Genomic DNA, 72,089 nt, shown 5'->3' on the forward strand with positions numbered 1-72,089 from the left:
GCACACATCAGAAAAGGTGGGGAGCCCAGCAGTTAGGGCCGGACGCCAGAGGGCCCTCATCACTGAGGAGAGGAGGCTCCCAGCAAGCTCCAACTGCTACCAGAAGGCCGACGTCGCCAATGCGGGGTGTGCCAGCCAGGCAGGAGTGACCTCAGAGCAGAGGGCCAATCACACAAAAGTGTGAGGAACCCAAAGAGGATCAGACTCTCACCAGAGGGCCCACATCACCAAGGGAATGGAAACCAGGCAGGAGTGTCCTCACACCAGTGTGGCCACATCACCGAAATGTGACGGACCCAGCACACGTGGCCTCAAACTACAGGACACACATCACCAAGGGGCTGGGAGTGAGGCAGGCAGGAGGAGCCTCCAAACAGAGGGCCCATAGCATAAAAAAGGTGAGGAATCCCGCAGTTGGAACCTCCCAGCAGGTGGCCAGGAGCAGCGAGGCTATGGGATCCAGGCCTGACTGAACTCAAAACAGAGGGGCCTCATCATGAAACTGTGAGCAACCCAGCCGTTGGAACCTTAGAGCAGAAGGCCCACATTCCCATGTGGTTGGGAACCTGGCAGAAGTGTACTCGCACCACAGGGCGCACATCAGAGAATTTTGGGAGCCCAGAAGTTAGGGCCTGACGCCAGAGGGCCCTCATTACCAAGGGGAGGAGACCCCAAGCAGGCACCAACTCCCAACTGAGGGCCCCTGTCGCCAAGGTGACGTGCAACAGCCAGGCAGGAGTGACCTCACAGCTGAGGGCCTACCTCACAGAATGGTGAGGAACCCAGCCAGGGTAAGACTCTCACCAGAGAGCCCACATCACCAAGGGCATCAGAACCAGGCAGGACTGTCTTCACACCAGGGTGGCCACATCATAGAAAGGTGAGGAACCCAGCACATGTGGCCTAAACCAGAGGATCCAGATCTCCAAGGGGCTCGGAGTGAGTCAGGCAGGAGTAGACTCACAACACAGGGCCAATAGAATAAAAAAGCTGAGGAATCGTGCAGTGGGAACCTCCCAGCAGGCGGCCCAGAGCACCGAGTCTATGCGATCCAGGCCGCAGTTAACTCACAGCAGAGGGCCCACATCATGAAACTGTGAGCAACCCAGCCGTTGGGACCTCAGAGCAGAAGGCCCACATCCCCATGGGGTTGGGAACATGGCACGAGTGTCCTCGCACCACTTAGCACGTATCAGAAAATGTGGGTACCCAGCAGTTAGGGCCTGACGCCAGAGGGCCCTCATCACCGAGGGGAGGAGGCTCCGAGCAGGCTCCAACTGCCACAAGAGGGCCGACATTGCCAAGGCGGGGTGTGCCAGCCAGGCAGGAGTGACCTCACAGCAGAGGGCCCACCTCACAGAAGTGGGAGGAACCCAGCCAGGATCAGACTCTCACCAGAGGGCCCACATCACCAAGGGGATAGGAACCAGGCAGGAGTGTCCTCACACCAGTGGGGCCACATCATCGAAAGGTGAGGGACCCAGCACACGTGGCCTCAAACCAGAGGACACACATCACCAAGGGGCTGGGAGTGAGGCAGGCAGGAGGAGTCTCAAAACAGAGGGCCCATAGAAGGAAAAAGGTGAGGAATCCCGCAGTTGGAACCTCCCCGCAGGAGGCCAGGAGCAGCGAGGCTATGGGGTCCATGCCGGAGTGAACTCACACCAGAGGGCCCTCATCATGAAACTGAGCAACGTACCATTGGGACCTCAGAGCAGAAGACCCACATTCCCATGGGGTTGGGATCCTGGCAGGAGTGTACTCGCACCACAGGGCGCACATCAGAAAATTTTGGGAGCCCAGGAGTTAGGGTCTGACGCCAGAGGGCCCTCATTACCGAGGGGAGGAGACTCCCAGCAGGCACCAACTCCCAACTGAGGGCCCACGTCGCCAAGTTGACGTGTGCCAGCCAGGCAGGAGTGACCTCACAGCAGAGGGCCTACCTCACAGAAGGGTGAGGAACCCAGCCAGGATAAGACTCTCACCAGAGGGCCCACATCACCAAGGGGAACGGAACAAGGCAGGAGTGTCCTCACACCAGTGTGGCCACATTATAGAAAGGTGAGGAACCCAGCACATGTGGCCTAAACCAGAGGACCCACATTTCCAAGGTGCTCCGAGTGAGGCAGGCAGGAGTAGCCTAACAACACAGGGCCCACAGAATAAAAAATGTGAGGAATCCAGCAGTTTGAACCTCCCAGCAGGTGGCCCAGAGCATGGAGTCTATGGGATCCAGGCCACAGTGAACTCACAGCAGAGGGCCCACATCATGAAACTGTGAGCAGCCCAGCCAGTGGGACCTCAGAGCAGAAGGCCCACATCCCCATGGGGATGGGAACCTTGCAGGAGTGTCCTCGCACAACTTAGCACGTATCAGAAAATGTGGGAACCCAGCAGTTATGGCCTGACGCCAGAGGGCCCTCATCACTGAGGAGAGGAGGCTACCAGCAGGCTCCAAATGCCACCAGAGGGCCGACGTCACCAAGGCAATGGGAGCAAGCCAGGCAGGAGTTACCTCACAGCAGAGGGCCCACCTCACAGAAGTGTGAGGAGCCCAAACAGGATCAGACTCTAACCAGAGCGCCCACATCACCAATGGGATGGAAACCAGGCAGGAGTGTCCTCACACCAGTGGGGCCACATCAGCGAAAGGTGAGGAACACAGCACATGTGGCCTCAAACAAGGGGACACACATCACGAAAGGGCTGGGAGTGAGGCATGCAGGAGGAAACTCACAACAGAGCGTCCATAGAATAAAAAAGGTGAGGAACCCCGCAGTTGGAAGCTCCAAGCAGGTGGCCCAGAGCACCGAGGCTATGGGATCCATGCCGGAGTGAACTCACAGCAGAGGGCCCACATTCTGACACTGTGAGCAACCCAGCCTTTGGGACCTCAGAGCAGAAAGCCCACATCCCCATGGGGATGGGACCCTGGCTGGAGTGTACTCGCACGACAGGGCGCACATCAGAAAATTTTGGGAGCCCATGAGTTAGGGCCTGACGCCAGAGGGCCCTCATTACCGAGGGGAGGAGACTCCCAGCAGGCACCAACTCCCAACTGAGGGCCCACATCGCCAAGGTGACGTGTGCCAGCCAGGCAGGAGTGACCTCACAGCAGAGGGCCCACCTCCCAGAAGTGTGAGGAATCCAGACAGGATCAGACTCTCACCAGAGGGCCCCCATCACCAAGGGGATGGGAACCAGGCAGGAGTGTCCTCACACCAGTGGGGCCACATCAATAAAGGTGAGGAAACCGGTACATGTGGCTTTAAACCAGAGGACCTACATCACAAATGGGCTGGAAGTGAGTCAGGAAGTAGGAGCATGAAAACACAGGACCCAAAGAATAAAAGAGGTAAGGAATCCAGCAGTAGGAACCTCCCAGCAGTCGGCTCAGAGCACAGAGTCTATGGGATCTAGGCCTGGGTGAACTAACACCAGAGAGCCAACATCATGAAACGGTGAACAACACAGGTGTTGGGACCTTAGAGCAGAAGGCCCACATGCCCATGGGGATGGGAACCTCGCAGGAGTGTCCTCGCACCACTTAGCACGTATCAGAAAATGTGGGTACCCAGCAGTTAGGGCCTGAGGCAAGAGGGCCCCCATCACCGAGGGGAGGTTCCCAGCAGGCTCCAACTGCCACAAGAGGGCCGATGTTGCCCAGGTGGGGTGTGCCAGCCAGGCAGGAGTGACCTCACAGCAGAGGGCCCCCCTCACAGAAGGGTGAGGAACCCAGCCAGGATCAGACTCTCACCAGAGGGCCCACATCATCAAGGGGATAGGAACCAGGCAGGAGTGTCCTCACATCAGTGGGGCCACATCATCGAAAGGCGAGGGACCCAGCATACGTGGCCTCAAACCAGAGGACACACATCACCAAGGGGCTGGGAGTGAGGCAGGCAGGAGGAGTCTCAAAACAGAGGGCCCATAGAAGAAAAAAGGTGAGGAATCCCGCAGTTGTAACCTCCCAGCAGGTGGCCAAGAGCAGCGAGGCTATGGTATCCAGGCCGGAGAGAACTCGCAGCAGAGGGCCCTCATCATGAAACTGAGTAACCCACGGTTGGGACCTCAGAGCAGAAGGCCCACATTCCCATGGGGTTGGGAACCTGGCAGGAGTGTACTCGAACCACAGGGCGCATATCAGAAAATATTGGGGGCCAGGAGTTAGGGCCTGACGCCAGAGGGCCCTCATTACCGAGGGGAGGAGACACCCAGCAGGCACCAAATCCCACCAGAGGGCCGACGTCGCCAAGGTGGGGTGTGCCAGCCAGGCAGGAGTGACCTCAGAGAAGAGGGCTCACCTCACAGAAGTGTGAGGAACCCAACCAGGATCAGACTCTCACCAGAGGGCCCACATCATCAAGGGGATAGGAACCAGGCAGGAGTGTCCTCACATCAGTGGGGCCACATCAGCCAAAGGTGAGGAACCCAGCACATGTGGCCTCAAACCAGAGGACACACATCACCAAGGGGCTAGGAGTGAGGCAGGTGTCTGGAGGGGCACATTTAACTCTAATTTCCCACCAGGAAGTGGAATGAACCAAAGTCTCAGAGTGCCGTGCCGGACCCTGATTATGGCCTGAAGCAAACCTACGGTTCTGTGGCCAGTTTTCAAGGAAACGAGTTAAGAAAGGAAATCATGGGCACTGTAATTCACAAACCTGCAGAGTTATAAATGACAGCTATTGGCAAAAATATATGGAAGTAAGTCTGCAAAGAGGACTTGAAAACGAGGCAGAATTGCAGGAATCATATTTCAGGAGGTAGATTGGAATTGCATTTAAAGCATGTGAAAAGCGGCAGATCTTTGACAGTGATGCACTTGGACAAAAGTGCGTAAACATTTTTTCCTGAATATATTCAGGAAAAAACACGTATGCCCTTTTTGGCCAACCAAGCACTCGAGAAATGGAAATCCGCACTACAATGAAGTCTCATTTCCCATTCGTCAAAAGGGCCATCTGAAAAAAGTGTAAAAACCAGAAACACAGGACAGGCCATGGATAACAGGGAGCCTTGTTATGCTGATGGGCGGGATGTAAATGCCAACAGCCACTCTGGAGAAGTGTATGGTGTTTCCTGAAACACCTAAGAAACAAAGCAACGGAGACTACGGCACTTCCACTTATGGTCTTATAGATCACGGAAATTAAAATCAAAAACCGACAGCCACCCCAAAGTGTCAGACGGCTCTGTTTACAAGAACCTCGTCTACGGAACAAGTTAAATATCCCAGAAAGCGAAAAATGGATAAAGAAGTGTGGTACGTACGTACAAATAAATATCACTCACCAATGAAATCTATTTCATCAGGCCCGTCGCGGCATAATGAGTGGATTCAGGTACGATGATTCTAAGTGAAATAAGTCACACAGAAAATGAAACATCATAAGTTATCACTAATACACGGAATGTAAACTTGGCTACACATGAACTGAATTACAAAACAGAACAGGGTCTCAAATTTAGAAAACCAACTTATGCTTGCTTAAGGGGAAAAGTGAGTTGGGGTGCTGCATAAAAGCAGAGATAGAAATTAGCACAGATACCTTTCCATAAGCCAAATATGCAATAGTCAAGACCTACCCCTTGCTCAACGAAATGGACTAAACACCTCATATTCAACGCCTAGGAATACACCTGACTAGTAAGAATCTTCAAACCCATGGATTTATATGTCTCCATAAGGAAATCAAGCGTGTGTACAGCAGCCTAAACGCAGCAGTGAAAATCCGATAAATCCCATTATCAAAATAAATTTCAAAACCAAAACACATTCACAGTGAAATAGAGAGCAATTCTTAAATAATTCATTCAGGGCTTGTGATGCAACCTGGATTTACCACATCTACACCCAGAGCTGGGTGAGATATACGGCTGGACACTTCGGGATGATAGCATTTGTGAGGTTCGGTGAGCAAACGCAGACCCTTTGTAGTCATACAGCATGGTACCCATTCCATGGTTCCCAGCTCTCCAGGTTTAAGGGATTCTTCCTTCAACTAAGACATGCATAGGAAACCCAGAGTATTGTCCACCGTGTGATTGGGAAACGTTTTCAAATATATCTCAGTTTTCGAACCCTGGTACTCGGGTTCACCATTCCAGACACTTTACTAACATTCTCCCCACTTGGAGAGTCCGTGCCTTTAACCTCCTGTTTGGCACAGTTTGCAATTTCTACGCAAGATTAACAGGAATAGGGAGAAACAATGAGAGACTAGCTGTAGGTGTCTGCACGGGCAAATGGAACGCTCATTTCCCACAAGGAAGAGGAATTCACCAAAGGCTCAGTGTGCCCTGACGGAAACAGATTAGGGCCTGCAGCAATCCTGCGGTTTTGCGGCCAGCTCACAAGAAAGCGAGTTGAGGAAACGAGCTCAGGGGCACTGTACTTCACAAACCTGCAGAGTTATGAATGACAGCTATCGTCCAAAAATGTATTGAAGTAAGTCTTCGAAGAGGACTTGAAAGCGGGGCAGAATTTCAGGAAAACGATTTCAGGGGGTAGACTGGAATTGCACTTAAAGCATAGGAATAGAGGCAGAATGTCGATAATGATGCACTGGCCAAAAAGTGCGTATGCGTTTTTTCCTGAATATATTCAGGAAAAAACGCATACGCCATTTTTGGCCAAGCAAGCAAGCAGGTAAATGAAATCTGCACTACAATGAAGTCTCACTGCCCCCCGGTCAAAAGGGGCATCTGAAAAAGTGTAAAATCCAGAAAGGCAGGACAGGTCATGGAGAACAGGGAGACTTGTTATGCTGATGGGGGGGATGTAAATTGCAAACAGCCACTCTGGAGAAGTGTATGGGGTTTCCTGAAACACGTAGGAAACAAAGCAACAGAGCCTATGTCACTTCCACTTATGGTCCTATAGCTTAGGGAAATTAAAATCAAAAACACACAGCCACCCCAAAGTTTGGGACAGCTCTGTTTACAAGAACGTCGTCTATGGTACAAGTTAAATATCCCAGAATGTGAAAAATGGTTAAAGAAGTTGTGGTACGCACGTACAATGGAATATCACTCACCAATGAAATCTATGTCATCAGGCCCGTCGCGGCATATTGAGTGGATCCAGGTACGATGATTCTAAGTGAAATAAGTCACACAGAAAAAGAAACATCATAAGATATCACTAATACACGGAATGTAAAGTTGGCTACCCATGAACTGAATTACAAAACAGAACAGGGTCTCAAATTTAGAACACCAACTTATGCTTGCTTATGGGGAAAGGTGAGGTGGGGTGCTGCATAAAACCAGAGATTGAAATTAGCACAGATACCGTTCCATAAGCCAAATATATAATAGACAAGACCTACTCCTTGCTCAACGAAATGGACTCAACACCCCATATTCAACGCCTGGCAAGATACCTGACAAGTAAGAATCTTAAAACCCATGGATTTATATGTCTCCATAAGGAAATCAAGCGTGTGTACAGCGGCCTAAACGCAGCAGTGAAAATCCGATAAATCCCATTATCAAAATAAATTTCAAAAACAAAACACAATGACAGTGAAATAGAGAGCAATTCTTAAATAATTCATTCAGGGCTTGTGATGCAACCTGGATTTACCACATCTACACCCAGAGCTGGGTGAGACATAAGGCTGGGCACTTCGGGCTGATAGCATTGGTGAGGTTCGGTGAGCAAACGCAGACCCTTTGAAGTCATACTGCATGGTACCCATTCCATGGTCCCAACTCTCCAGGTTTAAGGGATTCTTCCTTTAGCTAAAACATGAATGGGAAACCCAGACTATCGTCCGCCGTGTGATTGGCAAACGTTTTCAAATGCATCTCAGTTTTCGTCCCCTGGTACTCGGGTTCACCATTCCAGACGCTTTACTAACACTCTCCCCACTTGGAGAGTCAGTGCCTTTAACCTCCTGTTTGGCACAGTTTGCAATTTCTGCACAAGATGAACAGGCATAGGGAGAACCAATGAGATACTACCTGTTGGTGTCTGCACGGGCAAATTGAACGATCATTTCCCACCAGGAAGTGGAATTAACCAAAGGCTCAGCGTGCCTGGCCGGAAACATATTACGGCCTGAAGCAATCCTGCGGTTTTGCGGCCAGCTCACAAGAAAAGGAGTTGAAGAAACGAGCTCAGGGGCACTGTAATTCACAAACCTGCAGAGTTATGAATGACAGCTATCGTCCAAAAATATACTGAAGTAAGTCTTCAAAGAGGACTTGAAAGCGGGGCAGAATTTCAGGAAAACGATTTCAGGGGGTAGACAGGAATTGCACTTAAAGCATAGGAAAAGAGGCAGAATGTCGACAATGATGCACTTGGCCAAAAAGGGCGTATGCGTTTTTTCCTGAATATATTCAGGAAAAAACGCATACGCCCTTTTTGGCCAACCAAGCAAGCGTGTATATGAAATCTGCACTACAATGAAGTCTCACTGCCCCCCGGTCAAAAGGGCCATCTGAAAAAAGTGTTAAATCCAGAAAGACAGGACAGGTCATGGAGAACAGGTAGCCTTGTTATGCTGATGGGCGGGATGTATATTGCCGAAAGCCACTCTGGAGAAATGTATGGTGTATCCTGAAACACGTAGGAAACAAAGCAACACAGCCTATGGCACTTCCACTTATGGTCCTATAGCTTAGGGAAAATAAAATCAAAAACACACAGCCACCCCAAAGTTTGGGATGGCTCTGTTTACAAGAACCTTGTCTACGGTACAAGTTAAATATCCGAGAAAGGAAAAAATGGATAAAGAAGTTCTGGTACGCACGTACAATGGAATATCACTCAGCAAAGAAATCTACGTCTTCAGGCCCATAGCGGCATAATGAGTGGATTCATGTACGATGATTCTACGAGAAATACGTCACACAGAAAAAGAAACATCATAATATATAAGTAATACACGGAATGTAAACTTGGCTACACATAAACTGAATTACAAAACAGAACAGGGTCTCAAATTTAGAAAAGCAACTTATGCTTGCTAATGGGGAAAGGTGAGTTGGGGTGCTGCATAAAACCAGAGATTGAAATTAGCACAGATACCGTTCCATAAGCCAAATATATAATAGACAAGACCTACTCCTTGCTCAACGAAATGGACTCAACACCCCATATTCAACGCCTTGCAAGATACCTGACAAGTAAGAATCTTAAAACCCATGGATTTATATGTCTCCATAATGAAATCAAGCGTGTGTACATCGGCCTAAATGCAGCAGTGAAAATCCGATAAATCCCATTATCAAAATAAATTTCAAATACAAAACACAATGACAGTGAAATAGAGAGCAATTCTTAAATAATTCATTCAGGGCTTGTGATGCAACCTGGATTTACCACATCTACACCCAGAGCTGGGTGAGACATAAGGCTGGACACTTCGGGCTGATAGCATTCGTGAGGTTCGGTGAGCAAACGCAGACCCTTTGAAGTCATACTGCATGGTACCCATTCCATGGGTCCCAACTCTCCAGGTTTAAGGGATTCTTCCTTCAGCTAAAACATGCATGGGAAACCCACAGTACAGTGCACTGTGTGACCAGGAAACGTTTTCAAATGCATCTCAGTTTTCGTCCCCTGGTACTCGGGTTCACCATTCCAGACGCTTTACTAACACTCTCCCCACTTGGAGAGTCAGTGCCATTAACCTCCTGTTTGGCACAGTTTGCAATTTCTGCGCAAGATATACAGGAATAGGGAGAACCAATGAGAGACTAGCTGTAGGTGCCTGCACGGGCAAAAGGAACGCTCATTTCCGACCAGGAAGAGGAATTAAACAAAGGCTCAGCAAGCCCTGCCGGAAAGAGATTACGGCCTGAAGCAATCCTGCGGTTTTGCGGCCAGCTCACAAGAAAACGAGTTGAAGACATGAGCTCAGGGGCACTGTAATTCACAAACCTGCAGAGTTATGAATGACAGCTATCGTCCAAAAATGTATTGAAGTAAGTCTTCGAAGAGGACTTGAATGCGGGGCAGAATTTCAGGAAAACGATTTCAGGGGGTAGACTGGAATTGTACTAAAATCATAGGAAAAGAGGCAGAATGTCGACAACGATGCACTTGGCCAAAAAGGGCGTATGCGTTTTTTCCTGAATATATTCAGGAAAAAACGCATACGCCCTTTTTGGCCAACCAAGCAAGCCTGTAAAGGAAATCTGCACTACAATGAAGCCTCACAGCCCCCCCAGTCAAAAGGGCCATCTGAAAAAAGTGTAAAATCCAGAAAGGCAGGACAGGTCATGGAGAACAGGGAGCCTTGTCATGCTGATGGGCGGGATGTAAATTGCCAACAACCACTCTGGAGAAGTGTATGGTGTTTCCAGAAACACGTAGGAAACAAAGCAACACAGCCTATGGCACTTCCGCTTATGGTCCTATAGCTTAGGGAAATTAAAATCAAAAACACACAGCCACCCCAGAGTTTGGGACGGCTCTGTTTCCAAGAACCTCCTCTACGGTACAAGTAAAATATCCCAGAAAGTAAAAAATGGATAAAGAAGTTGTGGTACGCACGTACAATGGAATATCACTCAGCAATGAAATCTACTTCATCAGGCCCGTAGCAGCATAATGAGTGGATTTAGGTATGATGATTCTACGAGAAATAAGTCACACAGAAAAAGAAACATCATAAGATATGACTAATACACGGAATGTAAACTTGGCTACCCATGAACTGAATTACAAAACAGAACAGGGTCTCAAATTTAGAAAACCAACTTATGCTTGCTTAAGGGGAAAGGTGAGTTGGGGTGCTGCATAAAACCAGAGATTGAAATTAGCACAGATACCGTTCCATAAGCCAAATATATAATAGACAAGACCTACTCCTTGCTCAAAGAAACGGACTCAAAGCCTGGGAATATACCTGACAAGTAAGAATCTTAAAACCCATGGATTTATATGTCTCCATAAGGAAATCAAGCGTGTGTACAGCAGCCTAAACGCAGCAGTGAAAATCCGATAAATCCCATTATCAAAATAAATTTCAAAACCAAAACACATTCACAGTGAAATAGAGAGCAATTCTTAAATAATTCATTCAGGGCTTGTGATGCAACCTGGATTTACCACATCTACACCCAGAGCTGGGTGAGATATACGGCTGGACACTTCGGGATGATAGCATTTGTGAGGTTCGGTGAGCAAACGCAGACCCTTTGTAGTCATACAGCATGGTACCCATTCCATGGTTCCCAGCTCTCCAGGTTTAAGGGATTCTTCCTTCAACTAAGACATGCATGGGAAACCCAGAGTATTGTCCACCGTGTGATTGGGAAACGTTTTCAAATATATCTCAGTTTTCGAACCCTGGTACTCGGGTTCACCATTCCAGACACTTTACTAACATTCTCCCCACTTGGAGAGTCCGTGCCTTTAACCTCCTGTTTGGCAGTTTGCAATTTCTACGCAAGATTAACAGGAATAGGGAGAAACAATGAGAGACTAGCTGTAGGTGTCTGCACGGGCAAATGGAACACTCATTTCCCACCAGGAAGAGGAATTCACCAAAGGCTCAGTGTGCCCTGACGGAAACAGATTAGGGCCTGCAGCAATCCTGCGGTTTTGCGGCCAGCTCACAAGAAAGCGAGTTGAGGAAACGAGCTCAGGGGCACTGTACTTCACAAACCTGCAGAGTTATGAATGACAGCTATCGTCCAAAAATGTATTGAAGTAAGTCTTCGAAGAGGACTTGAAAGCGGGGCAGAATTTCAGGAAAACGATTTCAGGGGGTAGACTGGAATTGCACTTAAAGCATAGGAATAGAGGCAGAATGTCGATAATGATGCACTGGCCAAAAAGTGCGTATGCGTTTTTTCCTGAATATATTCAGGAAAAAACGCATACGCCATTTTTGGCCAAGCAAGCAAGCAGGTAAATGAAATCTGCACTACAATGAAGTCTCACTGCCCCCCGGTCAAAAGGGGCATCTGAAAAAGTGTAAAATCCAGAAAGGCAGGACAGGTCATGGAGAACAGGGAGACTTGTTATGCTGATGGGGGGGATGTAAATTGCAAACAGCCACTCTGGAGAAGTGTATGGGGTTTCCTGAAACACGTAGGAAACAAAGCAACAGAGCCTATGTCACTTCCACTTATGGTCCTACAGCTTAGGGAAATTAAAATCAAAAACACACAGCCACCCCAAAGTTTGGGACAGCTCTGTTTACAAGAACGTCGTCTACGGTACAAGTTAAATATCCCAGAATGTGAAAAATGGTTAAAGAAGTTGTGGTACGCACGTACAATGGAATATCACTCACCAATGAAATCTATGTCATCAGGCCCGTCGCGGCATATTGAGTGGATCCAGGTACGATGATTCTAAGTGAAATAAGTCACACAGAAAATGAAACATCATAAGATATCACTAATACACGGAATGTAAACTTGGCTACACATGAACTGAATTACAAAACAGAACAGGGTCTCAAATTTAGAACACCAACTTATGCTTGCTTATGGGGAAAGGTGAGGTGGGGTGCTGCATAAAACCAGAGATTGAAATTAGCACAGATACCGTTCCATAAGCCAAATATATAATAGACAAGACCTACTCCTTGCTCAACGAAATGGACTCAACACCCCATATTCAACGCCTGGCAAGATACCTGACAAGTAAGAATCTTAAAACCCATGGATTTATATGTCTCCATAAGGAAATCAAGCGTGTGTACAGCGGCCTAAACGCAGCAGTGAAAATCCGATAAATCCCATTATCAAAATAAATTTCAAAAACAAAACACAATGACAGTGAAATAGAGAGCAATTCTTAAATAATTCATTCAGAGCTTGTGATGCAACCTGGATTTACCACATCTACACCCAGAGCTGGGTGAGACATAAGGCTGGGCACTTCGGGCTGATAGCATTGGTGAGGTTCGGTGAGCAAACGCAGACCCTTTGAAGTCATACTGCATGGTACCCATTCCATGGTCCCAACTCTCCAGGTTTAAGGGATTCTTCCTTTAGCTAAAACATGAATGGGAAACCCAGACTATCGTCCGCCGTGTGATTGGCAAACGTTTTCAAATGCATCTCAGTTTTCGTCCCCTGGTACTCGGGTTCACCATTCCAGACGCTTTACTAACACTCTCCCCACTTGGAGAGTCAGTGCCTTTAACCTCCTGTTTGGCACAGTTTGCAATTTCTGCACAAGATGAACAGGCATAGGGAGAACCAATGAGATACTACCTGTTGGTGTCTGCACGGGCAAATTGAACGATCATTTCCCACCAGGAAGTGGAATTAACCAAAGGCTCAGCGTGCCTGGCCGGAAACATATTACGGCCTGAAGCAATCCTGCGGTTTTGCGGCCAGCTCACAAGAAAAGGAGTTGAAGAAACGAGCTCAGGGGCACTGTAATTCACAAACCTGCAGAGTTATGAATGACAGCTATCGTCCAAAAATATACTGAAGTAAGTCTTCAAAGAGGACTTGAAAGCGGGGCAGAATTTCAGGAAAACGATTTCAGGGGGTAGACTGGAATTGCACTTAAAGCATAGGAAAAGAGGCAGAATGTCGACAATGATGCACTTGGCCAAAAAGGGCGTATGCGTTTTTTCCTGAATATATTCAGGAAAAAACGCATACGCCCTTTTTGGCCAACCAAGCAAGCGTGTATATGAAATCTGCACTACAATGAAGTCTCACTGCCCCCCGGTCAAAAGGGCCATCTGAAAAAAGTGTTAAATCCAGAAAGACAGGACAGGTCATGGAGAACAGGTAGCCTTGTTATGCTGATGGGCGGGATGTATATTGCCGACAGCCACTCTGGAGAAATGTATGGTGTATCCTGAAACACGTAGGAAACAAAGCAACACAGCCTATGGCACTTCCACTTATGGTCCTATAGCTTAGGGAAAATAAAATCAAAAACACACAGCCACCCCAAAGTTTGGGATGGCTCTGTTTACAAGAACCTTGTCTACGGTACAAGTTAAGTATCCGAGAAAGGAAAAAATGGATAAAGAAGTTCTGGTACGCACGTACAATGGAATATCACTCAGCAAAGAAATCTACGTCTTCAGGCCCATAGCGGCATAATGAGTGGATTCATGTACGATGATTCTACGAGAAATACGTCACACAGAAAAAGAAACATCATAATATATAAGTAATACACGGAATGTAAACTTGGCTACACATAAACTGAATTACAAAACAGAACAGGGTCTCAAATTTAGAAAAGCAACTTATGCTTGCTAATGGGGAAAGGTGAGTTGGGGTGCTGCATAAAACCAGAGATTGAAATTAGCACAGATACCGTTCCATAAGCCAAATATATAATAGACAAGACCTACTCCTTGCTCAACGAAATGGACTCAACACCCCATATTCAACGCCTTGCAAGATACCTGACAAGTAAGAATCTTAAAACCCATGGATTTATATGTCTCCATAATGAAATCAAGCGTGTGTACAACGGCCTAAATGCAGCAGTGAAAATCCGATAAATCCCATTATCAAAATAAATTTCAAATACAAAACACAATGACAGTGAAATAGAGAGCAATTCTTAAATAATTCATTCAGGGCTTGTGATGCAACCTGGATTTACCACATCTACACCCAGAGCTGGGTGAGACATAAGGCTGGACACTTCGGGCTGATAGCATTCGTGAGGTTCGGTGAGCAAACGCAGACCCTTTGAAGTCATACTGCATGGTACCCATTCCATGGGTCCCAACTCTCCAGGTTTAAGGGATTCTTCCTTCAGCTAAAACATGCATGGGAAACCCACAGTACAGTGCACTGTGTGACCGGGAAACGTTTTCAAATGCATCTCAGTTTTCGTCCCCTGGTACTCGGGTTCACCATTCCAGACGCTTTACTAACACTCTCCCCACTTGGAGAGTCAGTGCCATTAACCTCCTGTTTGGCACAGTTTGCAATTTCTGCGCAAGATATACAGGAATAGGGAGAACCAATGAGAGACTAGCTGTAGGTGCCTGCACGGGCAAAAGGAACGCTCATTTCCGACCAGGAAGAGGAATTAAACAAAGGCTCAGCAAGCCCTGCCGGAAAGAGATTACGGCCTGAAGCAATCCTGCGGTTTTGCGGCCAGCTCACAAGAAAACGAGTTGAAGACATGAGCTCAGGGGCACTGTAATTCACAAACCTGCAGAGTTATGAATGACAGCTATCGTCCAAAAATGTATTGAAGTAAGTCTTCGAAGAGGACTTGAATGCGGGGCAGAATTTCAGGAAAACGATTTCAGGGGGTAGACTGGAATTGTACTAAAATCATAGGAAAAGAGGCAGAATGTCGACAACGATGCACTTGGCCAAAAAGGGCGTATGCGTTTTTTCCTGAATATATTCAGGAAAAAACGCATACGCCCTTTTTGGCCAACCAAGCAAGCCTGTAAAGGAAATCTGCACTACAATGAAGCCTCACAGCCCCCCCAGTCAAAAGGGCCATCTGAAAAAAGTGTAAAATCCAGAAAGGCAGGACAGGTCATGGAGAACAGGGAGCCTTGTCATGCTGATGGGCGGGATGTAAATTGCCAACAACCACTCTGGAGAAGTGTATGGTGTTTCCAGAAACACGTAGGAAACAAAGCAACACAGCCTATGGCACTTCCGCTTATGGTCCTATAGCTTAGGGAAATTAAAATCAAAAACACACAGCCACCCCAGAGTTTGGGACGGCTCTGTTTCCAAGAACCTCCTCTACGGTACAAGTAAAATATCCCAGAAAGTAAAAAATGGATAAAGAAGTTGTGGTACGCACGTACAATGGAATATCACTCAGCAATGAAATCTACTTCATCAGACCCGTAGCAGCATAATGAGTGGATTTAGTTATGATGATTCTACGAGAAATAAGTCACACAGAAAAAGAAACATCATAAGATATGACTAATACACGGAATGTAAACTTGGCTACCCATGAACTGAATTACAAAACAGAACAGGGTCTCAAATTTAGAAAACCAACTTATGCTTGCTTATGGGGAAAGGTGAGTTGGGGTGCTGCATAAAACCAGAGATTGAAATTAGCACAGATACCGTTCCATAAGCCAAATATATAATAGACAAGACCTACTCCTTGCTCAAAGAAACGGACTCAAAGCCTGGGAATATACCTGACAAGTAAGAATCTTAAAACCCATGGATTTATATGTCTCCATAAGGAAATCAAGCGTGTGTACAGCAGCCTAAACGCAGCAGTGAAAATCCGATAAATCCCATTATCAAAATAAATTTCAAAACCAAAACACATTGACAGTGAAATAGAGAGCAATTCTTAAATAATTCATTCAGGGCTTGTGATGCAACCTGGATTTACCACATCTACACCCAGAGCTGGGTGAGACATAAGGCTGGACACTTCGGGCTGATAGCATTCGTGAGGTTCGGTGAGCAAACGCAGACCCTTTGAAGTCATACTGCATGGTACCCATTCCATGGGTCCCAACTCTCCAGGTTTAAGGGATTCTTCCTTCAGCTAAAACATGCATGGGAAACCCACAGTACAGTGCACTGTGTGACCGGGAAACGTTTTCAAATGCATCTCAGTTTTCGTCCCCTGGTACTCGGGTTCACCATTCCAGACGCTTTACTAACACTCTCCCCACTTGGAGAGTCAGTGCCATTAACCTCCTGTTTGGCACAGTTTGCAATTTCTGCGCAAGATATACAGGAATAGGGAGAACCAATGAGAGACTAGCTGTAGGTGCCTGCACGGGCAAAAGGAACGCTCATTTCCGACCAGGAAGAGGAATTAAACAAAGGCTCAGCAAGCCCTGCCGGAAAGAGATTACGGCCTGAAGCAATCCTGCGGTTTTGCGGCCAGCTCACAAGAAAACGAGTTGAAGACATGAGCTCAGGGGCACTGTAATTCACAAACCTGCAGAGTTATGAATGACAGCTATCGTCCAAAAATGTATTGAAGTAAGTCTTCGAAGAGGACTTGAATGCGGGGCAGAATTTCAGGAAAACGATTTCAGGGGGTAGACTGGAATTGTACTAAAATCATAGGAAAAGAGGCAGAATGTCGACAACGATGCACTTGGCCAAAAAGGGCGTATGCGTTTTTTCCTGAATATATTCAGGAAAAAACGCATACGCCCTTTTTGGCCAACCAAGCAAGCCTGTAAAGGAAATCTGCACTACAATGAAGCCTCACAGCCCCCCCAGTCAAAAGGGCCATCTGAAAAAAGTGTAAAATCCAGAAAGGCAGGACAGGTCATGGAGAACAGGGAGCCTTGTCATGCTGATGGGCGGGATGTAAATTGCCAACAACCACTCTGGAGAAGTGTATGGTGTTTCCAGAAACACGTAGGAAACAAAGCAACACAGCCTATGGCACTTCCGCTTATGGTCCTATAGCTTAGGGAAATTAAAATCAAAAACACACAGCCACCCCAGAGTTTGGGACGGCTCTGTTTCCAAGAACCTCCTCTACGGTACAAGTAAAATATCCCAGAAAGTAAAAAATGGATAAAGAAGTTGTGGTACGCACGTACAATGGAATATCACTCAGCAATGAAATCTACTTCATCAGACCCGTAGCAGCATAATGAGTGGATTTAGTTATGATGATTCTACGAGAAATAAGTCACACAGAAAAAGAAACATCATAAGATATGACTAATACACGGAATGTAAACTTGGCTACCCATGAACTGAATTACAAAACAGAACAGGGTCTCAAATTTAGAAAACCAACTTATGCTTGCTTATGGGGAAAGGTGAGTTGGGGTGCTGCATAAAACCAGAGATTGAAATTAGCACAGATACCGTTCCATAAGCCAAATATATAATAGACAAGACCTACTCCTTGCTCAAAGAAACGGACTCAAAGCCTGGGAATATACCTGACAAGTAAGAATCTTAAAACCCATGGATTTATATGTCTCCATAAGGAAATCAAGCGTGTGTACAGCAGCCTAAACGCAGCAGTGAAAATCCGATAAATCCCATTATCAAAATAAATTTCAAAACCAAAACACATTGACAGTGAAATAGAGAGCAATTCTTAAATAATTCATTCAGGGCTTGTGATGCAACCTGGATTTACCACATCTACACCCAGAGCTGGGTGAGATATACGGCTGGACACTTCGGGATGATAGCATTTGTGAGGTTCGGTGAGCAAACGCAGACCCTTTGTAGTCATACAGCATGGTACCCATTCCATGGTTCCCAGCTCTCCAGGTTTAAGGGATTCTTCCTTCAACTAAGACATGCATGGGAAACCCAGAGTATTGTCCACCGTGTGATTGGGAAACGTTTTCAAATATATCTCAGTTTTCGAACCCTGGTACTCGGGTTCACCATTCCAGACACTTTACTAACATTCTCCCCACTTGGAGAGTCCGTGCCTTTAACCTCCTGTTTGGCACAGTTTGCAATTCTACGCAAGATTAACAGGAATAGGGAGAAACAATGAGAGACTAGCTGTAGGTGTCTGCACGGGCAAATGGAACGCTCATTTCCCACCAGGAAGAGGAATTCACCAAAGGCTCAGTGTGCCCTGACGGAAACAGATTAGGGCCTGCAGCAATCCTGCTGTTTTGCGGCCAGCTCACAAGAAAGCGAGTTGAGGAAACGAGCTCAGGGGCACTGTACTTCACAAACCTGCAGAGTTATGAATGACAGCTATCGTCCAAAAATGTATTGAAGTAAGTCTTCGAAGAGGACTTGAAAGCGGGGCAGAATTTCAGGAAAACGATTTCAGGGGGTAGACTGGAATTGCAATTAAAGCATAGGAATAGAGGCAGAATGTCGACAATGATGCACTGGCCAAAAAGTGCGTATGCGTTTTTTCCTGAATATATTCAGGAAAAAACGCATACGCCATTTTTGGCCAAGCAAGCAAGCAGGTAAATGAAATCTGCACTACAATGAAGTCTCACTGCCCCCCGGTCAAAAGGGGCATCTGAAAAAGTGTAAAATCCAGAAAGGCAGGACAGGTCATGGAGAACAGGGAGACTTGTTATGCTGATGGGGGGGATGTAAATTGCAAACAGCCACTCTGGAGAAGTGTATGGGGTTTCCAGAAACACGTAGGAAACAAAGCAACAGAGCCTATATCACTTCCACTTATGGTCCTATAGCTTAGGGAAATTAAAATCAAAAACACACAGCCACCCCAAAGTTTGGGACAGCTCTGTTTACAAGAACGTCGTCTACGGTACAAGTTAAATATCCCAGAATGTGAAAAATGGTTAAAGAAGTTGTGGTACGCACGTACAATGGAATATCACTCAGCAATGAAATCTACGTCATCAGGACCGTAGCGGCATAATGAGTGGATTCAGGTACGATGATTCTATGAGAAATAAGTCAGACAGAAAAAGAAACATCATAAGTTATCACTAATACACGGAATGTAAACTTGGCTACCCATGAACTGAATTACAAAACAGAACAGGGTCTCAAATTTAGCAAACCAACTTATGCTTGCTTATGGGGAAAGGTCAGTTGGGATGCTGCATAAAACCAGAAATTGAAATTAGCACAGATACCGTTCCATAAGCCAAATATATAATAGACAAAACCTACTCCTTGCTCAACGAAATGGACTCAACACCCTATATTCAACGCCTGGGAAGATACCTGACAAGTAAGAATCTTAAAACCCATGGATTTATATGTCTCTATAATGAAATCAAGCGTGTGTACAGTGGCCTAAAAGCAGCAGTGAAAATCCGATAAATCCCATTATCAAAATTAATTTCAAAAACAAAACACAGAGGGGGGACCTTGAAGATGCCGGAAGAGTAAGACGCAGAGATCGCCTTCCTCCCCATGGATACACCAGAAATACATCTACACGTGGAACAACTCCTACAGAACACCTACTGAAGGCTGGCAGAAGACCTCAGACGTCCCAAAAATGCATGAAACTCCCCACGTACCTGGGTAGGGCAAAAGAAAAAACAGAGACAAAAGAATAAGGACGGCACCTGCGCCAGTAGGAGGGAGCTGTGAAGGAGGAAAAGTTTCCACACACTTGGAAGCCGCTCCGCGGGCGGAGACTGCGGGAGGCGGAGGGGGGGGCTTCGGGACCGAGGAGTAGTGCACAGCGACGGGTGCGGAGGGCAAAGCGGGGAGATTCCCGCACAGAGGATCGGTGCCGACCGGCACTCACCAGCCCGAGAGGCTTGTCTACTCACCCGCCCGGGCGGGCGGGGCTGCGAGCTGAAGCTCGGGTTTCGGTTTTGGACGGAGCGCAGGGAGAGGACTGGGGTTGGCGGCTTGAACATAGCCTGAAGGGGTTAGTGCACCATGACTAGCCGGGAGGGAGTTCGGGGAAAAGCCTGCACCTGCCGAAGAGGCAAGAGACTTTTTCTTCCCTCTTTGTTTCCTGGTGTGCGAGGAGAGGGGTTTAAGAGCGCTGCTTAAAGGAACTCCAGAGATGGGCGTGAGCCGCGGCTAAAAGCGCGAACCCCAGAGACGGGCGCGAGCCGCGGCTAAAAGCGCGAACCCCAGAGACGGGCGGGAGACGCTAGGGCTGCTGCTGCCGCCACCAAGGGGCCTGTGCAGCCCGCCTCTGCCAGGTTCCCGGGAACCTCCACACCCCTCTTCCGCGGAGCCTGTGCAGCCCGCCACTGCCAGGTTCCCGGGAACCAGGGACAACTTCCCCGGGAGAACGCACGGCGGGCCTCAGGCTGGTGCAACGTCACGCCGGCCTCTGCCGCAACGTCACGCCGCCTCTGACGCCGCAGGCCCGCCCCGCACGCAGTGCCCCTCCTTCCCCCCCCTCACCCCCGGCCTGAGTGAGCCTGAGCCCCCGAATTAGCGGCCCCTTTAACCCTTTCCTGTCTGAGCAAAAAACAGACGCCCTCCAGCGACCTACACGCAGAGGCAGGGCCAAATCCAAAGCTGAGCTCCTGTGAGCTGTGAGAACAAAGAAGAGAAAGGGAAATCTCCCCCAGCAGCCTCAGAAGCAGCGGATTAAAGCTCCACAATCAACTTGATATACCCTGCATCTGTGGAATACCTGAATAGACAAGAAATGATCCCAAATTGAAGAGGTGGAATTTAGGAGCGAGATCTATGATTTTTTTCCCTTTTCCTCTTTTTGTGAATGTGTACGTGTATGCTTATGTGTGAGATCTTGTCTGTATACTCTTGCTTCCACCATTTGTCCTAGGGCTCTATCCGTCCATGGTTTTTAAAAAAAAAATTTTTTTTCTCAATAATTTTAATTGTAATAACTTTATTATACTTTACCGTCGTTCCTTCTTTCTTTCTTTCTTTCTTTCCGTCCTTCCCTCCTTTAGACAACGAATCACCCCAAATTGAGGAGGTGGTCTCTGAGAGCAAGATTTATGATTTTTCCCCCTTTACCTCTTTTTGTGAAGGTGTATGTGTATGCTTCTGTATAAGATTTTCTCTGTATAGCTTTGCTTCCAACATTTGTCCTAAGGTTCTATCCGTCCCTCTTTTTTTTTTTTTTTCTAAATATTTTTTAATTCAATAAATATATTATACTTTATTTTATTTTTACTGTATCTTCTTTCTTTCTGTCTTTTTTCCTTCTTTCCCTCCTTCCTTCCTTCCTTCCTTCCTTCCTCCCTCCCTCCCTCCTTTCTTTCCTTCTTTGCTTCTTTCTTCCTTCCTTCCTTTCCTCCTTTCCTTCTTTCTTTCCTCATACATCTACTAATTCTCTCTACTTTTTCTCCCTTTTATTCTGAGCCGTGTGGATGAAAGGCTCTTGGTGCTCCAGCCAGGAGTCAGGGCTCTGCCTCTGAGGTAGGAGAGCCAACTTCAGGACACTGGTCAAAAGAGACCTCCCAGCTCCACATAATATTAAACGGTGGAAATCTCCCAGTGACCTCCATCTTAACACCAGCACCCAGCTTCACTCAACGACCAGCAAGCCACAGTGCTAGACAACCTATGCCAAACAACTAGCAAAACAGGAACACAACCCCACCCATTAGCAGAGAGGCTGCCTAAAATCATAATAAGGCCACAGACACCCCAAAACACACCACCAGACGTGAACCTGCCCACTAGAGAGACAAGATCCAGCCTCATCCACCACAACACAGGCACTAGTCCCCTCCACCAGGAAGCCTACACAACCCACTGAAACAACCTTAGCCACTGGAGACAGACATCAAAAACAACGGGAACTACGAACGTGCAGCCTGCAAAAAGGAGACCCCAAACACAGTAAGATAAGCAAAATGAGAAGACAGAAAAACACACAGCAGATGAAGGAGCAAGATAAAAATGCACCAGACCTAACAAATGAAGAGGAAATAGGCAGTCTACCTGAAAAAGAATTCAGAATAATGATAGTAAGGATGATCCGAAATCTTGGAAGTAGAATGGACAAAATGCAAGAAGCAGTTAACAAGGACCTAGAAGAAATAAAGGTGAAACAAGCAATGATGAACAACGCAATAAATGAAATTAAAAGTACTCTAGATGGGATCAATAACAGAATAACTGAGGCAGAAGAACGGATAAGTGACCTGGAAGATAAAATAGTGGAAATAACTACTGCAGAGCAGAATAAAGAAAAAAGAATGAAAAGAACTGAGGACAGTCTCAGAGACCTCTGGGACAACATTAAACGCACCAACATTCGAATTATAGGGGTTCCAGAAGAAGAAGAGAAAAAGAAAGGGACTGAGAAAATATTTGAAGAGATTATAGTTGAAAACTTCCCTAATATGGGAAAGGAAATAGTTAATCAAGTCCAGGAAGCACAGAGAGTCCCATACAGGATAAATACAAGGAGAAATACGCCAAGACACATATTAATCAAACTGTCAAAAATTAAATACAAAGAAAGCATATTAAAAGCAGCAAGGGAAAAACAGCAAATAACACACAAGGGAATCCCCATAAGGTTAACAGCTGATCTCTCAGCAGAAACCCTACAAGCCAGAAGGGAGTGGCAGGACATACTGAAAGTGATGAAGGAGAAAAACCTGCAACCAAGGCTACTTTACCCAGCAAGGATCTCATTCAGATTTGATGGAGAAATTAAAACCTTTACAGACAAGCAAAAGCTGAGAGAGTTTAGCACCACCAAACCAGCTTTACAGCAAATGCTAAAGGAACTTCTCTAGACAAGGAACACAAGAGAAGGAAAAGACCTATAATAACGAACCCAAAACAATATAGAAAATGGGAATAGGAACATACATATCGATAATTACCTTAAATGTAAATGGACTAAATGCTCCCACCAAAAGACACAGATTGGCTGAATGGATACAAAAACAAGACCCTTATATATGCTGTCTACAAGAGACCCACTTCAGACCTAGAGACACATACAGACTGAAAATAAGGGGATGGAAAAAGATATTCCATGCAAATGGAAACCAAAAGAAAGCTGGAGTAGCAATTCTCATATCAGACAAAATAGACTTTAAAATAAGGACTATTACAAGAGACAAAGAAGGACACTACATAATGATCAAGGGATCGATTCAAGAAGAAGATATAACAATTGTAAATATTTATGCACCCAACATAGGAGCACCTCAATACATAAGGCAAATACTAACAGCCATAAAAGGGGAGATTGACAGTAACACATTCATAGTAGGGGACTTTAACACCCCACTTTCACCCATGGACATATCATCCAAAATGAAAATAAATAAGGAAACACAAGCTTTAAATGATACATTAAACAAGATGGACTTAATTGATATTTATAGGACACTCCATCCAAAAACAACAGAATACACATTTTTCTCAAGCGCTCATGGAACATTCTCCAGGATAGATCATATCTTGGGTCACAAATCAAGCCTTGGTAAATTTAAGAAAATTGAAATTGTATCAAGTATCTTTTCTGACCACAACGCCATGAGACTAGATATCAATTACAGGAAAAGATCTGTAAAAAATACAAACACATGGAAGCTAAACAATACACTACTTAATAATGAAGTGATCACTGAAGAAATCAAAGAGGAAATAAAAAAATACCTAGAAACAAATGACAATGGAGACACAACGACCCAAAACCTATGGGATGCAGCAAAAGCAGTTCTAAGGGGGAAGTTTATAGCAATACAAGCCCACCTTAAGAAGCAGGAAACATCTCGAATAAACAACCTAACCTTGCACCTCAAGCAATTAGAGAAAGAAGAACAAAAAAACCCCAAAGCTAGCAGAAGGAAAGAAATCATAAAAATCAGATCAGAAATAAATGAAAAAGAAATGAAGGAAACGATAGCAAAGATCAATAAAACTAAAAGCTGGTTCTTTGAGAAGATAAACAAAATAGATAAACCACTAGCCAGACTCATCAAGAAAAAAAGGGAGAAGACTCAAATCAATAGAATTAGAAATGAAAAAGGAGAAGTAACAACTGACACTGCAGAAATAAAAAAAATCATAAGAGATTACTACAAGCAACTCTATGCCAATAAAATGGACAATCTGGAAGAAATGGACAAATTCTTAGAAATGCACAACCTGCCAAGACTGAATCAGGAAGAAATAGAAAATATGAACAGACCAATCACAAGCACTGAAATTGAAACTGTCATTAAAAATCTTCCAACAAACAAAAGCCCAGGACCAGATGGCTTCACAGGTGAATTCTATCAAACGTTTAGAGAAGAGCTAACACCTATCCTTCTCAAACTCTTCCAAAATATAGCAGAGGGAGGAACACTCCCAAATTCCTTCTACGAGGCCACCATCACCTTGATACCAAAACCAGACAAGGATGTCACAAAGAAAGAAAACTACAGGCCAATATCACTGATGAACATAGATGCAAAAATCCTCAACAAAATACTAGCAAACAGAATCCAACAGCACATTAAAAGGATCATACACCATGATCAAGTGGGGTTTATTCCAGGAATGCAAGGATTCTTCAATATACGCAAATCTATCAATGTGATAAACCATATTAACAAATTGAAAGAGAAAAACCATATGATCATCTCAATAGATGCAGAGAAAGCTTTTGACAAAATTCAACACCCATTTATGCTAAAAACCCTGCAGAAAGTAGGCATAGAGGGAACTTTCCTCAACATAATAAAGGCCATATATGACAAGCCCACAGCAAACATCATCCTCAATGGTGAAAAACTGAAAGCATTTCCACTAAGATCAGGAACAAGACAAGGTTGCCCACTCTCACCACTCTTATTCAACATAGTTTTGGAAGTTTTAGCCACAGCAATCAGAGAAGAAAAGGAAATAAAAGGAATCCAAATCGGAAAAGAAGAAGTAAAGCTGTCACTGTTTGCAGATGACATGATACTATACATAGAGAATCCTAAAGATGCTACCAGAAAACTACTAGAGCTAATCAATGAATTTGGTAAAGTAGCAGGATACAAAGTTAATGCACAGAAATCTCTGGCATTCCTATATACTAATGATGAAAAATCTGAAAGTGAAATCAAGAAAACACTCCCATTTACCATTGCAACAAAAAGAATAAAATATCTAGGAATAAACCTACCTAAGGAGACGAAAGACCTGTATGCAGAAAATTATAAGACACTGATGAAAGAAATTAAAGATGATACAAATAGATGGAGAGATATACCATGTTCTTGGATGGGAAGAATCAACATTGTGAAAATGACTCTACTACCCAAAGCAATCTACAGATTCAATGCAATCCCTATCAAACTACCACTGGCATTTTTCACAGAACTAGAACAAAAAATTTCACAATTTGTATGGAAACACAAAAGACCCCGAATAGCCAAAGCAATCTTGAGAACGAAAAAAGGAGCTGGAGGAATCAGGCTCCCTGACTTCAGACTATACTACAAAGCTACAGTAATCAAGACAGTATGGTACTGGCACAAAAACAGAAAGATAGATCAATGGAACAGGATAGAAAGCCCAGCGATAAACCCACGCACATATGGACACCTTATCTTTGATAAAGGTGGCAGGAATGTACAGTGGAGAAAGGACAGCCTCTTCAATAAATGGTGCTGGGAAAACTGGACAGGTACATGTAAAAGTATGAGATTAGATCACTCCCTAACACCATACACAAAAATAAGCTCAAAATGGATTAAAGACCTAAATGTAAGGCCAGAAACTATCAAACTCTTAGAGGAAAACATAGGCAGAACACTCTATGACATAAATCACAGCAAGATCCTTTCTGACCCACCTCCTAGAGTAATGGAAATAAAAACAAAAATAAACAAATGGGACCTAATGAAACTTCAAAGCTTTTGCACAGCAAAGGAAACCATAATCAAGACCAAAAGACAACCCTCAGAATGGGAGAAAATATTTGCAAATGAAGCAACTGACAAAGGTTTAATCTCCAAAATTTACAAGCAGCTCATGCAGCTCAATAACAAAAAAACAAACAACCCAATCCAAAAATGGGCAGAAGACCTAAATAGACATTTCTCCAAAGAAGATATACAGAATGCCAACAAACACATGAAAGAATGCTCAACATCATTAATCATTAGAGAAATGCAAATCAAAACTACAATGAGATATCATCTCACACCAGTCAGAATGGCCATCATCAAAAAATCTAGAAACAATAAATGCTGGAGAGGGTGTGGAGAAAAGGGAACACTCTTGCACTGCTGGTGGGAATGTGAATTGGTTCAGCCACTATGGAGAACAGTATGGAGGTTCCTTAAAAAACTACAAATAGAATTACCATATGACCCAGCAATCCCACTACTGGGCATATACCCTGAGAAAACCAAAATTCAAAAAGAGTCATGTACCAAAATGTTCATTGCAGCTCTATTTACAATAGCCCGGAGATGGAAACAACCTAAGCGCCCATCATCGGATGAATGGATAAAGAAGATGTGGCACATATATACAATGGAATATTACTCAGCCATAAAAAGAAACGAAATTGAGCTATTTGTAATGAGGTGGATAGACCTAGAGTCTGTCATACAGAGTGAAGTAAGTCAGAAAGAAAAAGACAAATACCGTATGCTAACGCATATATATGGAATTTAAGGGGAAAAAAAATGTCATGAAGAACCTAGGGGTAAGACAGGAATAAAGACGCAGACCTACTGGAGAAAGGACTTGAGGATATGGGGAGGGGGAAGGGTGAGCTTTGACAGGGTGAGAGAGAGTGATGGACATATACACACTAACAAACGTAGTAAGGTAGATAGCTGGGGGAAGCAGCCGCAAGGCACAGGGATATTAGCTCGGTGCTTTGTGACAGCCTGGAGGGGTGGGATAGGGAGAGTGGGAGGGAGGGAGACGCAAGAGGGAAGACATATGGGAACATATGTATATGTATAACTGATTCACTTTGTTATAAAGCAGAAACTAACACACAATTGTAAAGCAATTATACCCCAATAAAGATGTTTAAAAAAAAAAAAAAAAGAAAATATTGGGAGCCCAGGAGTTAGGGCCTGACGCCAGAGGGCCCTCATTACCGAGGGGAGGAGACACCCAGCAGGCACCAAATCCCACCAGAGGGCCGACGTCGCCAAGGCGGGGTGTACCAGCCAGGCAGGAGTGACCTCAGAGAAGAGGGCCCACCTCACAGAAGTGTGAGGAACCCAACCAGGATCAGACTCTCACCGGAGGGCCCACATCACCAAGGGGATGGGAACCAGGCAGGAGTGTCCTCACACCAGTGGGCCACATCAGCCAAAGGTGAGGAACGCAGCACATGTGGCCTCAAACCAGAGGACACACATCACCAAGGGGCTAGGAGTGAGGCAGGTGTCTGGAGGGGCACATTTAACTGTAATTTCCCACCAGGAAGTGGAATGAACCAAAGTCTCAGAGTGCCGTGCCGGACCCTGATTACGGCCTGAAGCAAACCTGCGGTTCTGTGGCCAGTTTTCAGGGAAACGAGTTAAGAAAGGAAATCACGGGCACTGTAATTCACAAACCTGCAGAGTTATAAATGACAGCTATTGGCAAAAATATATGGAAGTAAGTCTGCAAAGAGGACTTGAAAACGAGGCAGAATTGCAGGAATCATATTTCAGGAGGTAGATTGGAATTGCATTTAAAGCATGTGAAAAGCGGCAGATCTTTGACAGTGATGCACTTGGACCAAAGTGCGTAAACATTTTTTCCTGAATATATTCAGGAAAAAACACATATGCCCTTTTTGGCCAACCAAGCACTCGAGCAATGGAAATCCGCACTACAATGAAGTCTCATTTCCCATTCGTCAAAAGGGCCATCTGAAAAAAGTGTAAAAACCAGAAACACAGGACAGGCCATGGAGAACAGGGAGCCTTGTTATGCTGATGGGCGGGATGTAAATGCCAACAGCCACTCTGGAGAAGTGTATGGTGTTTCCTGAAACACCTAAGAAACAAAGCAACGGAGACTACGGCACTTCCACTTATGGTCTTATAGATCACGGAAATTAAAATCAAAAACAGACAGCCACCCCAAAGTGTCGGACGGCTCTGTTTACAAGAACCTCGTCTACGGAACAAGTTAAATATCCCAGAAAGCGAAAAATGGATAAAGAAGTGTGGTACGTACGTACAAATGAATATCACTCACCAATGAAATCTATTTCATCAGGCCCGTCGCGGCATAATGAGTGGATTCAGGTACGATGATTCTAAGTGAAATAAGTCACACAGAAAATGAAACATCATAAGTTATCACTAATACACGGAATGTAAACTTGGCTACACATGAACTGAATTACAAAACAGAACAGGGTCTCAAATTTAGAAAACCAACTTATGCTTGCTTAAGGGGAAAAGTGAGTTGGGGTGCTGCATAAAAGCAGAGATAGAAATTAGCACAGATACCTTTCCATAAGCCAAATATGTAATAGTCAAGACCTACGCCTTGCTCAACGAAATGGACTAAACACCTCATATTCAACGCCTAGGAATACACCTGACTAGTAAGAATCTTCAAACCCATGGATTTATATGTCTCCTTAAGACAATCAAGCATGTGTACAGCTGCATGAACGCAGCAGAGAAAATCCAATAAATCCCATTATCAAAATGAATTAGAAAAACAAAACACAATGAGAGTGAAATAGAGAGCAATTCTTAAATAATTCATTCAGGGCATGTGATGCAACCTGGATTTACCACATCTACATCCAGAGCTGGGTGAGACATAAGGCTGGACACTTCGTGCTGATAGCATTGTTGAGGTTCGGTGAGCAAACGCAGACCCTTTGAAGTCATACTGCATGGTACCCATTCCATGGGTCCAAACTCTCCAGGTTTAAGGGATTCTTCCTTCAGCTAAAACATGCATGGGAAACCCAGAGTATGGTCCACCGTGTGATTGGGAAACGTTTTCAAATGCATCTCAGTTTTCGAACCCTGGTACTCGGGTTCACCATTCCAGACGCTTTACTAACACTCTCCCCACTTGGAGAGTCAGTGCCTTTAACCTCCTGTTTGGCACAGTTTGCAATTTCTGCGCAAGATGTACAGGAATAGGGAGAACCAATGAGAGACTAGCTGTAGGTGTCTGCACGGGCAAAAGGAATGCTCATTTCCCACCAGGAAGAGGGATTAAACAAAGGCTCAGGGTGCTCTGCCGGAAACAGATTAGGGCCTGAAGCAATCCTGCGGTTTTGTGGCCAGCTCACAAGAAAGCGAGTTGAAGAAAGGAGCTCAGGGGCACTGTAATTCACAAACCTGCAGAGTTATGAATGACAGCTATCGTCCAAAAATGTATTGAAGTAAGTCTTCGAAGAGGACTTGAAAGCGGGGCAGAATTTCAGGAACACGATTTCAGGGGATAGACTGGAATTGCACTTAAAGCATAGGAGAAGAGGCAGAATGTCGACCATGATGCACTTGGCCAAAAAGGGCGTATGCGTTTTTTCCTGAATATATTCAGGAAAAAACGCATACGCCCTTTTTGGCCAACCAAGCAAGCGTGTAAAGGAAATCTGCACTACAATGAAGTCTCACTGCCCCCCGGTCAAAAGGGCCATCTGAAAAAAGTGTAAAATCCAGAAAGGCAGGACAGGTCATGGAGAACAGGGAGCCTTGTTATGCTGATGGGTGGGATGTAAATTCCCAACAACCACTCTGGAGAAGTGTATGGTGTTTCCAGAAACACGTAGGAAACAAAGCAACACAGCCTATGGCACTTCCACTTATGGTCCTATAGCTTAGGGAAATTAAAATCAAAATCACACAGCCACCCCAAAGTTTGGGACGGCTCTGTTTACAAGAACCTCGTCTACAGTACAAGTTAAATATCCGAGAAAGCAAAAAATGGATAAAGAAGTTGTGGTACGCATGTACAATGGAATATCACTCAGCAATGAAATCTACGTCATCAGGTCTCTATCGGCATAATGAGTGGATTCAGGTACAATGATTCTACGAGAAATAAGTCACACAGAAAAAGAAACATCATAAGATATCACTAATACATGGAATGTAAACTTGGCTACACATGAACTGAATTACAAAACAGAACAGGGTCTCAAATTTAGAAAACCAACTTATGCTTGCTTATGGGGAAAGGTGAGTTGGGGTGCTGCATAAAACCAGAGATTGAAATTAGCACACATACCGTCCCATAAGCCAAATATATAATAGACAGGACCTACTCCTTGCTCAACGAAATGGACTCAATACCCCATATTCAACGCCTGGGAAGATACCTGAAAAGTAAGAATCTTAAAAACCATTGATTTATATGTCTCCATAAGGAAAACAAGCGTGTGTACAGCAGCCTAAACGGAGCAGTGAAAATCTGATAAATCCCATTATCAAAATAAATTTCAAAAACAAAACACAATGACAGTGAAATAGAGAGCAATTCTTAAATCATTCATTCAGGGCTTGTGATGCAACCTGGATTTACCACATCTACACACAGAGCTGGGTGAGACATAAGGCTGGACACTTCGGGCTGATAGCATTGGTGAGGTTCGGTGAGCAAACGCAGACCCTTTGAAGTCATCCTGCATGGTACCCATTCCATGGGTCCCAACTCTCCAGGTTTAAGGGATTCTTCCTTCAGCTAAAACATGCATGGGAAACGCAGAGTATTGACCGCCATGTGATTGGGAAACGTTTTCAAATGCATCACAGTTTTCGTCCCCTGGTACTCGGGTTCACCATTCCAGACGCTTTACTAACACTCTCCCCACTTGGAGAGTCAGTGCCTTTAACCTCCTGTTTGGCACAGTTTGCAATTTCTGCGCAAGATGAACAGGAATAGGGAGAACCAATGAGAGACTAGCTGTAGGTGTCTGCACGGGCAAATGGAACGCTCATTTCACACCAGGAAGAGGAATTAACCATATGCTCAGCCTGCCCTGCCGGAAACAGATTAGGACCTGAAGCAATCCTGCGGTTTTGTGGCCAGCTCACAAGAAAGAGTGTTGAAGAAAGGAGCTCAGGGGCACTGTAATTCACAAACCTGCAGAGTTATGAATGACAGCTATCGTACAAAAATGTACTGAAGTAAGTCTTCGAAGAGGACTGGAAAGCGGGGCAGAATTTCAGGAAAATGATTTCAGGGGGCAGACTGGAATTGCACTTAAAGCATAGGAAAATAGGCAGAATATCGACAATGATGCACTTGGCCATAAAGGGCGTATGCGTTTTTTCCTGAATATATTCAGAAAAAAACGCATACGCCCTTTTTGGCCAACCCAGGAAGCGTGTAAAGGAAATCTGCACTACAATGAAGTCTCACTGCTCCCCGGTCAAAAGCTCCATCTGAAAAATGTGTAAAATCCAGAAAGGCAGGACAGGTCATGGAGAACAGGGAGCCTTGTTATGCTGATGGGTGGGATATAAATTGCCAACAGCCACTCTGGAGAAGTGTATGGTGTTTCCTGAAACACGTAGGAAACAAAGCAACACAGCCTATGGCACTTCCAAATATGGTCCTATAGCTTAGGGAAATTAAAATCAAAAACACACAGCCAGCCCAATGTTTGGGACGGCTCTGTTTACAAGAACCTCGTCTACGGTACAAGTTAAATATCCGAGAAAGCAAAAAATGGATAAAGAAGTTGTGGTACGCACGTACAATGGAATATCACTCAGCAATGAAATCTACGTCATCAGGTCCCTATCGGCATAATGAGTGGATTCAGGTATGATGATTCTACGAGAAAAAAGTCACAAAGAAAAAGAAACATCATAAGATATCACTAATACACGGAATGTAACCTTGGCTACACGTGAACTGAAATACAAAACAGAACAGGGTCTCAAATTTAGAAAACCAACTTATGCTTGCTTATGGGGAAAGGTGAGTTGGGGTGCTGCATAAAACCAGAGATTGAAATTAGCACACATACCGTCCCATAAGCCAAATATATAATAGACAGGACCTACTCCTTGCTCAACGAAATGGACTCAATACCCCATATTCAACGCCTGGGAAGATACCTGAAAAGTAAGAATCTTAAAAACCATTGATTTATATGTCTCCATAAGGAAAACAAGCGTGTGTACAGCAGCCTAAACGGAGCAGTGAAAATCCGATAAATCCCATTATCAAAATAAATTTCAAAAACAAAACACAATGACAGTGAAATAGAGAGCAATTCTTAAATCATTCATTCAGGGCTTGTGATGCAACCTGGATTTACCACATCTACACACAGAGCTGGGTGAGACATAAGGCTGGACACTTCGGGCTGATAGCATTGGTGAGGTTCGGTGAGCAAACGCAGACCCTTTGAAGTCATCCTGCATGGTACCCATTCCATGGGTCCCAACTCTCCAGGTTTAAGGGATTCTTCCTTCAGCTAAAACATGCATGGGTAACGCAGAGTATTGACCGCCATGTGATTGGGAAACGTTTTCAAATGCATCACAGTTTTCGTCCCCTGGTACTCGGGTTCACCATTCCAGACGCTTTACTAACACTCTCCCCACTTGGAGAGTCAGTGCCTTTAACCTCCTGTTTGGCACAGTTTGCAATTTCTGCGCAAGATGAACAGGAATAGGGAGAACCAATGAGAGACTAGCTGTAGGTGTCTGCACAGGCAAATGGAACGCTCATTTCACACAAGGAAGAGGAATTAACCATATGCTCAGCCTGCCCTGCCGGAAACAGATTAGGGCCTGAAGCAATCCTGCGGTTTTGTGGCCAGCTCACAAGAAAGAGTGTTGAAAAAAGGAGCTCAGGGGCACTGTAATTCACAAACCTGCAGAGTTATGAATGACAGCTATCGTACAAAAATGTACTGAAGTAAGTCTTCGAAGAGGACTGGAAAGCGGGGCAGAATTTCAGGAAAATGATTTCAGGGGGCAGACTGGAATTGCACTTAAAGCATAGGAAAATAGGCAGAATATCGACAATGATGCACTTGGCCATAAAGGGCGTATGCGTTTTTTCCTGAATATATTCAGAAAAAAACGCATACGCCCTTTTTGGCCAACCCAGGAAGCGTGTAAAGGAAATCTGCACTACAATGAAGTCTCACTGCTCCCCGGTCAAAAGGGCCATCTGAAAAATGTGTAAAATCCAGAAAGGTAGGACAGGTCATGGAGAACAGGGAGCCTTGTTATGCTGATGGGTGGGATATAAATTGCCAACAGCCACTCTGGAGAAGTGTATGGTGTTTCCTGAAACACGTAGGAAACAAAGCAACACAGCCTATGGCACTTCCAAATATGGTCCTATAGCTTAGGGAAATTAAAATCAAAAACACACAGCCAGCCCAATTTTTTGGACGGCTCTGTTTACAAGAACCTCGTCTACGGTACAAGTTAAATATCCGAGAAAGCAAAAAATGGATAAAGAAGTTGTGGTACGCACGTACAATGGAATATCACTCAGCAATGAAATCTACGTCATCAGGTCCCTATCGGCATAAAGAGTGGATTCAGGTATGATGATTTTACGAGAAAAAAGTCACAAAGAAAAAGAAACATCATAAGATATCACTAATACACGGAATGTAACCTTGGCTACACGTGAACTGAAATACAAAACAGAACAGGGTCTCAAATTTAGAAAACCAACTTATGCTTGCTTATGGGGAAAGGTGAGTTGGGGTGCTGCATAAAACCAGAGATTGAAATTAGCACAGATACCGTTCCATAAGCCAAATATATAATAGACAAGACCTACTCCTTGCTCAACAAAATGGACTCAACACCCCATATTCAACGCCTGGGAAGATACCTGACAAGTAAGAATTTTAAAACCCATGGATTTATATGTCTCCATAAGGAAATCAAGTGTGTGTACAGCGGCCTGAACACAGGAGTGAAAATCCGATAAATCCCATTATCAAAATAAATTTCAAAAACAAAACACAATGACAGTGAAATAGAGATCAATTCTTAAATAATTCATTCAGGGCTTGTGATGCAACCTGGATTTACCACATCTACACACAGAGCTGCGTGAGACATAATGCTGGACACTTCGGGCTGATAGCATTGGTTAGGTTGGGTGAGCAAATGCAGAGCCTTTGAAGTCATACTGCATGGTACCCATTCCATGGGTCGCAACTCTCCAGGTTTAAGGGATTCTTCCTTCAGCTAAACATGCATGGGAAACCCAGAGTATGGTCCACCGTGTGATTGCGAAACGTTTTCAAGTGCATCTCAGTTTTCGTCCCCTGGCACTCGGGTTCACTATTCAAGACGCTTTACTAACACTCTCCCCACTTGGAGAGTCACTGCCTTTAACCTCCTGTTTGGCACAGTTTGCAATTTCTGCGCAAGATGAACAGGAATAGGGAGAACCAATGAGAGACTAGCTGTAGGTGTATGCACGGGCAAATGGAACGCTCATTTCCCACCAGGAAGAGGAATTAACCAAAAGCTCAGCGTTCCCTGCCAGAAAGAGATTATGGCCTGAAGCAATCCTGCGGTTTTGCGGCCACCTCACAAGAAAGCGAGTTGAAGAATGGAGCTCAGGGGCAGTGTAATTCAGAAACCTGCAGAGTTATGAATGACAGCTATCGTCCAAAAATGTATTGAAGTAAGTCTTTGAAGAGGACTTGAAAGCGGGGCAGAATTTCAAAAAAACGATTTCACAGGGTAGACTGGAATTGCACTTAAAGCATAGGAAAAGAGGCAGAATGTCGACAATGATGCACTTGGCTAAAAAGGGCATATGCGTTGTTTCCTGAATATATTCAGGAAAAAAAGCAAACGCACTTTTTGACCAACCAAGCAAGCGTGTAAATGAAATCGGCACTACAATGAAGTCTCACTGCCCCGTGGTCAAAAGGGCCATCTGAAAAAAGTGTAAAATCCTGAAAGGCAGGAAAGGTCATGGAGAACAGGGAGCCTTGTTATGCGTATGGGCGGGATGTAAATTGCCAACAGCCACTCTGGAGAAGTGTATGGTGTTTCCTGAAAGAGGTAGGAAACAAAGCAACACAGCCTATGGTACTTCCACTTATGGTCCTATAGCTTAGGGAAATTAAAATCAAAAAGACTGAGCCACCCCAAAGTTTGGGAGGGCACTGTTTACAAGAATCTCGTCTACGGTACAAGTTAAATATCCGAGAAAGCAAAAAATGGATAAAGAAGTTGTGGTACACACGTACAATGGAATATCACTCAGCAATGAAATCTACGTCATCAGGACCCTAGCGGCATAATGAGTGGATTCAGGTACCATGATTCTACGAGAAATAAGTCACACAGAAAAAGAAACATCATTAGATATCCCTAATACACGGAATGTAAACTTGGCTACACATGAACTGAATTACAAAACAGAGCAGGGTCTCAAACTGAGAAAACCAACTTATGCTTGCTTATGGGGAAAGGTGAGTTGGGGTGCTGCATAAAACCAGAGATTGAAATTAGCACAGATACCGTTCCATAAGCCAAATATATAATAGACAAGACCTACTCCTTGCTCAACGAAATGGACTCAACACCCCATATTCAACGCCTGGGAAGATACCTGAGAAGTAAGAATCTTAAAACCCATGGATTTATATGTCTCCATAAGGAAATCAAGAGCGTGTTCAGCAACCTAAATGCAGCAGTGAAAATCCGATAAATCCCATTATCAAAATAAATTTCAAAAACAAAACACAATGACAGTGAAATAGAGAGCAATTCTTAAATAATTCATTAAGGTCTTGTGATGCAACCTGGATTTACCAGTTCTACACCCAGAGCTGGGTGAGACATAAGGCTGGACACTTCGGGCTGATAGCATTGGTGAGGTTCGGTGAGCAAACGCAGACTCTTTGAAGTCATACTGCATGGTACCCATTCCATGAGTCCCAACTCTCCAGTTTTAAGGGATTCTTCCTTCAGTTAAAACATGCATGGGAAACGCAGACTATCGTCCGCCGTGTGATTGGGAAACGTTTTCAAATGCATCTCAGTTTTCGTCCCCTCGTACTCGGTTTTACCATTCCAGACGCTTTACTAACACTCTCCCCACTTGGAGAGTCAGTGCCTTTAACCTCCTGTTTGGCATTGTTTGGAATTTCTGCGCAAGATGAACAGGAATAGGGAGAACCAATGAGAGATTAGCTGTAGGTGTCTGCACGAACAAATTTAACGCTCATTTCCCACCAGGAAGAGGAATTCACCAAAGGCTCAGCGTGCCCTGACGGAAACAGATTAGGGCCTGCAGCAATCCTGCGGTTTTGCGGCCAGCTCAAAAGAAAGCGAGTTCAGGAAACGAGCTCAGGGGTACTGTAATTCACAAACCTGCAGAGTTATGAATGACAGCTCTCGTCCAAAAATGTATTGAAGTAAGTCTTCGAAGAGGACTTGAAAGCGGGGCAAAATTTCAGGAAAACGATTTCAGGGGGTAGACTGGAATTGCACTTAAAGCATAGGTATAGAGGCAGAATGTCGACAATGATGCACTGGCCAAAAAGTGCGTATGCGTTTTTTCCTGAATATATTCAGGAAAAAACGCATACGCCATTTTTGGCCAAGCAAGCAAGCAGGTAAATGAAATCTGCACTACAATGAAGTCTCACTGCCCCCCGGTCAAAAGGGGCATCTGAAAAAGTGTAAAATCCAGAAAGGCAGGACAGGTCATGGAGAACAGGGAGACTTGTTATGCTGATGGGGGGGATGTAAATTGCAAACAGCCACTCTGGAGAAGTGTATGGGGTTTCCTGAAACACGTAGGAAACAAAGCAACAGAGCCTATGTCACTTCCACTTATGGTCCTATAGCTTAGGGAAATTAAAATCAAAAACACACAGCCACCCCAAAGTTTGGGACAGCTCTGTTTACAAGAACGTCGTCTACGGTACAAGTTAAATATCCCAGAATGTGAAAAATGGTTAAAGAAGTTGTGGTACGCATGTACAATGGAATATCACTCACCAATGAAATCTATGTCATCAGGCCCGTCGCTGCATATTGAGTGGATCCAGGTACGATGATTCTAAGTGAAATAAGTCACACAGAAAATGAAACATCATAAGATATCACTAATACACAGAATGTAAACTTGGCTACACATGAACTGAATTACAAAACAGAACAGGGTCTCAAATTTAGAACACCAACTTATGCTTGCTTATGGGGAAAGGTGAGGTGGGGTGCTGCATAAAACCAGAGATAGAAATTAGCACACATACCTTTCCATAAGCCAAATATGTAATAGTCAAGACTTACACCTTGCTCAACGAAATGGACTAAACACACCATATTCAACTCCTAGGATTACACATGACTAGTAAGAATCTTCAAACCCATGGATTTATATGTCTCCGTAAGAGAATCAAGTGTGTGTACAGCTGCATGAAGGCAGCAGAAAAAATCCGATAAATCCCATTATCAAAATAAACTACAAAAACAAACACAATGACAGTGAAATAGAGAGCAATTCTTAAATAATTCATTCAGGGCTTGTGATGCAACCTGGATTTACCACATCTACACCTAGAGCTGAGTGAGACATAAGGTTCGACACTTTGGGCTGATAGCATTGGTGAGGTTCGGTGAGAAAATGCAGGCCATTTGAAGTCATACTGCATGGTACCCATTGCATGGGTCCCACCTCTCCAGGTTTAAGGGATTCTTCCTTCAGGTAAAACACGCATGGGAAACCCAGAATATGGTCCACCGTGTGACCGGGAAACCTTTTTAAATGCATCTCAGTTTTCTTCCACTCATACTCGGTTTTACCATTCCAGACGCTTTACTAACTCTTTCCCCAATTGGAGAGTCAGTGCCTTTAACCTCCTGTTTGGCACAGTTTGGAATTTCTGAGCAAGATGAACAGGAATAGGGAGAACCAATGAGAGATTAGCTGTAGGTGTCTGCACGAGCAAATTTAACGCTCATTTCCCATCAGGAAGAGGAATTAGCCAAAGGCTCAACATGCCGTGCCGGAACCAGATTAGGGCCTGAAGCAATCCTGCGGTTTTGCGGCCAGCTCACAAGAAAGCGAGTTGAAGAATGGAGCTCAGGGGCACTGTAATTCACAAAACTGCAGAGTTATAAATGACAGCTATCGTCCAAAAATATATTGAAGTAAGGCTGCAAAGAGGACTTGAACGCGGGGCAGAATTCCAGGAATACGATTTCAGGAGGTAGATGGGAAGTCCTCTGAAAGTATAGGAGAAGAGGCAGAACTTCGACAATGATGCACTTGGTCAAAAAGGGCATATGCGTTTCTTCCAGGGCCCTCATTAAAGAGGGTAGGAGGCTCCCAGCATGCTTCAGTGGCCAACAGAGGGCCTACGTCGCCAAGGCGACGTGAGCCATCCAGGCAGGAGTGACCTCACATCAGAGCGCCCACCTCACAGAAGGGTAAGGAACCCAGTCATGATCAGACTCTCACCAGAGTGCCCACATAAGCAAGGGGCTGGGAATCAGGCACGAGTGTCCTCACACCCGTGGGGCCACATCATCGAAAGTTGAGGTACCCAGCACATGTGGCCTCAAACCAGAAGACCCACATCACCATGGGTCTCAGAGCGAGGCAGGCAGGATTAACCTCAAAACACATGGCCCATTGTATAAAAAGGTGAGGAATCCAGCAGTTGGAACATCCCAGCAGGCGGCCCAGAGCACCGAGGCTATGGGATCCAGGCAGTGATGAACTCACAACAGAGGGCCCTCATCGTGATACTGTAAGCAACCCAGCCGTTGTGACCTCAGAGCACAAGGCCCACATCCCCATGGGGAAGGGAACCAAGCAGGAGTGTCATCGCACCAGTGGGCACACAACAGAAAATGTGGGGAGCCCAGCAGTAAGGGCCGGACGCCAGAGGGCCCTCATCACTGAGGAGAGGAGGCTCCCAGCAAGCTCCAAATGCTACCAGAGGGCCGACGTCGCCAATGCGGGGTGTGCCAGCCAGGCAGGAGTGACCTCAGAGCAGAGGGCCAACCACACAAAAGTGTGAGGAACGCAAAGAGGATCAGACTCTCACCAGAGGGCCCACATCACCAAGGGAATGGAAACCAGGCAGGAGTGTCCTCACACCAGTGGGGCCACATCACCGAAATGTGACGGACCCAGCACACGTGGCCTCAAACTACAGGACACACATCACCAAGGGGCTGGGAGTGAGGCAGGCAGGAGGAGCCTCAAAACAGAGGGCCCATTGCGTAAAAAAGGTGAGGAATCCCGCAGTTGGAACCTCCCAGCAGGCGGCCAGGAGCAGCGAGGCTATGGGATCCAGGCCTGACTGAACTCAAAACAGAGGGCCCACATTCTGACACTGTGAGCAACCCAGCCGTTGGGACCACAGAGCAGAAAGCCCACATCCCCTAGGGAAGGGACCCTGGCTGGAGTGTACTCACACGACAGGGCGCACATCAGAAAATTTTGGGAGCCCATGAGTTAGGGCCTGACGCCAGAGGGCCCTCATTACCGAGGGGAGGAGACTCCCAGCAGGCACCAACTCCCAACTGAGGGCCCACATCGCCAACGTGACGTGTGCCAGCCAGGCAGGAGTGACCTCACAGCAGAGGGCCCACCTCCCATAAGTGTGAGGAATCCAGACAGGATCAGACTCTCACAAGAGGGCCCCAATCACCAAGGGGATGGGAACCAGGCAGAAGTGTCCTCACACCAGTGGGGCCACATCAATAAAGGTGAGGAAACCGGTACATGTGGCCTTAAACCAGAGGACCTACATCACAAAGGGGCTGGGAGTGAGTCAGGAAGTAGGAGCATAAAAACACAGGACCCAAAGAATAAAAAAGGTAAGGAATCCAGCAGTAGGAACCTCCCAGCAGTCGGCTCAGAGCACAGAGTCTATGGGATCTAGGCCTGAGTGAACTAACACCAGAGAGACAACATCATGAAACGGTGAACAACACAGGTGTTGGGACCTTAGAGCAGAAGGCCCACATGCCCATGGGGATGGGAACCTCGCAGGAGTGTCCTCGCACCACTTAGCACGTATCAGAAAATGTGGGTACCCAGCAGTTAGGGCCTGACGCTAGAGGGCCCCCATCACCGAGGGGAGGAGGCTCCCAGCAGGCTCCAAGTGCCACAAGAGGGCCGATGTTGCCCAGGTGGGGTGTGCCAGCCAGGCAGGAGTGACCTCACAGCAGAGGGCCCACCTCACAGAAGGGTGAGGAACCCAGCCAGGATCAGACTCTCACCAGAGGGCCCACATCATCAAGGGGATAGGAAGCAGGCAGGAGTGTCCTCACACCAGTGTGGCCACATCATCCAAAGGCGAGGGACCCAGCACACGTGGCCTCACACCAGAGGACACACATCACCAAGGGACTGGGAGTGAGGCAGGCAGGAGGAGTCTCAAAACAGAGGGTCCATAGAAGAAAAAAGGTGAGGAATCCCGCAGTTGGAACCTCCCAGCAGGTGGCCAGGAGCAGCGAGGCTATGGGATCCAGGCCGGAGAGAACTCACAGCAGAGGGCCCTCATCATGAAACTGAGCAACCCACGGTTGGGACCTCAGAGCAGAAGGCCCACATTCCCATGGGGTTGGGAACCTGGCACGAGTGTACTCGAACCACAGGGCGCATATCAGAAAATATTGGGAGCCCAGGAATTAGGGCCTGACGCCAGAGGGCCCTCATTACCGAGGGCAGGAGACACCCAGCAGGCACCAAATCCCACCAGAGGGCCGACTTCGCCAAGGCGGGGTGTGCCAGCCAGGCAGGAGTGACGTCAGAGAAGAGGGCCCACCTCACAGAAGTGTGAGGAACCCAACCAGGATCAGACTCTCAGCGGATGGCCCACATCACCAAGGGGATGGGAACCAGGCAGGAGTGTCCTCACACCAGTGGGGCCACATCAGCCAAAGGTGAGGAACCCAGCACATGTGGCCTCAAACCACAGGACACACATCACCAAGGGGCTGGGAGTGAGGCAGGTGTCCGGAGGGGCACATTTAACTCTAATTTCCCACCAGGAAGAGGAATTAACCAAAGGCTCAGAGTGCCGTGCCAGACCCTGATTATGGCCTAAAGCAAACCTGCGGTTCTGTGGCCAGCTTTCAAGGAAACGAGTTAAGAAAGGAAATCACAGGCACTGTAATTCACAAACCTGCAGAGTTATAAATGACAGCTATTGGCAAAAATATACTGAAGTAAGTCTGCAAAGAGGACTTCAAAACGAGGCAGAATTGCAGGAAACATATTTCAGGAGGTAGATTGGAATTGCGTTTAAAGCATGTGAAAAGCGGCAGATCTTTGACAGTGATGCACTTGGACAAAAGTGTGTAAACATTTTTTCCTGAATATATTCAGGAAAAAACACATATGCCCTTTTTGGCCAACCAAGCACTCGAGCAATGGAAATCCGCACTACAATGAAGTCTCATTTCCCATTCGTCAAAAGGGCCATCTGAAAAAAGTGTAAAAACCAGAAACACAGGACAGGCCATGGAGAACAGGGAGCCTTGTTATGCTGATGGGCGGGATGTAAATTGCCAACAGACACTCTGGAGATGTTTATGGTGTATCCTGAAACATCTGAAAAACAAAGCTACAGGCCCTAGGGCACTTCCACTTTTGGCCCTATAGTTTAGGAAAATTAAAATCAACAAGACACAGCCAACACCAAATTTAGGGCTGCTGTGTTTACAAGAACCTTGAGTCCAGTACAAATTAAATATCCCAGAAAGAAAAATATGGATAAAGGAGTTGTGCTACTTACGTACAATGGAATATCACTCAGCAATGAAATCAATGTCATCAGGCCTGTAGCAGCAAATTGAGTGGATTTAAGTATGATGATTCTAAGAGAAATATGTCACACAGAGAAAGGTAATTATCATAAGATATCACTAATAGAGAGAGTGTAAACTTGGCTACACATCAACTGAATTCCAAAACCGAACAGAGTCTCACATTTAGATAAAAACTTATGCTTGCTTAAGGGGAAAGTTGAGTTGCGGTGCTGTATAAAACCAGAGATTGAAATTAGCACACATACCGTTCCATAAGCCAAATATGTAATAGACAAGACCTACTCTTTGCTCAACGAAATAGACTCATCCATGGTGTATCACCTCACACCTGTTAGAATGGGCATCATCAGAAAATCTACAAACAACAAATGCTGGAAAGGGTGTGGAGATAAGGAACCCTCTTCCGCTATTGTTGGGAATGAAATTGATACAGTCACTGTGGAGAAAGTTATGGAGTTTCTTATAAAACTAAGAATAGAATTACCATATGATACAGCAGTCCCACTACTGGGCATATACCCAGACAAAACCATAAATCAAAAAGAGACATTCACCGCAATGTTCATTGCATCACTATTTACAATATCCAGGTAATGGAAGCAACCTAAATGCCCACAGACAGACGAATGCATAAAGAAGTGGTACATATATAAAATGGAATATTACTAAGCCATAAAAAGGAATGAAATTGGGTCATTTGTAGAGACGTTGATGGATCTAGAGACTGTCATACAGAGTGAAGTAAGTCAGAAAGAGAAAAAGAAATCTTGTCTATTAATGGCTATATGTGGAACCTAGACAAATTGTACAGATGAACCGTTTTGCAAGGCAGAAATAGAGCAACAGATGTAGACAACAAACGTATGGACAGCAAGGGGGGAAAGCTGTTGGGGGGTGGTGGTGGGAGGAGTTGAGAGATTGGGATTGGCATGTATACATTTATATGTATAAAATAGATAACCAAAAAGAACCTGCTGTATAAAAAAATAAAATAAAATTCAAATTACAAAAAGTAAAACAGAAAAAATATTCTTCCCTTCACATACATGTATTTATATGAATAAATTATTTCCATGCTTATATCTGTAAATACAAAAAAGAGGAATAAAATCTACCTTGAACCAAAAAAGAAAAAAAAACAGAACCCACCAGCTACACAGAGGAAAACCGTATCAGGGCACTTGCTCCAATTGTAAACAATTCTGAAGTTGGTCGGTGGTGGGGAATCATCTCCCATTCAGCCAGCAGGCCCCACGCAACAAGCGTCCTCATTGCAAAGCTGGGGGACCGTGCCGAGGCATCTGTGAGTAAACGTGGGCTGAGCCCCAGGCCAGCTGCTGCTGAAATGTTCCCACCCTTCCCAGGTAAAACACCTGAATATGTACAAGGACTTGAAAGCCTAGAGGAAGGGCAATGGAGCCACATGAGCGACAGCATGCCAGCCGACTTGGTGCCTGCAGGCCAGCCAGGATGATCCTGGTCCTGGGTGCTCTTCTGGAAGCTTTCCATTTCCCTGCCTGAGATACCCCTGCTGTCCCGGCCCCCACTGCTTTCTTCCTCACTCACCTCTGCCCAGGGAGAAATTCCAGCGGCAGGTATGGGTGACACATCCTCTTCTTTAGCAGGTGGCATCTTGGCAACTGCTGCAGAAAGTCCAGCAGAGCCCCACTCACACTGGGCCACCCACAAAGCCGTGGCCTCTCACTCCCTCCCACCAGTCCAGCCCCAAGACTGCTGACAGGGCAGAGAAAATGGCGTCAGGCACAGCTGCAGGGGCTCTTGCTGCCTGGAGCGGTGTTTATATTGATCTGAACCCAGGCACACCTGGGGAGGGCTGGCCGGCACAGTCAGGCTTCCCAGGCCAGCCAATAATCACCCCTCAGGGGCTCACAGTTGCAGAAACTGGAACTTGCTGAATCGGCCAGGTCCAAGGAACAGGTGTGGGCTCCTGAGAGTCAGGATAGACAAGGGGCTGCAGCTCTGGCTTGTTTTCTAATTATATTATCTGGCCCATGAGTGGGAGACAACTTCAAGAAAACCCTCTCCTAATGAGAGGAACCCAGGAGTCAGGGAGAGGAGGGGTGGCTGGTGGGTGGAGACAGAGGCCTGGTGCCCCGGGTGCAGTGGAAGTCTCTGGAAGACCAGGTGGAGGGAGGCCACACAGAGTGATGCCCAGGGTCACAGACCTGTCGGAGCTGCTGTTTGTTAGTTCAAGTCCTGCTCTGAGGTGCTCTGTGTCAGATCTGAGTGACAGGTGAGCTGGGAGTGCTCTGCAATGAGGGCGATATGCACGGTTCCTGTGTTCCCAGCCCTGCCATGGTACCTGCAAGGGTAGCTCTGTATCCTGGGAGGGGCCTGACCACGAGAGCCCCATGGGCTGCAGGGGGACCTGCCCAGGGAACCCCATATCCTGGGAGGGTCCTGAACACGAGAGCCCCGTGGGCTGGGGTGGGGTACCTGCCCAGGTGAGCTCCATATCCTGGGATTGGCCTGACCTCGAGAGCCCCATGGGCTGCTGGAGTCCTGGTAAAGGATGTCAGGACAGTCAGTGAAGCCACCGAGGATATACCTCCAGTAGTTCCTAAATCCTACACCCTGCTGGTCATTCTACCAACCACCAGGACATGGTATTCTGTATTAGTCTTCAATGATGCCTTCTTTTGTATTCTATTAGTCCCAGAGTCACAAGAAATTTTGGCTTGTGAGTGGCAGGACTCAACATACAGCTAAAACAATACTTCCGGGCCGTGTTGCCCCAAGGGTTCAAAAATTCCCACACCATCTTTGGGGAAAGCTCAGCTAAAGACCTAAAAGTTCTACCTCTGGAAAAGGAAACACTCCTTCAATATGCAGACGACATTCTGATCGCCAGCCCTACTAAGGAGACCTCTGAACTACGAAGCCAATAAAGGATACAAGTTGTCCAAGAAAAAGCTCAAATATCACAGACTACGGTGACCTGCCTGGGCTTCATTCTCACAGAAGGTCGGAGAAGCCCATCCCAGGAAAGGGAAGAAACAATTTACAGCCTTACCCATTTCTGAAACTAGAAGACAGCTTAGGGATTCCTGGGGAGGCCAGGGTTTGCTGCTTCTGGATCCCTAACTACAGTCTACTAGCTCGGCCTCTATATGAAACACTGAAAGGAAAAGGTGATGATCCTTTTGAATAGAATGCAGAAGTGGCCTTTCAAGAATGGAAAGAGCAGTCAATTCAGACCCTTGCCCTGGAACTCCCTAATTTAGCTAAACCCTTTGACCTTTACATTCCTGGTGAACAGTGAATCGCCATTGGAGTATTAGTGCAAAACCTGGGACCACTTGAAATGGAACAATGCAAGAATGCGATCCAGGTAGGATAAACTACGGTCACCAAGGGGCTTGGCCCACCACCACATCTGGCCAAGATACTGGCAGTATCTGATAACCTGGAAATCAGCAGCCCAAAAGGCCACCTCCCTCCTAAGGAAAAAGGAACCCTCGTGGTGATCCTAACCCCCAACCATGCCCTGAAGTTGCAGGGTTGGCTCCGTGGGCACACTGATCTTGAGTGAGGAGGCCTTCCAACTCCAACCTCCATAGAGATAACCGGGGCAAAGGGGCACCATGACGACTCATGTGAAGGTGTCTGAACATGGAAATTTAACGCTCATTTCCCACCAGGAAGAGGAATTAACCAAAGGCTCAGCATGCCATGCCGGAACCATATTAGGGCCTGAAGCAATCCTGCGGGTTTGCGGCCAGCTCACAAGAAAGCGAGTTGAAGAAAGGAGCTCAGGGGCACTGTAATTCACAAAACTGCAGAGTAATGAATGACAGCTATCGTCCAAAAATGTTTTGAAGTAAGTCTTCGAAGAGGACTTGAAATCGGGGCAGAATTTCAGGAAAACGATTTCAGGGGGTAGACTGGAATTGTACTTAAAGAATAAGATTAGAGGCAGAATGTCGACAATGATGCACTTGGCCAAAAAGGGCGTATGCGTTTTTTCCTGAATATATTCAGGAAAAAACGCATACGCCCTTTTTGGTCAACCAAGCAACCATGTAAAGGAAATGTGTACTACAATGAAGTCTCACTGCCCCCCGGTCAAAAGGGCCATCTGAAAAATGTGTAAATTCCAGAAAGGCACGACAGGTCATGGAGAACAGGGAGCCTTGTTATGCTGATGGGTGGGATGTAAATTGCCAACAGCCACTCTGGAGAAGTGTATGGTGTTTCCTGAAACACGTAGGAAACAAAGCAACACAGCCTATGGCACTTCCACTTATGGTCCTATAGCATAGAGAAATTAAAATCAAAAACACAGAGCCACCCCAAAATTTGGGATGGCTCTGTTTACAAGAACCTCGTCTACGGTACAAGTTAAATATCCGAGAAAGCAAAAAATGGATAAAGAAGTTGTGGTACGCACGTACAATGGAATATCACTCAGCAATGAAACCTACGTCATCAGGCCCGTAGCGGCATAATGAGTGGATTCAGGTACGATGATTCTACGAGAAATAAGTCACACAGAAAAAGAAACATCATAAGATATCACTAATACACGGAATGTAAACTTGGCCACACATGAACTGAATTACAAAACAGAACAGGGTCTCAAATTTAAAAAACCAACTTATGCTTGCTTATAGGGAAAGGTGAGTTGGGGTGCTGAATATAAGCAGAGATTGAAATTAGCACAGATACAATTCCATAAGCCAAATATATAATAGACAATACCTACTCCTTGCTCAACGAAATGGACTCAACACCCCATATTCAACGCATGGGAATATACCTGACAATTAAGAATCTTAAAACCCATGGATTTATATGTCTCCATAAGGAAATCAAGCGTGTGTACAGCGGCCTAAATGCAGCAGTGAAAATCCGATAAATCCCATTATCAAAATAAATTTCAAAAACAAAACACAATGACAGTACAATAGAGAGCAATTCTTACATAATTCATTCAGGGCTTGTGATGCAACCTGGATTTACCGCATCTACACCCAGAGCTGGGTGAGACATAAGGCTGGGCACTTCGGGCTGATAGCATTGGTGAGGTTCGGTGAGCAAACGCAGACCCTTTGAAGTCATACTGCATGGTACCCATTCCATGGGTCCCAACTCTCCAGGTTTAAGGGATTCTTCCTTCAGCTAAAACATGCATGGGAAACCCACAGTACAGTGCACTGTGTGACCGGGAAACGTTTTCAAATGCATCTCAGTTTTCGTCCCCTGGTACTCGGTTTCACCATTCCAGACGCTTTACTAACACTCTCCCCACTTGGAGAGTCAGTGCCATTAACCTCCTGTTTGGCACAGTTTGCAATTTCTGCGCAAGATGTACAGGAATAGGGAGAACCAATGAGAGACTAGCTGTAGGTGCCTGCACGGGCAAAAGGAACGCTCATTTCCGACCAGGAAGAGGAATTAAACAAAGGCTCAGCAAGCCCTGCCGGAAAGAGATTACGGCCTGAAGCAATCCTGCGGTTTTGCGGCCAGCTCACAAGAAAACGAGTTGAAGACATGAGCTCAGGGGCACTGTAATTCACAAACCTGCAGAGTTATGAATGACAGCTATCGTCCAAAAATGTATTGAAGTAAGTCTTCCAAGAGGACTTGAATGCGGGGCAGAATTTCAGGAAAACGATTTCAGGGGGTAGACTGGAATTGTACTAAAAGCATAGGAAAAGAGGTAGAATGTCGACAACGATGCACTTGGCCAAAAAGGGCGTATGCGTTTTTTCCTGAATATATTCAGGAAAAAACGCATACGCCCTTTTTGGCCAACCAAGCAAGCGTGTAAAGGAAATCTGCACTACAATGAAGTCTCACTGCCCCCCCGGTCAAAAGGGCCATCTGAAAAAAGTGTAAAATCCAGAAAGGCAGGACAGGTCATGGAGAACAGGGAGCCTTGTCATGCTGATGGGCGGGATGTAAATTGCCAACAACCACTCTGGAGAAGTGTATGGTGTTTCCAGAAACACGTAGGAAACAAAGCAACACAGCCTATGGCACTTCCACTTATGGTCCTATAGCTTAGGGAAATTAAAATAAAAAACACACAGCCACCCCAGAGTTTGGGACGGCTCTGTTTACAAGAACCTCGTCTACGGTACAAGTAAAATATCCCAGAAAGCAAAAAATGGATAAAGAAGTTGTGGTACGCACGTACAATGGAATATCACTCAGCAATGAAATCTACTTCATCAGGCCCGTAGCGGCATAATGAGTGGATTCAGGTATGATGATTCTACAGGAAATAAGTCACACAGAAAAAGAAACATCATAAGATATGACTAATACACGGAATGTAAACTTGGCTACCCATGAACTGAATTACAAAACAGAACAGGGTCTCAAATTGAGAAAACCAACTTATGCTTGCTTATGGGGAAAGGTGAGTTGGGGTGCTGCATAAAACCAGAGATTGAAATTAGCACAGATACCGTTCCATAAGCCAAATATATAATAGACAAGACCTACTCCTTGCTCAACGAAACGGACTCAAAGCCTGGGAATATACCTGACAAGTAAGAATCTTAAAACCCATGGATTTATATGTCTCTATAAGGAAATCAAGCGTGTGTACAGCAGCCTAAACGCAGCAGTGAAAATCCGATAAATCCCATTATCAAAATAAATTTCAAAACCAAAACACATTGACAGTGAAATAGAGAGCAATTCTTAAATAATTCATTCAGGGCTTGTGATGCAACCTGGATTTACCACATCTACACCCAGAGCTGGGTGAGATATACGGCTGGACACTTCGGGCTGATAGCATTTGTGAGGTTCGGTGAGCAAACGCAGACCCTTTGTAGTCATACTGCATGGTACCCATTCCATGGTTCCCAGCTCTCCAGGTTTATGGGATTCTTCCTTCAGCTAAGACATGCATGGGAAACCCAGAGTATTGTCCACCGTGTGATTGGGAAACGTTTTCAAATATATCTCAGTTTTCGAACCCTGGTACTCGGGTTCACCATTCCAGACACTTTACTAACATTCTCCCCTCTTGGAGAGTCAGTGCCTTTAACCTCCTGTTTGGCACAGTTTGCAATTTCTACGCAAGATTAACAGGAATAGGGAGAAACAATGAGAGACTAGCTGTAGGTGTCTGCACGGGCAAATGGAACGCTCATTTCCCACCAGGAAGAGGAATTCACCAAAGGCTCAGTGTGCCCTGACGGAAACAGATTAGGGCCTGCAGCAATCCTGCGGTTTTGCGGCCAGCTCACAAGAAAGCGAGTTGAGGAAACGAGCTCAGGGGCACTGTACTTCACAAACCTGCAGAGTTATGAATGACAGCTATCGTCCAAAAATGAATTGAAGTAAGTCTTCGAAGAGGACTTGAAAGCGGGGTAGAATTTCAGGAAAACGATTTCAGGGGGTAGACTGGAATTGCACTTAAAGCATAGGAATAGAGGCAGAATGTCGACAATGATGCACTGGCCAAAAAGTGCGTATGCGTTTTTTCCTGAATATATTCAGGAAAAAACGCATACGCCATTTTTGGCCAAGCAAGCAAGCAGGTAAATGAAATCTGCACTACAATGAAGTCTCACTGCCCCCCGGTCAAAAGGGGCATCTGAAAAAGTGTAAAATCCAGAAAGGCAGGACAGGTCATGGAGAACAGGGAGACTTGTTATGCTGATGGGGGGGATGTAAATTGCAAACAGCCACTCTGGAGAAGTGTATGGGGTTTCCTGAAACACGTAGGAAACAAAGCAACAGAGCCTATGTCACTTCCACTTATGGTCCTATAGCTTAGGGAAATTAAAATCAAAAACACACAGCCACCCCAAAGTTTGGGACAGCTCTGTTTACAAGAACGTCGTCTACGGTACAAGTTAAATATCCCAGAATGTGAAAAATGGTTAAAGAAGTTGTGGTACGCATGTACAATGGAATATCACTCACCAATGAAATCTATGTCATCAGGCCCGTCGCTGCATATTGAGTGGATCCAGGTACGATGATTCTAAGTGAAATAAGTCACACAGAAAATGAAACATCATAAGATATCACTAATACACGGAATGTAAACTTGGCTACACATGAACTGAATTACAAAACAGAACAGGGTCTCAAATTTAGAACACCAACTTATGCTTGCTTATGGGGAAAGGTGAGGTGGGGTGCTGCATAAAACCAGAGATAGAAATTAGCACACATACCTTTCCATAAGCCAAATATGTAATAGTCAAGACTTACACCTTGCTCAACGAAATGGACTAAACACACCATATTCAACTCCTAGGATTACACATGACTAGTAAGAATCTTCAAACCCATGGATTTATATGTCTCCGTAAGAGAATCAAGTGTGTGTACAGCTGCATGAAGGCAGCAGAAAAAATCCGATAAATCCCATTATCAAAATAAACTACAAAAACAAACACAATGACAGTGAAATAGAGAGCAATTCTTAAATAATTCATTCAGGGCTTGTGATGCAACCTGGATTTACCACATCTACACCTAGAGCTGAGTGAGACATAAGGTTCGACACTTTGGGCTGATAGCATTGGTGAGGTTCGGTGAGAAAATGCAGGCCATTTGAAGTCATACTGCATGGTACCCATTGCATGGGTCCCACCTCTCCAGGTTTAAGGGATTCTTCCTTCAGGTAAAACACGCATGGGAAACCCAGAATATGGTCCACCGTGTGACCGGGAAACCTTTTTAAATGCATCTCAGTTTTCTTCCACTCATACTCGGTTTTACCATTCCAGACGCTTTACTAACTCTTTCCCCAATTGGAGAGTCAGTGCCTTTAACCTCCTGTTTGGCACAGTTTGGAATTTCTGAGCAAGATGAACAGGAATAGGGAGAACCAATGAGAGATTAGCTGTAGGTGTCTGCACGAGCAAATTTAACGCTCATTTCCCATCAGGAAGAGGAATTAGCCAAAGGCTCAACATGCCGTGCCGGAACCAGATTAGGGCCTGAAGCAATCCTGCGGTTTTGCGGCCAGCTCACAAGAAAGCGAGTTGAAGAATGGAGCTCAGGGGCACTGTAATTCACAAAACTGCAGAGTTATAAATGACAGCTATCGTCCAAAAATATATTGAAGTAAGGCTGCAAAGAGGACTTGAACGCGGGGCAGAATTCCAGGAATACGATTTCAGGAGGTAGATGGGAAGTCCTCTGAAAGTATAGGAGAAGAGGCAGAACTTCGACAATGATGCACTTGGTCAAAAAGGGCATATGCGTTTCTTCCAGGGCCCTCATTAAAGAGGGTAGGAGGCTCCCAGCATGCTTCAGTGGCCAACAGAGGGCCTACGTCGCCAAGGCGACGTGAGCCATCCAGGCAGGAGTGACCTCACATCAGAGCGCCCACCTCACAGAAGGGTAAGGAACCCAGTCATGATCAGACTCTCACCAGAGTGCCCACATAAGCAAGGGGCTGGGAATCAGGCACGAGTGTCCTCACACCCGTGGGGCCACATCATCGAAAGTTGAGGTACCCAGCACATGTGGCCTCAAACCAGAAGACCCACATCACCATGGGTCTCAGAGCGAGGCAGGCAGGATTAACCTCAAAACACATGGCCCATTGTATAAAAAGGTGAGGAATCCAGCAGTTGGAACATCCCAGCAGGCGGCCCAGAGCACCGAGGCTATGGGATCCAGGCAGTGATGAACTCACAACAGAGGGCCCTCATCGTGATACTGTAAGCAACCCAGCCGTTGTGACCTCAGAGCACAAGGCCCACATCCCCATGGGGAAGGGAACCAAGCAGGAGTGTCATCGCACCAGTGGGCACACAACAGAAAATGTGGGGAGCCCAGCAGTAAGGGCCGGACGCCAGAGGGCCCTCATCACTGAGGAGAGGAGGCTCCCAGCAAGCTCCAAATGCTACCAGAGGGCCGACGTCGCCAATGCGGGGTGTGCCAGCCAGGCAGGAGTGACCTCAGAGCAGAGGGCCAACCACACAAAAGTGTGAGGAACGCAAAGAGGATCAGACTCTCACCAGAGGGCCCACATCACCAAGGGAATGGAAACCAGGCAGGAGTGTCCTCACACCAGTGGGGCCACATCACCGAAATGTGACGGACCCAGCACACGTGGCCTCAAACTACAGGACACACATCACCAAGGGGCTGGGAGTGAGGCAGGCAGGAGGAGCCTCAAAACAGAGGGCCCATTGCGTAAAAAAGGTGAGGAATCCCGCAGTTGGAACCTCCCAGCAGGCGGCCAGGAGCAGCGAGGCTATGGGATCCAGGCCTGACTGAACTCAAAACAGAGGGCCCACATTCTGACACTGTGAGCAACCCAGCCGTTGGGACCACAGAGCAGAAAGCCCACATCCCCTAGGGAAGGGACCCTGGCTGGAGTGTACTCACACGACAGGGCGCACATCAGAAAATTTTGGGAGCCCATGAGTTAGGGCCTGACGCCAGAGGGCCCTCATTACCGAGGGGAGGAGACTCCCAGCAGGCACCAACTCCCAACTGAGGGCCCACATCGCCAACGTGACGTGTGCCAGCCAGGCAGGAGTGACCTCACAGCAGAGGGCCCACCTCCCATAAGTGTGAGGAATCCAGACAGGATCAGACTCTCACAAGAGGGCCCCAATCACCAAGGGGATGGGAACCAGGCAGAAGTGTCCTCACACCAGTGGGGCCACATCAATAAAGGTGAGGAAACCGGTACATGTGGCCTTAAACCAGAGGACCTACATCACAAAGGGGCTGGGAGTGAGTCAGGAAGTAGGAGCATAAAAACACAGGACCCAAAGAATAAAAAAGGTAAGGAATCCAGCAGTAGGAACCTCCCAGCAGTCGGCTCAGAGCACAGAGTCTATGGGATCTAGGCCTGAGTGAACTAACACCAGAGAGACAACATCATGAAACGGTGAACAACACAGGTGTTGGGACCTTAGAGCAGAAGGCCCACATGCCCATGGGGATGGGAACCTCGCAGGAGTGTCCTCGCACCACTTAGCACGTATCAGAAAATGTGGGTACCCAGCAGTTAGGGCCTGACGCTAGAGGGCCCCCATCACCGAGGGGAGGAGGCTCCCAGCAGGCTCCAAGTGCCACAAGAGGGCCGATGTTGCCCAGGTGGGGTGTGCCAGCCAGGCAGGAGTGACCTCACAGCAGAGGGCCCACCTCACAGAAGGGTGAGGAACCCAGCCAGGATCAGACTCTCACCAGAGGGCCCACATCATCAAGGGGATAGGAAGCAGGCAGGAGTGTCCTCACACCAGTGTGGCCACATCATCGAAAGGCGAGGGACCCAGCACACGTGGCCTCACACCAGAGGACACACATCACCAAGGGACTGGGAGTGAGGCAGGCAGGAGGAGTCTCAAAACAGAGGGTCCATAGAAGAAAAAAGGTGAGGAATCCCGCAGTTGGAACCTCCCAGCAGGTGGCCAGGAGCAGCGAGGCTATGGGATCCAGGCCGGAGAGAACTCACAGCAGAGGGCCCTCATCATGAAACTGAGCAACCCACGGTTGGGACCTCAGAGCAGAAGGCCCACATTCCCATGGGGTTGGGAACCTGGCACGAGTGTACTCGAACCACAGGGCGCATATCAGAAAATATTGGGAGCCCAGGAATTAGGGCCTGACGCCAGAGGGCCCTCATTACCGAGGGCAGGAGACACCCAGCAGGCACCAAATCCCACCAGAGGGCCGACTTCGCCAAGGCGGGGTGTGCCAGCCAGGCAGGAGTGACGTCAGAGAAGAGGGCCCACCTCACAGAAGTGTGAGGAACCCAACCAGGATCAGACTCTCAGCGGATGGCCCACATCACCAAGGGGATGGGAACCAGGCAGGAGTGTCCTCACACCAGTGGGGCCACATCAGCCAAAGGTGAGGAACCCAGCACATGTGGCCTCAAACCACAGGACACACATCACCAAGGGGCTGGGAGTGAGGCAGGTGTCCGGAGGGGCACATTTAACTCTAATTTCCCACCAGGAAGAGGAATTAACCAAAGGCTCAGAGTGCCGTGCCAGACCCTGATTATGGCCTAAAGCAAACCTGCGGTTCTGTGGCCAGCTTTCAAGGAAACGAGTTAAGAAAGGAAATCACAGGCACTGTAATTCACAAACCTGCAGAGTTATAAATGACAGCTATTGGCAAAAATATACTGAAGTAAGTCTGCAAAGAGGACTTCAAAACGAGGCAGAATTGCAGGAAACATATTTCAGGAGGTAGATTGGAATTGCGTTTAAAGCATGTGAAAAGCGGCAGATCTTTGACAGTGATGCACTTGGACAAAAGTGTGTAAACATTTTTTCCTGAATATATTCAGGAAAAAACACATATGCCCTTTTTGGCCAACCAAGCACTCGAGCAATGGAAATCCGCACTACAATGAAGTCTCATTTCCCATTCGTCAAAAGGGCCATCTGAAAAAAGTGTAAAAACCAGAAACACAGGACAGGCCATGGAGAACAGGGAGCCTTGTTATGCTGATGGGCGGGATGTAAATTGCCAACAGACACTCTGGAGATGTTTATGGTGTATCCTGAAACATCTGAAAAACAAAGCTACAGGCCCTAGGGCACTTCCACTTTTGGCCCTATAGTTTAGGAAAATTAAAATCAACAAGACACAGCCAACACCAAATTTAGGGCTGCTGTGTTTACAAGAACCTTGAGTCCAGTACAAATTAAATATCCCAGAAAGAAAAATATGGATAAAGGAGTTGTGCTACTTACGTACAATGGAATATCACTCAGCAATGAAATCAATGTCATCAGGCCTGTAGCAGCAAATTGAGTGGATTTAAGTATGATGATTCTAAGAGAAATATGTCACACAGAGAAAGGTAATTATCATAAGATATCACTAATAGAGAGAGTGTAAACTTGGCTACACATCAACTGAATTCCAAAACCGAACAGAGTCTCACATTTAGATAAAAACTTATGCTTGCTTAAGGGGAAAGTTGAGTTGCGGTGCTGTATAAAACCAGAGATTGAAATTAGCACACATACCGTTCCATAAGCCAAATATGTAATAGACAAGACCTACTCTTTGCTCAACGAAATAGACTCATCCATGGTGTATCACCTCACACCTGTTAGAATGGGCATCATCAGAAAATCTACAAACAACAAATGCTGGAAAGGGTGTGGAGATAAGGAACCCTCTTCCGCTATTGTTGGGAATGAAATTGATACAGTCACTGTGGAGAAAGTTATGGAGTTTCTTATAAAACTAAGAATAGAATTACCATATGATACAGCAGTCCCACTACTGGGCATATACCCAGACAAAACCATAAATCAAAAAGAGACATTCACCGCAATGTTCATTGCATCACTATTTACAATATCCAGGTAATGGAAGCAACCTAAATGCCCACAGACAGACGAATGCATAAAGACGTGGTACATATATAAAATGGAATATTACTAAGCCATAAAAAGGAATGAAATTGGGTCATTTGTAGAGACGTTGATGGATCTAGAGACTGTCATACAGAGTGAAGTAAGTCAGAAAGAGAAAAAGAAATCTTGTCTATTAATGGCTATATGTGGAACCTAGACAAATTGTACAGATGAACCGTTTTGCAAGGCAGAAATAGAGCAACAGATGTAGACAACAAACGTATGGACAGCAAGGGGGGAAAGCTGTTGGGGGGTGGTGGTGGGAGGAGTTGAGAGATTGGGATTGGCATGTATACATTTATATGTATAAAATAGATAACCAAAAAGAACCTGCTGTATAAAAAAATAAAATAAAATTCAAATTACAAAAAGTAAAACAGAAAAAATATTCTTCCCTTCACATACATGTATTTATATGAATAAATTATTTCCATGCTTATATCTGTAAATACAAAAAAGAGGAATAAAATCTACCTTGAACCAAAAAAGAAAAAAAAACAGAACCCACCAGCTACACAGAGGAAAACCGTATCAGGGCACTTGCTCCAATTGTAAACAATTCTGAAGTTGGTCGGTGGTGGGGAATCATCTCCCATTCAGCCAGCAGGCCCCACGCAACAAGCGTCCTCATTGCAAAGCTGGGGGACCGTGCCGAGGCATCTGTGAGTAAACGTGGGCTGAGCCCCAGGCCAGCTGCTGCTGAAATGTTCCCACCCTTCCCAGGTAAAACACCTGAATATGTACAAGGACTTGAAAGCCTAGAGGAAGGGCAATGGAGCCACATGAGCGACAGCATGCCAGCCGACTTGGTGCCTGCAGGCCAGCCAGGATGATCCTGGTCCTGGGTGCTCTTCTGGAAGCTTTCCATTTCCCTGCCTGAGATACCCCTGCTGTCCCGGCCCCCACTGCTTTCTTCCTCACTCACCTCTGCCCAGGGAGAAATTCCAGCGGCAGGTATGGGTGACACATCCTCTTCTTTAGCAGGTGGCATCTTGGCAACTGCTGCAGAAAGTCCAGCAGAGCCCCACTCACACTGGGCCACCCACAAAGCCGTGGCCTCTCACTCCCTCCCACCAGTCCAGCCCCAAGACTGCTGACAGGGCAGAGAAAATGGCGTCAGGCACAGCTGCAGGGGCTCTTGCTGCCTGGAGCGGTGTTTATATTGATCTGAACCCAGGCACACCTGGGGAGGGCTGGCCGGCACAGTCAGGCTTCCCAGGCCAGCCAATAATCACCCCTCAGGGGCTCACAGTTGCAGAAACTGGAACTTGCTGAATCGGCCAGGTCCAAGGAACAGGTGTGGGCTCCTGAGAGTCAGGATAGACAAGGGGCTGCAGCTCTGGCTTGTTTTCTAATTATATTATCTGGCCCATGAGTGGGAGACAACTTCAAGAAAACCCTCTCCTAATGAGAGGAACCCAGGAGTCAGGGAGAGGAGGGGTGGCTGGTGGGTGGAGACAGAGGCCTGGTGCCCCGGGTGCAGTGGAAGTCTCTGGAAGACCAGGTGGAGGGAGGCCACACAGAGTGATGCCCAGGGTCACAGACCTGTCGGAGCTGCTGTTTGTTAGTTCAAGTCCTGCTCTGAGGTGCTCTGTGTCAGATCTGAGTGACAGGTGAGCTGGGAGTGCTCTGCAATGAGGGCGATATGCACGGTTCCTGTGTTCCCAGCCCTGCCATGGTACCTGCAAGGGTAGCTCTGTATCCTGGGAGGGGCCTGACCACGAGAGCCCCATGGGCTGCAGGGGGACCTGCCCAGGGAACCCCATATCCTGGGAGGGTCCTGAACACGAGAGCCCCGTGGGCTGGGGTGGGGTACCTGCCCAGGTGAGCTCCATATCCTGGGATTGGCCTGACCTCGAGAGCCCCATGGGCTGCTGGAGTCCTGGTAAAGGATGTCAGGACAGTCAGTGAAGCCACCGAGGATATACCTCCAGTAGTTCCTAAATCCTACACCCTGCTGGTCATTCTACCAACCACCAGGACATGGTATTCTGTATTAGTCTTCAATGATGCCTTCTTTTGTATTCTATTAGTCCCAGAGTCACAAGAAATTTTGGCTTGTGAGTGGCAGGACTCAACATACAGCTAAAACAATACTTCCGGGCCGTGTTGCCCCAAGGGTTCAAAAATTCCCACACCATCTTTGGGGAAAGCTCAGCTAAAGACCTAAAAGTTCTACCTCTGGAAAAGGAAACACTCCTTCAATATGCAGACGACATTCTGATCGCCAGCCCTACTAAGGAGACCTCTGAACTACGAAGCCAATAAAGGATACAAGTTGTCCAAGAAAAAGCTCAAATATCACAGACTACGGTGACCTGCCTGGGCTTCATTCTCACAGAAGGTCGGAGAAGCCCATCCCAGGAAAGGGAAGAAACAATTTACAGCCTTACCCATTTCTGAAACTAGAAGACAGCTTAGGGATTCCTGGGGAGGCCAGGGTTTGTTGCTTCTGGATCCCTAACTACAGTCTACTAGCTCGGCCTCTATATGAAACACTGAAAGGAAAAGGTGATGATCCTTTTGAATAGAATGCAGAAGTGGCCTTTCAAGAATGGAAAGAGCAGTCAATTCAGACCCTTGCCCTGGAACTCCCTAATTTAGCTAAACCCTTTGACCTTTACATTCCTGGTGAACAGTGAATCGCCATTGGAGTATTAGTGCAAAACCTGGGACCACTTGAAATGGAACAATGCAAGAATGCGATCCAGGTAGGATAAACTACGGTCACCAAGGGGCTTGGCCCACCACCACATCTGGCCAAGATACTGGCAGTATCTGATAACCTGGAAATCAGCAGCCCAAAAGGCCACCTCCCTCCTAAGGAAAAAGGAACCCTCGTGGTGATCCTAACCCCCAACCATGCCCTGAAGTTGCAGGGTTGGCTCCGTGGGCACACTGATCTTGAGTGAGGAGGCCTTCCAACTCCAACCTCCATAGAGATAACCGGGGCAAAGGGGCACCATGACGACTCATGTGAAGGTGTCTGAACATGGAAATTTAACGCTCATTTCCCACCAGGAAGAGGAATTAACCAAAGGCTCAGCATGCCATGCCGGAACCATATTAGGGCCTGAAGCAATCCTGCGGGTTTGCGGCCAGCTCACAAGAAAGCGAGTTGAAGAAAGGAGCTCAGGGGCACTGTAATTCACAAAACTGCAGAGTAATGAATGACAGCTATCGTCCAAAAATGTTTTGAAGTAAGTCTTCGAAGAGGACTTGAAATCGGGGCAGAATTTCAGGAAAACGATTTCAGGGGGTAGACTGGAATTGCACTTAAAGAATAAGATTAGAGGCAGAATGTCGACAATGATGCACTTGGCCAAAAAGGGCGTATGCGTTTTTTCCTGAATATATTCAGGAAAAAACGCATACGCCCTTTTTGGTCAACCAAGCAACCATGTAAAGGAAATGTGTACTACAATGAAGTCTCACTGCCCCCCGGTCAAAAGGGCCATCTGAAAAATGTGTAAATTCCAGAAAGGCACGACAGGTCATGGAGAACAGGGAGCCTTGTTATGCTGATGGGTGGGATGTAAATTGCCAACAGCCACTCTGGAGAAGTGTATGGTGTTTCCTGAAACACGTAGGAAACAAAGCAACACAGCCTATGGCACTTCCACTTATGGTCCTATAGCATAGAGAAATTAAAATCAAAAACACAGAGCCACCCCAAAATTTGGGATGGCTCTGTTTACAAGAACCTCGTCTACGGTACAAGTTAAATATCCGAGAAAGCAAAAAATGGATAAAGAAGTTGTGGTACGCACGTACAATGGAATATCACTCAGCAATGAAACCTACGTCATCAGGCCCGTAGCGGCATAATGAGTGGATTCAGGTACGATGATTCTACGAGAAATAAGTCACACAGAAAAAGGAACATCATAAGATATCACTAATACACGGAATGTAAACTTGGCCACACATGAACTGAATTACAAAACAGAACAGGGTCTCAAATTTAAAAAACCAACTTATGCTTGCTTATAGGGAAAGGTGAGTTGGGGTGCTGAATATAAGCAGAGATTGAAATTAGCACAGATACAATTCCATAAGCCAAATATATAATAGACAATACCTACTCCTTGCTCAACGAAATGGACTCAACACCCCATATTCAACGCATGGGAATATACCTGACAATTAAGAATCTTAAAACCCATGGATTTATATGTCTCCATAAGGAAATCAAGCGTGTGTACAGCGGCCTAAATGCAGCAGTGAAAATCCGATAAATCCCATTATCAAAATAAATTTCAAAAACAAAACACAATGACAGTACAATAGAGAGCAATTCTTACATAATTCATTCAGGGCTTGTGATGCAACCTGGATTTACCGCATCTACACCCAGAGCTGGGTGAGACATAAGGCTGGGCACTTCGGGCTGATAGCATTGGTGAGGTTCGGTGAGCAAACGCAGACCCTTTGAAGTCATACTGCATGGTACCCATTCCATGGGTCCCAACTCTCCAGGTTTAAGGGATTCTTCCTTCAGCTAAAACATGCATGGGAAACCCACAGTACAGTGCACTGTGTGACCGGGAAACGTTTTCAAATGCATCTCAGTTTTCGTCCCCTGGTACTCGGTTTCACCATTCCAGACGCTTTACTAACACTCTCCCCACTTGGAGAGTCAGTGCCATTAACCTCCTGTTTGGCACAGTTTGCAATTTCTGCGCAAGATGTACAGGAATAGGGAGAACCAATGAGAGACTAGCTGTAGGTGCCTGCACGGGCAAAAGGAACGCTCATTTCCGACCAGGAAGAGGAATTAAACAAAGGCTCAGCAAGCCCTGCCGGAAAGAGATTACGGCCTGAAGCAATCCTGCGGTTTTGCGGCCAGCTCACAAGAAAACGAGTTGAAGACATGAGCTCAGGGGCACTGTAATTCACAAACCTGCAGAGTTATGAATGACAGCTATCGTCCAAAAATGTATTGAAGTAAGTCTTCGAAGAGGACTTGAATGCGGGGCAGAATTTCAGGAAAACGATTTCAGGGGGTAGACTGGAATTGTACTAAAAGCATAGGAAAAGAGGTAGAATGTCGACAACGATGCACTTGGCCAAAAAGGGCGTATGCGTTTTTTCCTGAATATATTCAGGAAAAAACGCATACGCCCTTTTTGGCCAACCAAGCAAGCGTGTAAAGGAAATCTGCACTACAATGAAGTCTCACTGCCCCCCCGGTCAAAAGGGCCATCTGAAAAAAGTGTAAAATCCAGAAAGGCAGGACAGGTCATGGAGAACAGGGAGCCTTGTCATGCTGATGGGCGGGATGTAAATTGCCAACAACCACTCTGGAGAAGTGTATGGTGTTTCCAGAAACACGTAGGAAACAAAGCAACACAGCCTATGGCACTTCCACTTATGGTCCTATAGCTTAGGGAAATTAAAATAAAAAACACACAGCCACCCCAGAGTTTGGGACGGCTCTGTTTACAAGAACCTCGTCTACGGTACAAGTAAAATATCCCAGAAAGCAAAAAATGGATAAAGAAGTTGTGGTACGCACGTACAATGGAATATCACTCAGCAATGAAATCTACTTCATCAGGCCCGTAGCGGCATAATGAGTGGATTCAGGTATGATGATTCTACAGGAAATAAGTCACACAGAAAAAGAAACATCATAAGATATGACTAATACACGGAATGTAAACTTGGCTACCCATGAACTGAATTACAAAACAGAACAGGGTCTCAAATTGAGAAAACCAACTTATGCTTGCTTATGGGGAAAGGTGAGTTGGGGTGCTGCATAAAACCAGAGATTGAAATTAGCACAGATACCGTTCCATAAGCCAAATATATAATAGACAAGACCTACTCCTTGCTCAACGAAACGGACTCAAAGCCTGGGAATATACCTGACAAGTAAGAATCTTAAAACCCATGGATTTATATGTCTCTATAAGGAAATCAAGCGTGTGTACAGCAGCCTAAACGCAGCAGTGAAAATCCGATAAATCCCATTATCAAAATAAATTTCAAAACCAAAACACATTGACAGTGAAATAGAGAGCAATTCTTAAATAATTCATTCAGGGCTTGTGATGCAACCTGGATTTACCACATCTACACCCAGAGCTGGGTGAGATATACGGCTGGACACTTCGGGCTGATAGCATTTGTGAGGTTCGGTGAGCAAACGCAGACCCTTTGTAGTCATACTGCATGGTACCCATTCCATGGTTCCCAGCTCTCCAGGTTTATGGGATTCTTCCTTCAGCTAAGACATGCATGGGAAACCCAGAGTATTGTCCACCGTGTGATTGGGAAACGTTTTCAAATATATCTCAGTTTTCGAACCCTGGTACTCGGGTTCACCATTCCAGACACTTTACTAACATTCTCCCCTCTTGGAGAGTCAGTGCCTTTAACCTCCTGTTTGGCACAGTTTGCAATTTCTACGCAAGATTAACAGGAATAGGGAGAAACAATGAGAGACTAGCTGTAGGTGTCTGCACGGGCAAATGGAACGCTCATTTCCCACCAGGAAGAGGAATTCACCAAAGGCTCAGTGTGCCCTGACGGAAACAGATTAGGGCCTGCAGCAATCCTGCGGTTTTGCGGCCAGCTCACAAGAAAGCGAGTTGAGGAAACGAGCTCAGGGGCACTGTACTTCACAAACCTGCAGAGTTATGAATGACAGCTATCGTCCAAAAATGAATTGAAGTAAGTCTTCGAAGAGGACTTGAAAGCGGGGTAGAATTTCAGGAAAACGGTTTCAGGGGGTAGACTGGAATTGCACTTAAAGCATAGGAATAGAGGCAGAATGTCGACAATGATGCACTGGCCAAAAAGTGCGTATGCGTTTTTTCCTGAATATATTCAGGAAAAAACGCATACGCCATTTTTGGCCAAGCAAGCAAGCAGGTAAATGAAATCTGCACTACAATGAAGTCTCACTGCCCCCCGGTCAAAAGGGGCATCTGAAAAAGTGTAAAATCCAGAAAGGCAGGACAGGTCATGGAGAACAGGGAGACTTGTTATGCTGATGGGGGGGATGTAAATTGCAAACAGCCACTCTGGAGAAGTGTATGGGGTTTCCTGAAACACGTAGGAAACAAAGCAACAGAGCCTATGTCACTTCCACTTATGGTCCTATAGCTTAGGGAAATTAAAATCAAAAACACACAGCCACCCCAAAGTTTGGGACAGCTCTGTTTACAAGAACGTCGTCTACGGTACAAGTTAAATATCCCAGAATGTGAAAAATGGTTAAAGAAGTTGTGGTACGCATGTACAATGGAATATCACTCACCAATGAAATCTATGTCATCAGGCCCGTCGCTGCATATTGAGTGGATCCAGGTACGATGATTCTAAGTGAAATAAGTCACACAGAAAATGAAACATCATAAGATATCACTAATACACGGAATGTAAACTTGGCTACACATGAACTGAATTACAAAACAGAACAGGGTCTCAAATTTAGAACACCAACTTATGCTTGCTTATGGGGAAAGGTGAGGTGGGGTGCTGCATAAAACCAGAGATAGAAATTAGCACACATACCTTTCCATAAGCCAAATATGTAATAGTCAAGACTTACACCTTGCTCAACGAAATGGACTAAACACACCATATTCAACTCCTAGGATTACACATGACTAGTAAGAATCTTCAAACCCATGGATTTATATGTCTCCGTAAGAGAATCAAGTGTGTGTACAGCTGCATGAAGGCAGCAGAAAAAATCCGATAAATCCCATTATCAAAATAAACTACAAAAACAAACACAATGACAGTGAAATAGAGAGCAATTCTTAAATAATTCATTCAGGGCTTGTGATGCAACCTGGATTTACCACATCTACACCTAGAGCTGAGTGAGACATAAGGTTCGACACTTTGGGCTGATAGCATTGGTGAGGTTCGGTGAGAAAATGCAGGCCATTTGAAGTCATACTGCATGGTACCCATTGCATGGGTCCCACCTCTCCAGGTTTAAGGGATTCTTCCTTCAGGTAAAACACGCATGGGAAACCCAGAATATGGTCCACCGTGTGACCGGGAAACCTTTTTAAATGCATCTCAGTTTTCTTCCACTCATACTCGGTTTTACCATTCCAGACGCTTTACTAACTCTTTCCCCAATTGGAGAGTCAGTGCCTTTAACCTCCTGTTTGGCACAGTTTGGAATTTCTGAGCAAGATGAACAGGAATAGGGAGAACCAATGAGAGATTAGCTGTAGGTGTCTGCACGAGCAAATTTAATGCTCATTTCCCATCAGGAAGAGGAATTAGCCAAAGGCTCAACATGCCGTGCCGGAACCAGATTAGGGCCTGAAGCAATCCTGCGGTTTTGCGGCCAGCTCACAAGAAAGCGAGTTGAAGAATGGAGCTCAGGGGCACTGTAATTCACAAAACTGCAGAGTTATAAATGACAGCTATCGTCCAAAAATATATTGAAGTAAGGCTGCAAAGAGGACTTGAACGCGGGGCAGAATTCCAGGAATACGATTTCAGGAGGTAGATGGGAAGTCCTCTGAAAGTATAGGAGAAGAGGCAGAACTTCGACAATGATGCACTTGGTCAAAAAGGGCATATGCGTTTCTTCCAGGGCCCTCATTAAAGAGGGTAGGAGGCTCCCAGCATGCTTCAGTGGCCAACAGAGGGCCTACGTCGCCAAGGCGACGTGAGCCATCCAGGCAGGAGTGACCTCACATCAGAGCGCCCACCTCACAGAAGGGTAAGGAACCCAGTCATGATCAGACTCTCACCAGAGTGCCCACATAAGCAAGGGGCTGGGAATCAGGCACGAGTGTCCTCACACCCGTGGGGCCACATCATCGAAAGTTGAGGTACCCAGCACATGTGGCCTCAAACCAGAAGACCCACATCACCATGGGTCTCAGAGCGAGGCAGGCAGGATTAACCTCAAAACACATGGCCCATTGTATAAAAAGGTGAGGAATCCAGCAGTTGGAACATCCCAGCAGGCGGCCCAGAGCACCGAGGCTATGGGATCCAGGCAGTGATGAACTCACAACAGAGGGCCCTCATCGTGATACTGTAAGCAACCCAGCCGTTGTGACCTCAGAGCACAAGGCCCACATCCCCATGGGGAAGGGAACCAAGCAGGAGTGTCATCGCACCAGTGGGCACACAACAGAAAATGTGGGGAGCCCAGCAGTAAGGGCCGGACGCCAGAGGGCCCTCATCACTGAGGAGAGGAGGCTCCCAGCAAGCTCCAAATGCTACCAGAGGGCCGACGTCGCCAATGCGGGGTGTGCCAGCCAGGCAGGAGTGACCTCAGAGCAGAGGGCCAACCACACAAAAGTGTGAGGAACGCAAAGAGGATCAGACTCTCACCAGAGGGCCCACATCACCAAGGGAATGGAAACCAGGCAGGAGTGTCCTCACACCAGTGGGGCCACATCACCGAAATGTGACGGACCCAGCACACGTGGCCTCAAACTACAGGACACACATCACCAAGGGGCTGGGAGTGAGGCAGGCAGGAGGAGCCTCAAAACAGAGGGCCCATTGCGTAAAAAAGGTGAGGAATCCCGCAGTTGGAACCTCCCAGCAGGCGGCCAGGAGCAGCGAGGCTATGGGATCCAGGCCTGACTGAACTCAAAACAGAGGGCCCACATTCTGACACTGTGAGCAACCCAGCCGTTGGGACCACAGAGCAGAAAGCCCACATCCCCTAGGGAAGGGACCCTGGCTGGAGTGTACTCACACGACAGGGCGCACATCAGAAAATTTTGGGAGCCCATGAGTTAGGGCCTGACGCCAGAGGGCCCTCATTACCGAGGGGAGGAGACTCCCAGCAGGCACCAACTCCCAACTGAGGGCCCACATCGCCAACGTGACGTGTGCCAGCCAGGCAGGAGTGACCTCACAGCAGAGGGTCCACCTCCCAGAAGTGTGAGGAATCCAGACAGGATCAGACTCTCACAAGAGGGCCCCAATCACCAAGGGGATGGGAACCAGGCAGGAGTGTCCTCACACCAGTGGGGCCACATCAATAAAGGTGAGGAAACCGGTACATGTGGCCTTAAACCAGAGGACCTACATCACAAAGGGGCTGGGAGTGAGTCAGGAAGTAGGAGCATAAAAACACAGGACCCAAAGAATAAAAAAGGTAAGGAATCCAGCAGTAGGAACCTCCCAGCAGTCGGCTCAGAGCACAGAGTCTATGGGATCTAGGCCTGAGTGAACTAACACCAGAGAGACAACATCATGAAACGGTGAACAACACAGGTGTTGGGACCTTAGAGCAGAAGGCCCACATGCCCATGGGGATGGGAACCTCGCAGGAGTGTCCTCGCACCACTTAGCACGTATCAGAAAATGTGGGTACCCAGCAGTTAGGGCCTGACGCTAGAGGGCCCCCATCACCGAGGGGAGGAGGCTCCCAGCAGGCTCCAAGTGCCACAAGAGGGCCGATGTTGCCCAGGTGGGGTGTGCCAGCCAGGCAGGAGTGACCTCACAGCAGAGGGCCCACCTCACAGAAGGGTGAGGAACCCAGCCAGGATCAGACTCTCACCAGAGGGCCCACATCATCAAGGGGATAGGAAGCAGGCAGGAGTGTCCTCACACCAGTGTGGCCACATCATCCAAAGGCGAGGGACCCAGCACACGTGGCCTCACACCAGAGGACACACATCACCAAGGGACTGGGAGTGAGGCAGGCAGGAGGAGTCTCAAAACAGAGGGTCCATAGAAGAAAAAAGGTGAGGAATCCCGCAGTTGGAACCTCCCAGCAGGTGGCCAGGAGCAGCGAGGCTATGGGATCCAGGCCGGAGAGAACTCACAGCAGAGGGCCCTCATCATGAAACTGAGCAACCCACGGTTGGGACCTCAGAGCAGAAGGCCCACATTCCCATGGGGTTGGGAACCTGGCAGGAGTGTACTCGAACCACAGGGCGCATATCAGAAAATATTGGGAGCCCAGGAATTAGGGCCTGACGCCAGAGGGCCCTCATTACCGAGGGCAGGAGACACCCAGCAGGCACCAAATCCCACCAGAGGGCCGACTTCGCCAAGGCGGGGTGTGCCAGCCAGGCAGGAGTGACGTCAGAGAAGAGGGCCCACCTCACAGAAGTGTGAGGAACCCAACCAGGATCAGACTCTCAGCGGATGGCCCACATCACCAAGGGGATGGGAACCAGGCAGGAGTGTCCTCACACCAGTGGGGCCACATCAGCCAAAGGTGAGGAACCCAGCACATGTGGCCTCAAACCACAGGACACACATCACCAAGGGGCTGGGAGTGAGGCAGGTGTCCGGAGGGGCACATTTAACTCTAATTTCCCACCAGGAAGAGGAATTAACCAAAGGCTCAGAGTGCCGTGCCAGACCCTGATTATGGCCTAAAGCAAACCTGCGGTTCTGTGGCCAGCTTTCAAGGAAACGAGTTAAGAAAGGAAATCACAGGCACTGTAATTCACAAACCTGCAGAGTTATAAATGACAGCTATTGGCAAAAATATACTGAAGTAAGTCTGCAAAGAGGACTTCAAAACGAGGCAGAATTGCAGGAAACATATTTCAGGAGGTAGATTGGAATTGCGTTTAAAGCATGTGAAAAGCGGCAGATCTTTGACAGTGATGCACTTGGACAAAAGTGTGTAAACATTTTTTCCTGAATATATTCAGGAAAAAACACATATGCCCTTTTTGGCCAACCAAGCACTCGAGCAATGGAAATCCGCACTACAATGAAGTCTCATTTCCCATTCGTCAAAAGGGCCATCTGAAAAAAGTGTAAAAACCAGAAACACAGGACAGGCCATGGAGAACAGGGAGCCTTGTTATGCTGATGGGCGGGATGTAAATTGCCAACAGACACTCTGGAGATGTTTATGGTGTATCCTGAAACATCTGAAAAACAAAGCTACAGGCCCTAGGGCACTTCCACTTTTGGCCCTATAGTTTAGGAAAATTAAAATCAACAAGACACAGCCAACACCAAATTTAGGGCTGCTGTGTTTACAAGAACCTTGAGTCCAGTACAAATTAAATATCCCAGAAAGAAAAATATGGATAAAGGAGTTGTGCTACTTACGTACAATGGAATATCACTCAGCAATGAAATCAATGTCATCAGGCCTGTAGCAGCAAATTGAGTGGATTTAAGTATGATGATTCTAAGAGAAATATGTCACACAGAGAAAGGTAATTATCATAAGATATCACTAATAGAGAGAGTGTAAACTTGGCTACACATCAACTGAATTCCAAAACCGAACAGAGTCTCACATTTAGATAAAAACTTATGCTTGCTTAAGGGGAAAGTTGAGTTGCGGTGCTGTATAAAACCAGAGATTGAAATTAGCACACATACCGTTCCATAAGCCAAATATGTAATAGACAAGACCTACTCTTTGCTCAACGAAATAGACTCATCCATGGTGTATCACCTCACACCTGTTAGAATGGGCATCATCAGAAAATCTACAAACAACAAATGCTGGAAAGGGTGTGGAGATAAGGAACCCTCTTCCGCTATTGTTGGGAATGAAATTGATACAGTCACTGTGGAGAAAGTTATGGAGTTTCTTATAAAACTAAGAATAGAATTACCATATGATACAGCAGTCCCACTACTGGGCATATACCCAGACAAAACCATAAATCAAAAAGAGACATTCACCGCAATGTTCATTGCATCACTATTTACAATATCCAGGTAATGGAAGCAACCTAAATGCCCACAGACAGACGAATGCATAAAGACGTGGTACATATATAAAATGGAATATTACTAAGCCATAAAAAGGAATGAAATTGGGTCATTTGTAGAGACGTTGATGGATCTAGAGACTGTCATACAGAGTGAAGTAAGTCAGAAAGAGAAAAAGAAATCTTGTCTATTAATGGCTATATGTGGAACCTAGACAAATTGTACAGATGAACCGTTTTGCAAGGCAGAAATAGAGCAACAGATGTAGACAACAAACGTATGGACAGCAAGGGGGGAAAGCTGTTGGGGGGTGGTGGTGGGAGGAGTTGAGAGATTGGGATTGGCATGTATACATTTATATGTATAAAATAGATAACCAAAAAGAACCTGCTGTATAAAAAAATAAAATAAAATTCAAATTACAAAAAGTAAAACAGAAAAAATATTCTTCCCTTCACATACATGTATTTATATGAATAAATTATTTCCATGCTTATATCTGTAAATACAAAAAAGAGGAATAAAATCTACCTTGAACCAAAAAAGAAAAAAAAACAGAACCCACCAGCTACACAGAGGAAAACCGTATCAGGGCACTTGCTCCAATTGTAAACAATTCTGAAGTTGGTCGGTGGTGGGGAATCATCTCCCATTCAGCCAGCAGGCCCCACGCAACAAGCTTCCTCATTGCAAAGCTGGGGGACCGTGCCGAGGCATCTGTGAGTAAACGTGGGCTGAGCCCCAGGCCAGCTGCTGCTGAAATGTTCCCACCCTTCCCAGGTAAAACACCTGAATATGTACAAGGACTTGAAAGCCTAGAGGAAGGGCAATGGAGCCACATGAGCGACAGCATGCCAGCCGACTTGGTGCCTGCAGGCCAGCCAGGATGATCCTGGTCCTGGGTGCTCTTCTGGAAGCTTTCCATTTCCCTGCCTGAGATACCCCTGCTGTCCCGGCCCCCACTGCTTTCTTCCTCACTCACCTCTGCCCAGGGAGAAATTCCAGCGGCAGGTATGGGTGACACATCCTCTTCTTTAGCAGGTGGCATCTTGGCAACTGCTGCAGAAAGTCCAGCAGAGCCCCACTCACACTGGGCCACCCACAAAGCCGTGGCCTCTCACTCCCTCCCACCAGTCCAGCCCCAAGACTGCTGACAGGGCAGAGAAAATGGCGTCAGGCACAGCTGCAGGGGCTCTTGCTGCCTGGAGCGGTGTTTATATTGATCTGAACCCAGGCACACCTGGGGAGGGCTGGCCGGCACAGTCAGGCTTCCCAGGCCAGCCAATAATCACCCCTCAGGGGCTCACAGTTGCAGAAACTGGAACTTGCTGAATCGGCCAGGTCCAAGGAACAGGTGTGGGCTCCTGAGAGTCAGGATAGACAAGGGGCTGCAGCTCTGGCTTGTTTTCTAATTATATTATCTGGCCCATGAGTGGGAGACAACTTCAAGAAAACCCTCTCCTAATGAGAGGAACCCAGGAGTCAGGGAGAGGAGGGGTGGCTGGTGGGTGGAGACAGAGGCCTGGTGCCCCGGGTGCAGTGGAAGTCTCTGGAAGACCAGGTGGAGGGAGGCCACACAGAGTGATGCCCAGGGTCACAGACCTGTCGGAGCTGCTGTTTGTTAGTTCAAGTCCTGCTCTGAGGTGCTCTGTGTCAGATCTGAGTGACAGGTGAGCTGGGAGTGCTCTGCAATGAGGGCGATATGCACGGTTCCTGTGTTCCCAGCCCTGCCATGGTACCTGCAAGGGTAGCTCTGTATCCTGGGAGGGGCCTGACCACGAGAGCCCCGTGGGCTGGGGTGGGGTACCTGCCCAGGTGAGCTCCATATCCTGGGATTGGCCTGACCTCGAGAGCCCCATGGGCTGCTGGAGTCCTGGTAAAGGATGTCAGGACAGTCAGTGAAGCCACCGAGGATATACCTCCAGTAGTTCCTAAATCCTACACCCTGCTGGTCATTCTACCAACCACCAGGACATGGTATTCTGTATTAGTCTTCAATGATGCCTTCTTTTGTATTCTATTAGTCCCAGAGTCACAAGAAATTTTGGCTTGTGAGTGGCAGGACTCAACATACAGCTAAAACAATACTTCCGGGCCGTGTTGCCCCAAGGGTTCAAAAATTCCCACACCATCTTTGGGGAAAGCTCAGCTAAACAACTAAAAGTTCTACCTCTGGAAAAGGAAACACTCCTTCAATATGCAGACGACATTCTGATCGCCAGCCCTACTAAGGAGACCTCTGAACTACCAAGCCAATAAAGGATACAAGTTGTCCAAGAAAAAGCTCAAATATCACAGACTACGGTGACCTGCCTGGGCTTCATTCTCACAGAAGGTCGGAGAAGCCCATCCCAGGAAAGGGAAGAAACAATTTACAGCCTTACCCATTTCTGAAACTAGAAGACAGCTTAGGGATTCCTGGGGAGGCCAGGGTTTGCTGCTTCTGGATCCCTAACTACAGTCTACTAGCTCGGCCTCTATATGAAACACTGAAAGGAAAAGGTGATGATCCTTTTGAATAGAATGCAGAAGTGGCCTTTCAAGAATGGAAAGAGCAGTCAATTCAGACCCTTGCCCTGGAACTCCCTAATTTAGCTAAACCCTTTGACCTTTACATTCCTGGTGAACAGTGAATCGCCATTGGAGTATTAGTGCAAAACCTGGGACCACTTGAAATGGAACAATGCAAGAATGCGATCCAGGTAGGATAAACTACGGTCACCAAGGGGCTTGGCCCACCACCACATCTGGCCAAGATACTGGCAGTATCTGAAAACCTGGAAATCAGCAGCCCAAAAGGCCACCTCCCTCCTAAGGAAAAAGGAACCCTCGTGGTGATCCTAACCCCCAATCATGCCCTGAAGTTGCAGGGTTGGCTCCGTGGGCACACTGATCTTGAGTGAGGAGGCCTTCCAACTCCAACCTCCATAGAGATAACCGGGGCAAAGGGGCACCATGACGACTCATGTGAAGGTGTCTGAACATGGAAATTTAACGCTCATTTCCCACCAGGAAGAGGAATTAACCAAAGGCTCAGCATGCCATGCCGGAACCATATTAGGGCCTGAAGCAATCCTGCGGGTTTGCGGCCAGCTCACAAGAAAGCGAGTTGAAGAAAGGAGCTCAGGGGCACTGTAATTCACAAACCTGCAGAGTAATGAATGACAGCTATCGTCAAAAAATGTTTTGAAGTAAGTCTTCGAAGAGTACTTGAAATCGGGGCAGAATTTCAGGAAAACGATTTCAGGGGGTAGACTGGAATTGCACTTAAAGAATAAGATTAGAGGCAGAAAGTCGACAATGATGCACTTGGCCAAAAAGGGCGTATGCGTTTTTTCCTGAATATATTCAGGAAAAAACGCATAGGCCCTTTTTGGCCAACCAAGCAACCGTTTAAAGGAAATGTGCACTACAATGAAGTCTCATTGCCCCCCGGGCAAAAGGGCCATCTGAAAAATGTGTAAATTCCAGAAAGGCACGACAGGTCATGGAGAACAGGGAGCCTTGTTTTGCTGATGGGCGGGATGTAAATTGCCAACAACCACTCTGGAGAAGTGTATGGTGTTTCCTGAAACACGTAGGAAACAAAGCAACACAGCCTATGGCACTTCCACTTATGGTCCTATAGCATAGAGAAATTAAAATCAAAAACACACAGCCACCCCAAAATTTTGGATGGCTCTGTTTACAAGAACCTCGTCTATGGTACAAGTTAAATATCCGAGAAAGCAAAAAATGGATAAAGAAGTTGTGGTACGCACGTACAATGGAATATCACTCAGCAATGAAACCTACGTCATCAGGCCCGTAGCGGCATAATGAGTGGATTCAGGTACGATGATTCTACGAGAAATAAGTCACACAGAAAAAGAAACATCATAAGATATCACTAATACACGGAATGTAAACTTGGCCACACATGAACTGAATTACAAAACAGAACAGGGTCTCAAATTTAGAAAACCAACTTATGCTTGCTTATGGGGAAAGGTGAGTTGGGGTGCTGCATAAAAGCAGAGATTGAAATTAGCACAGATACCATTCCATAAGCCAAATATATAATAGACAAGACCTACTCCTTGCTCAACGAAATGGACTCAACACCCCATATTCA

Source organism: Delphinapterus leucas, unplaced genomic scaffold (genome assembly GCF_059928025.1).
Source record: "Delphinapterus leucas isolate spDelLeu-1000000601 "Yukka" unplaced genomic scaffold, BTC_Dleu_Yukka2 spDelLeu_asBTCV2_sq31, whole genome shotgun sequence".
NCBI lineage: Eukaryota > Metazoa > Chordata > Mammalia > Artiodactyla > Monodontidae > Delphinapterus > Delphinapterus leucas.